The sequence below is a fragment of the Gasterosteus aculeatus genome, chromosome 11 (genome assembly GCF_964276395.1).
Source record: "Gasterosteus aculeatus chromosome 11, fGasAcu3.hap1.1, whole genome shotgun sequence".
In the NCBI taxonomy this organism is placed as follows: domain Eukaryota; kingdom Metazoa; phylum Chordata; class Actinopteri; order Perciformes; family Gasterosteidae; genus Gasterosteus; species Gasterosteus aculeatus.
The window spans coordinates 15,134,597-15,195,544 of record NC_135699.1 but is presented as its reverse complement, the minus strand read 5'-3'; the positions used below and the strand labels follow the sequence as shown (position 1 = coordinate 15,195,544).

General features: G+C 46.7%; 3 protein-coding genes and 1 long non-coding RNA gene across 29 annotated transcripts; 2 read left to right on the top strand and 2 right to left on the bottom strand.

Moving 5' to 3' along the window:
* The first annotated feature begins 1,732 nt into the window (after positions 1 to 1,732).
* On the top strand, positions 1,733 to 18,174 carry elavl3 (ELAV like neuron-specific RNA binding protein 3). Of its 24 annotated transcripts, none has more exons than XM_078084020.1 (8): positions 1,737 to 2,282; positions 8,273 to 8,489; positions 8,588 to 8,691; positions 10,684 to 10,837; positions 10,969 to 11,194; positions 11,484 to 11,537; positions 11,952 to 11,990; positions 12,749 to 18,174. In XM_078084020.1, the coding sequence occupies exons 1-8, from the start codon at positions 2,274 to 2,276 to the stop codon at positions 13,074 to 13,076; spliced, it is 1,131 nt and encodes a 376-aa protein (XP_077940146.1). In that variant the 5' UTR covers positions 1,737 to 2,273; the 3' UTR covers positions 13,077 to 18,174. The 24 variants fall into 24 exon arrangements, with proteins under 24 accessions (XP_077940153.1, XP_077940146.1, XP_077940143.1 ...); XM_078084017.1 differs by having other exon boundaries at positions 12,728 to 18,174; XM_078084018.1 differs by having other exon boundaries at positions 10,966 to 11,194.
* A 499-nt stretch (positions 18,175 to 18,673) lies between these two features.
* Positions 18,674 to 23,662, bottom strand: prkcsh (PRKCSH beta subunit of glucosidase II). Its single transcript, XM_040191278.2, is given in 19 exon segments — positions 18,674 to 18,887; positions 19,157 to 19,316; positions 19,405 to 19,504; positions 19,618 to 19,692; positions 19,775 to 19,864; positions 19,978 to 20,047; positions 20,338 to 20,431; positions 20,512 to 20,682; positions 20,761 to 20,844; positions 21,369 to 21,447; positions 21,568 to 21,652; positions 21,781 to 21,910; positions 22,067 to 22,184; positions 22,321 to 22,378; positions 22,466 to 22,561; positions 22,684 to 22,800; positions 22,901 to 23,026; positions 23,029 to 23,034; positions 23,392 to 23,662. Coding segments are annotated over 18 exon segments (1,686 nt in total). The 5' UTR covers positions 23,432 to 23,662; the 3' UTR covers positions 18,674 to 18,887; positions 19,157 to 19,169.
* An 80-nt stretch (positions 23,663 to 23,742) lies between these two features.
* pde4a (phosphodiesterase 4A, cAMP-specific) lies at positions 23,743 to 58,723 on the bottom strand. 3 transcript variants are annotated; one of them, XM_078084014.1, is made up of 15 exons: positions 57,482 to 58,723; positions 37,568 to 37,753; positions 37,078 to 37,114; positions 36,857 to 36,927; positions 36,013 to 36,062; positions 35,102 to 35,214; positions 30,214 to 30,307; positions 29,949 to 30,112; positions 29,658 to 29,756; positions 29,403 to 29,567; positions 29,150 to 29,249; positions 28,621 to 28,775; positions 28,414 to 28,536; positions 27,847 to 28,029; positions 23,743 to 27,688 (listed from the first exon to the last, which is right to left on the bottom strand). In XM_078084014.1, exons 1-15 carry the CDS (start codon positions 57,775 to 57,777, stop codon positions 27,176 to 27,178), a joined length of 2,349 nt encoding a protein of 782 aa, XP_077940140.1. In that variant the 5' UTR covers positions 57,778 to 58,723; the 3' UTR covers positions 23,743 to 27,175. The 3 variants fall into 3 exon arrangements, with proteins under 3 accessions (XP_077940140.1, XP_077940141.1, XP_077940142.1); XM_078084015.1 differs by lacking the exon at positions 57,482 to 58,723 and adding an exon at positions 39,305 to 40,384; XM_078084016.1 differs by lacking the exons at positions 35,102 to 35,214; positions 36,013 to 36,062; positions 36,857 to 36,927; ... (1 more) ...; positions 37,568 to 37,753; positions 57,482 to 58,723 and adding an exon at positions 32,466 to 33,500.
* On the top strand, positions 43,383 to 48,043 carry LOC120828015 (uncharacterized). The gene is made up of 3 exons (XR_005713477.2): positions 43,383 to 44,016; positions 46,055 to 46,189; positions 46,807 to 48,043. It is a non-coding gene; the product is annotated as an uncharacterized LOC120828015 (long non-coding RNA).
* Positions 58,724 to 60,948: the final 2,225 nt, after the last annotated feature.

The window sequence follows — 60,948 nt, the reverse complement described above, 5'->3', positions numbered from 1 at the left end:
CAAGCACCTAATGACCGAATCTCTTCTGAGAGACACACACACACATAGAAACGCACATATTCGTCCTCCCTCTCTAACAAACTGACTCAAAGGCTCCAACGCATCCAGGCTGAGTTGAGTCACTGCTTGACAGGACGGTGGGGGCGGGGTTAAGACGGACTGACAGTGGGGCTCCATCTCTATCCTCTTATTAACGCTTAACGAGTGCTTTCCTCATGCAATATTCATCTCTGCTAATATCACCCAAGCTCTGAGCCAAGCCTGCTACTTATGTAAGGCAATTATGTAAAATATCAGACAGGGCCCATGTTCAGAATGTGACTGGAAGAGAGCTGCAGGACAATGACAGAGAGAAAGGGGGATGGGGGGGGGGAGGGGGTACGCAGGAGTGACTGAAGGTGGGAGGAACAATAAGAGGCATACAGTGCGAGGAGACGAGTTACTCGCGTGTCCTGTTGCTTTGTCTTCATCTGATTGCAGACAGCGTCCACGTGTCCCTTTAAAGGCGAGTGGTCAGTGGCGATAATGCCATGCAATCCCCTCCCTCACTATAGCCAGAGACATGTGAGGACTCTTCAAGGTCAGCAAGGAGAGCGAAGCGGAGAAAGCGAACGTTGTCGCAGAAGCACTCACATCTGCACCACTGGTCCACTCGTGGACAGAGAAAGAAAAAAAAAAATACTCCCATTACAATCTCACTTCTTCGCATGACCGCAAACCCTCGACTGAGAAACAAATAAACAAACACACACTAATTTGTGCACACTTGCACGCAGACCCCCCCCCCAACCCCCCCCTCAGGTCAAGGCCCTATGGGGGTCTGCACAGAAATAGGTCATTTGTCACACATGATGTCCCGGGGCAGGGGGATGCATTATAGATGAGCCCAAACAGCATGTCTCAGTGAGCACTCACCACACAGGAGGGAGCAGCAGGAGGTGGGCAAAGAGGGACGACAACTCCTCAGGAAGGGATTCGTAGATGTCATGAGACGAAAATCACTGCTTTCTACTTTCTGTTCATAAAGAAAAAAAAGAAGAGACCATTCAAAATGGCTCGGTCACATGTTACATCTGTACGTTTCTCAACTTTTCTGATTAGACAGGAATGAATTTAGGGTGCATCTAATTTGTTATTCTCATGTCTGCACCTGACCCTAAAGCTAGCGGGCCATCTGCCCTGCACGCGAAAGGTCCAGAAATCACCCACCCATCAGTCACATTATGGATTCAATGCTTGGTTTGTTGCCACAATTCAAATCCAATCATTGCATATTTTGTCTTTTGATGCGTCTGTGATTCTCAGAGAAAATTGTGGACTCAGGGAGTCTGCTGATCGACGCTGCTACAAAATGGCTTTTATTGGCCAACACAAAGGCCCGAGGAGGGAAGTTGGTTTGCCTCGGTTTCAAAACAGACCTAAAGGGAGAATCCGAGAGGAAGGAAGGGGCTGCGCGGATGGAGAAGTGAGGGCAAAGAGTGGCGAATGAGGGACAAGTCTGCTGTCTTATGCTGCACCCATCTGTTCTGTAAGTGCAGGTGGAGCGCCTATTCATGGGTGTGTGTTTGTGTGCGTGCGCGTGTGTGAAGAGGGTGGGAGGGGGGGGGGGCAGAAAGAAAGGAAGGGCAGCGAGGAAAAGGGAGTGGAGAGATGGAAGGGCAGGGATGGAGAAAGGAAGGAGGGGCTGGTGGGGTGGTTGAAGGGGATGGGGGGGGGGCGGCTCTTGGTGATCTCTCCCCTGAAGGGGATAATGGGAGAGGAGCGCATTGCAATGGCTGCCATGTAGTACCCTCCCTGCACAATTAGCCAATCAGCGGCGTGCTCTGCCAGCCAGGAGGACGCATAAAAGAAGAACATTGCAGCAGAGGCACAGAAGGAGACTGCGAGAGGAGCAGGGAATTACACACAAACACAGCAGAACCAGAACACCCTCCCCTGGACACACCCTGCTGAGGATCACTGCTTCTCTTTTTTTTCTAAAACCATCGCCCACGCCACTCGGAGAGAACGCTCTCCCTCACCATCATCCAGTAGAAAACCCCTTTCTCCTCATTTTCATCCTATAGAGGACACCTACAATCTCAGAGGGCTGAGAATCCCTGGCGAACACTGTATTTTTTTCCTTTTTTTCTTTTTTTTTCTTTTCATTTGGACTCGTGACAGAACACAAGGGCCATACAATTTAAAGGCTGAAGATCATAGCTAGAGACTCAGCCTCCAGCTTCCAGACCAGCGCAAAGAAGGACCTAGATTTCTTTCATTGTACGTCAAGAATGGTTACTGTACGTATGACTCCATTTCTCTGGGTTTTGTAAAGGGGAAGCCGTAGCAGCACGCTTACATTGCATGGATATATTTACTACTACTACTATGCATGTACACATACGATGTAGCCACACACAGATGTATTTCCCCCTAATTTACACCTATTAGGAATACGTGTTTTAGGGATCTCCGCGGCAGCACAGGGGACGATCGGGATCGGTGTCCTACGGTTTTGTCCGATTTGCAGTGCCGTATTGTTTTGATAAGATTAACGATCGATAGCGGCAATTAGCAGCCTCATACTGAGTGATGCGCCATGCCGGCTGCGCTCCAGCCCGCAGTCACCGTGCGCGCAGGATACAGTCTTTATTCTGCCATCTTAGGTGGCACAAGCCGTTGCGCTTTTTGTGCCACGTCGCCTGCACGCGTGTCGATGCTTTGATTATTTGTCACCGAACGACCGCTGGAGTCGAGATGCAGGAATTCCGCAGCATTACGGTGATGGAGAGAGGCGACGAGGCGCTGGTTCAGTGTGTGTGTGTGGAGAGAGGGGAGTGTGGGGGGGGGGGGGGGGGGGGGGGGGGTGCTGGCGTTCTTTGCCTGGTACACCACAAGGATGCTGGATACGGGTTTCTGAGACAAAATGATGCCTCGGAGGCTGAGGGCCCATCCAGCAAGGCACGAGAAGAAGAAGAAAAGGGTCGAGTCACTCCGGGAGGGGGAGGAGGGAGATTACGCACCCATTGGTTTGCATTGAATCACCCAAAGTCCAAATTCCTCCGGGTTCTCGTTGCGATGCAACCGGGTGAATGGGGCTGGAAATCTCAGAGGCCGCGACAGACGTGAGGACGCGCACGGACATCTCCATCTTAAGCGCATTTCCGTGGCGCATACGTACAAAGATGGCCATGCCATCGCGTCGCGCGTGTCGGATGGAAGGGGGATGTGAGCGGTGATGAATTAGCTTTGCTCTGAGCCGACGGCTGGATTGGGCGTGTCTCTGCTGGACTTAAGCACCGAACGAGGGCCTCGCAGCCTCAAAAGGCCCACACCGCTTTCCCCCTTGACACTGTTGGCAGCAGACAGAGCAATTAAGAGACATTTACATTTAATTATAGAGGGCAGGAAATAAATACGGAACCAAGGTTCAGTGTGGATGCTGGTCGGTAAAAGCTTGAAAAATCCCATTCAGGTGTTAAACCCGCAGGTATTAAAGTGGCATAAAACATACCTAAAATATACCCATCAGTTTGGTTTTGTGGAATTACTAAATTATTAAATGGAATTGGAATTATGTCTGCACGTGGTAAAATGTCAGGCGGTGACGAATAGCAACACAAGATAAATAATTTAACACAGAAGGATGTGAGAGAAGGAGTCAGCCTCGTGAACAACTTCAGCATCTCGTATTTGAAATGATCTGAATCATACTTCGAAAAAATAAAAAAACAAATGCAAAATGGAGGCGTTGCTTCACCGCTCGGACCGTCCAGCCGACACACCTTCCACCCCACTTTAATTTCCCCTTTGTTGCACACCACCTATTGTCCCCCGGCAGGACGAGGCAGACTCCCGCAGACAGAGGACAGCTCCCCTCCACATGGTCCGCAGTCCTCCGTGCCGGTACCGCAGTGCCAAGCGAATAAAAGCGTTGAGTCAGATAACCTATGCGATCCAAGGACAAGGGCAACCGAGGCCATCGCTTCCGACCCCCACACGGCTGCTTGGTGCTAAATGCGCGGCGCAATGTAGAGCGTTTAAGGCCGGAGAACGCTTTTTAATTCTCGGTCAAAAATAAAACCACCACAAACCTTCCAGTATTGCATCTTTTCAGTCGAGACATGGCCCGACGTTAAATAATATGAGCCCTTTAATGTAATAATGTTACGTAACGACTTCATCAGCAATATAATATATACATATAGAACGTGTTATATGTTAATATTGATCTATTGATTACGTGAGCGTTGTGGAAAAACGTTGTTTTTATCTGACAATTTAAGGCCATTGTCATTTTGATCGTTAAAGCCTGTTCACTTCGATTTTTCGACACAACTATCAACACAATACAAGACTTTACGCTTGGAGGAAAAGCATGTCCCGGATTGATCATGTTTTATTTGACCTATAATGGCGTTTTTGACTTGTGGCTGGCAACTGTAACCGTCATTGTTCCCGGAGAGTCCTGCAGCCCCTCGGCCACCACACAAAGCGCCACTGTTTACATTAATATTCATAGTGCTGCCATTGCCTCTGCGAGAGAAGAGGAGGAACGGGTGGCTCTTTTGTTTGCTCGTTTCAATACGTTTATTCAGCAAAAAGGCGCCCTGGTTCATGAATGCCTGCAGAGCTCAGAGTTCGCCTTTTTTTTTATTTTCAAGGGGCTTAAATAAGAGAACCGGAGGGGGAGGAGTGATGATGAATTTTACCATATTTACACAGTTACGCACAATAGCATATTTAATTTATTTTTCTTAATTACTCTAAATGAAAACGTCTTCAGAGAGAACAAAAATATAGAAAATGACTCGGAGGGTCTGTGCCGGATTCGGGGGCCTCTGTGGCCTCGAGCTGCCGTCCGAAAGCCACTCCCTTTTTCAGCACGCTGGATAGCGCCCCGCGCGCGCTACAAGGACTCGCAGGACACGCTTGTCTCCCTGAGCCTTCGACGTTGTCTGCTCCCATCTTATCAAAGCGGCGCGTACTCAGTGAGCTGAAATCTTTTAGAAATGTTTTTATTTTTAGTGTGCAGGGCGGAGAACAGGACGGAGGCTCGGTGACTCCTGTCGTCCTGTTGTTTTACAGCTGCCACCATGATCCCTTAAGCTGCAGAGAGTGTGGCTAATGCCCTTTGTCTGGGATAATCCTGTAATCTGTGTTATTTAGAGGGCTCATTTACACTTCAGCCTAGCTTTCAGTTTTAATTCATGCATTTCGCAGAAAAAAAAACTTTAAATAATGTGTAATAATATGGACTACGTTAAAGGTTAAAATGAGAAATCCTTCTCATCATTGTTAGTTTGAAGGATCCAGTTGGTGAAGTCTGTGCTCATCATTTTGAGTGATGTTTAGTTCTGTTAACACAAAGATAACTAATGCCCACATAATACACACATACAGAAATTCCCAGCTTTGCTGGAATTGCATGTCAAAGAAAAATACTGAAGGTGACCGTGTCATTTTCTCTCTCGCTCCCTTTCACATTCAAATTGGGATTGTCAGCTAACTGTAACATGTAATGTGGTACATCTCATTTTATGACTCAAACTGGGAGACAAGTATTCTTCTGCACATTAGCCTCCAGTGCTGAGCTGCATTTGGAGCAGAAATGAATTGGAGAAAGCGGTTTGTAAGCATCTGAAAGACAAGAGAACCCTGACTGCATTTACATTCAGTCATGCAACGCTTTTGCGTTTTGTAATTAAATGGTGTGCAGTGTAGGTGGTGGTACGTGTGCTTGGCAGCGGAGGCAGGGCTCTAGTTTGCGTGCAAGTCTGGGTTCATGTGTTTGGCAGAGGAGGCAGGGCTCTTGTTTGCGTGCAAGTCTGGGACCATGTGTGGGCGATGCTGATGCACTTCATTAAATATTAAGGGAAATCTCGCAGAACCCCAAAATAGAAGGAAAAAAGAGTGTGGGACACATAGTGTGCTATGCTAACAACTGGAATCTTTTAGGAAATTATGAAAGAGGCTTTTTTTAAAGAATATTCTCACAGCTGGTTTACATTATAATTATATATATATATATATAGCTTATAATAAGTTAAGGGGGAAGGGGGATAATATTTGCTCAGAGAACATTATGCAGGTATTTTTATCGTCTCCGGTAGTCGAACGTGTCTGAAGCCCTGAGTAGATCTAAAATGGGCGTGTTAGGATTTTTCATCCCTTTGTAGGCTGAAGCATCACAATGATTTATTGTTTCGTTGTCATAGCAATTGGATTTTAGTTTTAGGAATGAGAAATATGACGGCCTAAGAATTATACAATTCTCCCTGTTCTGGCATCTCAATCTTATTGTTGCTGTTTGTGTCGACAACTCTTGTGTGCCCAGCCCTAACTCTGTCGTTCTGTGAATTATATAACCTCACACTGTTCAGTATGTGTTCTATCATGTTGGTTACTTCAATTGGTGATTCAAATTTCCCTAAATATGTTTTTTTTCCCTTCAAAATGTTTTTTGTCATGTTTGCAACACAGCCAGTTGCTCATTTCTAGTTAGTCAGATGCACCTCAACACATAACAGCGTCCAATAAATGCAACTTAAAATCTTTATTGCACCCTCCACAAAAAACATATCCAGCAGGCATTTTAGTCATAACGAGCATAACGATCATGTGACAGATTGCTGGGGATGTTGCACCGCCTTTGTGTGTGGATGTGAGTCTGAAGTATTTTATTTTTAGAGCTGTCTTAACTCTGTCACCGCGCTCCTCCTCCCCTTGTCTTTGTCAATTTGGCTTGCTGATATTCCCTGCTCCTGCAAAGCCATACAATATTAATACACGCAGGGGAAACGTCTGACCTGTGCATCTGCTCCTAATAAACACAGACACGAATGCACACTGAAAGTAAGAAAGCCAGCCAGCCATTAAAACAGTGCAGTCTTTGAGGGGCCGTTACCTGGGCAACCTGAGACGAGGTGAGGCTGGAAGCAAGACGGCGGATTACAGAGACGAGGAGAAAAGGCAGGTTAGACAGACGAGAGAGAGGACACATGAAACGAGACATGGATGTGAAGAAATGAATTATTATCCTATGTGATAGGATATGTGCGATGATAACCCACAGAAACACAAACTGTTGGTGGATTGACAAGAGATCTTAGAGCTCAGGGAATAAATATCAGGCTTGTTGTTTGTTTATGGTTTTATTGGACCTAATCCAACATGCCACGGGGGCCGATTCCCAGGTAAACGCTCGTGCTATGAATCATATTTATGTTTCAATAACACCTAGAGAATTTCTCCATTAAGTAAAATAATTTTGATATGATTCTTTTTTTCATTCATTGAGTCCCTTTGTTACCAAACATAACACCAACAGTTAGATATTTTTAAATCAAAAATCAATAACTCTTTAGTGTTATCTAGCTTTAAACATGCATGTATATATTTGCTAATCAAATATTTAATTTAATGATGTTTGAACATGAAAATAACATAACACAGATGTAATAAAATAGAATGTAAAATGTAAAAATCTAACATTAGACAGGAACAAATTTGTGCTTACACTGGAAACAACGATGCAGAGAACTGGGTGGTGAGCGCGAGGAAAGGTGAAGGAAAAGTGGAGCATGAAGTTTTGTTTTGAACTACACGGATAATCCTCGAGAAGCCTCTGTGGATCAAATTAAGCAACACGTCGTCCTCCGGAGCGACACAAACATCTCACAGCGGTCGACCTCACACCCGTACTCAACAACCGAAGTCAGTTGACCTCGAAGAAACCAGAACAATGTGTCATGGACAAACGTGTAAACCGGACTTTCTAGCAAACCCTTAAATTCCCTAATTATTTTAGCTCAAAATCCGTTTCAATACGTCAAACTCGGGTAGTCTGTCCTCTCGACCCACGCCGCCCCAAACCCCCCCCGGCCTCCCCCACTCCCCCACCACTATCATCCCTCGCTGTGTAATGATGTAATGAAGTTTGACCCTGGAAGAAAGAAGGGGGAAGGGAGGAGCAGGGAAAAGGGACCGTGACATCTGCAGGACCAGAGGCAGGGAGCGAGAGAGGAGGAAGGACGGGGTGTAAAATGGGGGAGGGGGAGGCGATAAATCAGAGCTCGTATTCATTTTAGCGACGCTGCTTGCTGACCTTTCCCTCTGACAGTGACGGAGTGGACGGCCCGCGTGCGTCGCTCACAATAAGAAAGGATTATCCTTTCTTATACCCGTGCATGTATTATAAGTTAAATATGAACAGATGCACCTTTTAACCGCCTTACATATGCTGTGTCTTTGTGAGCGAGGAATCTAACACCCCCCTCTTCCTCAGCAGATAATCAGCACCATGGAAACCCAGGTGTCCAACGGTCCGAGCGGAACCAGTCTGCCCAACGGTCCAGTCATTAGCTCCAACGGCGCCACAGACGACAGCAAAACCAACCTGATCGTCAACTATCTGCCTCAGAACATGACCCAGGAGGAGTTTAAAAGTTTGTTTGGTAGCATCGGAGAGATCGAGTCCTGCAAGCTTGTCAGAGACAAGATAACAGGTACAACACTCGGTCCACCTCAGAACAAAAAACCCAAACCATCCTCACCTCACGGATTTGAGAACCACTAACAGCACCGGCTCGGTCTTTGTCTCCAGGTCAGAGTTTGGGATATGGCTTTGTAAACTATGTGGATCCAAATGACGCAGATAAGGCCATCAACACACTCAACGGTCTAAAACTGCAGACTAAAACAATCAAGGTGAGCAGGCTTCTACTCTCGACAACATATCTGCTCCTCGTGTTTTTCATTCTGTACAAAAGGAAAGGAAGTGGAGATTTTGTGGGAGGGGGGGAGGGGGGCGGGGGGGGTTGCGACAGACGTCACAGAGGGAGGGGAAGAAAATGGCGAGGAGGAGGAGGCAGAAGGGAGGGGTGGCCAGAACAAAGGAAGATAGAGAAAGGGTGAAAAGAGCAGGAGAGAGTGGAGGTCAGAAAGCAAGGGGCGGACAGCATGCAGGGATTATTGTGATGGAAATGTAATTAGGAAGTCTGACTGCGCTGCACCGGGGTCAGTCCTGGTTACCCCATCTGCCTCCAATCTGGGCTAATTAGGGGACTTCTTTGTCCCAAAATCAGATGAGGCAAAGAGGGGCATATTATTAGACACGACTTCCTTCCACCCCCCCCGACCTGATCAAAGTAGATCAAAGATTGAGACAAACTACAGGATTAGGAAATCAGAGCAGGTGATCCTGCAACAGCTGCTGGTCAACACGGACGTTAATTCTGACGACCAACAAGCAGGAAAATAACTGGATTCAGTCTGTTTATAACATCCAATGCTTTTCTTACTTTGAAGCAAGCAGGTATTAAAGGTGTTGACTGTCATGAACAATATTAATTTATATTGTTCATCTCGTGTTATGACATTCACCATTGATGTATCCATACACAGATCGCTCTGTCCTCAATGAACCTCTCACACGTGAGAAATGAATTATTCTGCTCAATAGCGTAGTCTTATCTGTCTGGTCTTGCAGGGAGCCCGAACAGAGAGCGGCGAGGCTGTGAGGCAGTGAGGGAGGGGGGCAGCAGTGGAAGGGTAGAGGGGGGGTAGCTCAGAGAGCAGAATGCCAATGACAGGATTAGAGGCCATATGGGCTCCAGGCACCATCTGTACTGTGGGAGCGACGGGGAGAGGGTTAATTATAGGGCAGCCTTTGCTCCCCAAACACAGCCACTCCCCCCTGACTCATCCAGAACACCCTAATCACCGCACAACACAACCCGGCTGCTCATACGCTCCGTCTGCGTGCACAATAGACACTGGTGCTCAGTACCGACGGGTGAAATCTGAACACCTGTATTCAACTGAAAAACACAAGCCCTTTAGATCTGCATCAGAGCGTTTTTTTGTGCCTGTGAAATGAGCACAGTCAATACTTTGAGAAATAAGCGAATTATATTTATCACACCAGTACATATGTGTGAACAGAGTGTTTAAAAGTTGTCGAGCATCTTGCGAGTCTCGTGGTGCGCTTGCATTGTGCGCTGCTTGCCAGTGGAGCTGCTCTACCCCCGAGGATAGAGACAAAGGAAGGAGGCAGGACGAGCAAGGCAGCTCGGGCCTATCTCAGACAACACTCACTCTGTCCCTCCATCACACACAAACAAGCACGGCGCTGACAACAAAGCGCCGAACCGGATTATCTATCAGGCGAATGTGCACACGCTCCCATGAACACCAGAGGACGAGAGTATGATCTTCTTTTTTTCCTTTTTCTATCATTTAGATGAGATCTATCCAAAACGCTAACAGAAAACCTTAAGGGATAGAAACACAAACGCACCAAAAAAAAAGCTCCGCGCGCTAATTAAGTCACCAGTGGATTCAGAAAAACACACCAGCTAAGGCTGATGTGTAATTTGGTGCAAAACAAAGCTGACACTCTGGCTTGTTAGCTGAAGGACTGTTTTCAGTCTGGGTGATGGTTGCGGTCTTCATTGTGCGTCTGTGACGGTCTCAATGTGGTGGCGAGCGCATTCTTTAGGGCACTGATTAAGTCCACAGACAGCTAAGGGGCAGTTGGGTTTGTGGAGACGAATCAGCAGGAGCCACAACGAGGACAATTTGTTGGGAAGTCACTGCAGTTACAGCAAAAACTTTCTGACATGCTGTTCTTTACTCATTTAATCCCTCTGGGTGATGTAATTGTAATGCACATTGTTTGATTTTATTGGCGTGTTGTAGGTATCGTATGCCCGGCCGAGCTCGGCCTCTATCCGCGATGCCAACCTTTACGTGAGTGGACTCCCTAAAACCATGAGCCAGAAGGACATGGAGCAGCTGTTCTCCCAATACGGTCGCATCATCACGTCCCGCATCTTAGTGGACCAAGTCACAGGTATAGCCTAATTTCCCTCCTCCGTGCTGTCACTCAGGCGCCACGTCCGTCCCTGATTAAAAGGCCGGGTCGGCCACGGCGGTCCTTGATGCCAAGGTAGTAACATTGGTTTGCATTCTGAATCGGAGCAGGCATATCCCGAGGAGTGGGCTTCATCCGGTTTGACAAGCGAAACGAGGCCGAGGAGGCCATCAAAGGTCTGAACGGGCAGAAGCCGCTGGGCGCCGCCGAGCCCATCACTGTCAAGTTTGCCAACAACCCCAGCCAGAAGACGGGCCAGGCCCTGCTGACTCAGCTGTACCAGACGGCCGCCCGCCGCTACACGGGGCCCCTGCACCACCAAACTCAGCGTTTCAGGTACTGAACCTTTTGGCAGCTTCGCAGCACACGGGAGAAAGAAAAAGCAATCAGATGAGGTGGCTCACCCGGAAAACAGCAAATGTGGTGTGTGTCTTTGAGGACAACTGTGTAATCGAAAACATTCAAGAAGAAGAAGAAAAAAAAACGTTTTCTGTCAATATTAACACAACTTATTGGTAAACTGTTCCTTCAAGCAATATTATAGCTTTACCGTACGGAAGGAATTGGCAATATTGCGTTGTCCCTCCTTCTCACTCTTTCTCTCTGACTTTCTTTTAAACTGCAGCATGATCCCTTCACTTGGAAAGGGACCAGATCCAAATAACAGCTCAAAACCAATGTAAGAGACCAGACTTTTCCAAATACAATAAAAAAAACTAAAGCTAAGTAAATCTTGGTTTAAGAAGAATAACACTGAACCTTTAAAGTTTGCCTATACCACATAGGCGTCGTAAAGAGTAAAATTGACATGCATTTTGAATAAAGGTACAAAAGGTGTGAAAATCAAAGGCTTCCGTTATTAAATACCCTCACAATGAAGAATAAATACCAGCTGAGACGTATCTACTCTCAGGTCTATTTCACACCCGTCCGTTTGTGGTCGGATGGTTTTGGGGGGACTGCCCCGCAGTGCAGGATGCCCTCTGGAGGCCAGCTGGTGAAGGAACAACATGTTAACTGAAAGCCCCCCTTCCTTGTAGACCTCATTAACTAACTTCTGCATCCCCCCTTCATTCTCCCTCTTGCGTTGCAGACTCGACAATTTACTAAACGCCAGCTACGGAGTCAAGAGGTAAATGCCAAAGGTGTATTTTCAAAAGCATCCATGCCGAAAAAAAAAATCTCACAAACAAAGTGCCTGGAATACCGCCTGCTGACTTCATCTCAAAATCAGATATAATGGCCATCATTTTTAATACGTTCAAACCATGTCACAGAAGCAGCCCAGACAACAAAATACTAGTGAAAGTGCAATAAGCAACGATCCAGGCTTCTAACAGCAGGGTATTCTGGCATGGCTTTGTTTAACCTTTTCGTTCTTTTCATTTCAATTAATAGAAATAATCTTTATGTATTTATTTATGAACTAACATTATCAGTTTCAGTTGCTTTAATGTCCCCTTTTTTTCACCAGCATGGACATACCAGATTCCGTTTGCGTCTCCTCTGTTTGCTCCAGTTTGTGTATGATTTTTATTCCAATTTGCTTTTCATCCCTCTCTAGGTTTCTGTGTTTTGTTCAATACCGTGATTTCCGTTGAACATTGTGATTCATGTCTTTAATTCCTCCAGAGGCTTTGGTCAGCAGAGAAAACATTCCCATTGTTTGGGTGTCTGTGTCTCAGGGCACACTAGCGTCATTGTGTATGAAAGCGGGGCCCCCCCACATTTATCTACCTACTGTACAGCAGAGGGGATGGAGACGGCGTCCTCCGACTCCAATCGCCCCTTTCCCCCCCTCCCCCTCCCCAGACATACAGCGTAGAGAACTGAATTCTATGTGGAACTTCAGAATGACACCCATGGTAGCTCTCCTACTCTCTTCCCCAGATTCTCCCCCATCACCATCGACAGCATGACCAGCCTGGCCGGGGTCAACCTCACCGGGCCGACCGGAGCCGGCTGGTGCATCTTCGTGTACAACCTGTCCCCCGAGGCGGACGAGAGCGTCCTGTGGCAGCTCTTCGGGCCCTTCGGCGCCGTCACCAACGTCAAGGTCATCCGCGACTTCACCACCAACAAATGTAAGGGCTTCGGCTTCGTCACCATGACCAACTACGACGAGGCCGCCATGGCGATCGCGAGCCTCAACGGCTACCGCCTGGGCGACCGCGTGCTGCAGGTTTCCTTCAAGACCAGCAAGCAGCACAAGGCCTGAGCGAGCGAGCGTGAGCGAGAGAGAGAGAGAGAGAGAGAGAGCGAAAGAGAGAGAGAGAGAGAGAGAGAGAGGCGGCTGGCGGCAGCTTCTTCCACCTGCGGGGAGCCGAACCCGAGCTCCCTGCGCCATCACTCTCTACGGGCCTGGACTGAGTCTCTCTGTGACACCTTCACACACATCAGATCTATAGTATAACACCACGAACATGCAGATACACGCAGACACGCACAGACATGAGCAAACATTCCCATACGCGCGAGCACACACGAGTCAGAGTATCAAACGAACACACTTGAGGAGTTTTTTTTCTTTTTTTTCTTTACACAACATGCTAGTCCTTCCCTGTATTTGCCTGGATTGAATTAGAAGGGGGTACGTAGCTGGTTTGTTGGGTTAGGGGCAAGAGCTATCTATTTAGGAGACAGTCTAACGAATGTGACAGAGAATGTGTACTGACTGCTTTGATTGAATTCAGGCAAATAATGACAACTGTTGAACAAAACGATCAAAAAAAAAGAAATTTAATGAACGAATATGTGCAATTTACCCAAACTCTTACCCCGCCATCTCTCCTATTATCCTGCTGGAGAGGATGTAGTCACTTTTTTTACACTTGGGCATTTTGAATCAGCGATTTTTTTAGATCAAAGAAAATGAAATTAAAAAAACAGTGTTCTCTTATATACGTCTATTAAAATATAACTATATATTCAATATTTAAGGTGGTTATAATAGCCGAGTATGTAAGCATTTTCTAGAAACTTTGACTACTGTTTCCTGACCTGAATTAGGTGGTGCCTAGCGTGAAGGCAGTTCCTCTACCCTGCGTGAGCTTGTTAGCACAGACCCAATAAGATTTAGGTGAACCGACGAATACCGGTCACAGAAAAGAGAAGCCATCAGAATCCCCTCACACCGACCCGACGTCACGAGCACGCGGCTCCATAACGAGAAGATATATTTAGTCCACAAAAAACATCTAAAAACATTTCCTTTATTTCCTCGCGTCCATCCTCGGGACGGGTTCAAGCAGAGCGTCTGTGAACTCGGAGCGGAGCGGCGGTGCTCCCGTGGCGACGGCGCTCATTAGCAAATCTCTGGTGGGCCAGATGGGGGAAACCGTCTCACCATAACACGGAAAAAGGAAAATACCGGTGTTTTTATACACTTTTTTGCATCATTTTTCACTGCACCTGTGTTGTATTAGTGATACTCACAGGCCATTCGTCCTTGGCTTGGTCGGCCACCATCCGGCGTGAAATCCCTTTAACTGAAAGGTGTGAAGAGGTCAAGAGAGGAAAAAGCAAACAACACATCTAAAAGTTCATGTTCATTCAGACGAATGGAGGCAGGAACCAACCACACACCCCACGGACTGAGCTACACAGGAGAAAACAACACAGATGGGAAAAAACTCAAGAGCACCGGTATTATTCTTCTGTCCGGTGCAGGGAAAAAAACAGCTCCCCTAAAATAATGAGGTGAAAATGTCCAACCATCCACTCGCAATCACATGCAAAGAGCCCATTAAGAGGAATGCGGTTCCAAATGACTGGACGTTTAAAACTGACTCAGAGTCTCGTGTGTGACCGACGACATCGGGCAACGTTAAAATGACTGCCGACCCCCTCGAAGGAGAAAGATGACCAGTTCCTCCCGCGTTGTCAAATGCTCCTCAACTTGACCTAAAAGACACTTTGACCTGCTGCCCTCTGAAGAGATGACTGTACAACATCAAGCCTGCAAATAAGCGTTATAATAATCCTTCTGTTTACAACAGAGAAGTATTTATTTATTTGCTTCAGATCTGTTTGGCACCTAAAACAAAAATAGCATTTCTCAAAATAGCCCGAACCCAGTTGCAGGAAAATGATTAACGGCACCCCGGATGAAACGTTGAGGCCAACCTGTCTAGATCGACCACGGGAAGAGCTGATGTCTTTCAATATCGAGACATCCGCACATGATAATAGATTCAAATAACGTCAGCTATATTCAAGACACTTTTTGCTTTTGCTTTTCTAAATGACGCTGTGTTAGCCAAAGAGGACGATCTCTTTGAAAGGATTACATTAGAGATAAATCTATTTTTATACATACAAAGGACGAAGACCTTCTGCTGAATTTTTACAGATTCTTAAGCTTGGAAAAAATTGGGACATCGCACGGCTTTATTTTAAACCCTCTGCTCTTCGCAGAGCAAGGGGGAATAAGCATGCGGTGTATGGGTGGGGATTTAGGGAAGGGGCGGAGGAACGTTGTATCTCGTACAAACTTAACCATATCACATTGATTGAAACAAACTAAACAGAAAAAAAACAATTGATGTAAAAAAAACGCAAAAACGACAGTAAAAGGAAACAGTCGGGGGACACGACCCGACGCTGGAGAGCTTAGGCGCACTCATCTCTCGTCCCGAAGTTGTGTACAGTGTTGCTTCAACGATGGTGCAGTGACATAAAGTTCTTTGACTTGACGAATCCCAGATTAAGCTGCAGTGACACCGGAAAATTGCTCAGCTGAAAAACCCAATAGCTGCTTGCAAATACAAAAAGGTAAAAAAGCAGATTCAATCCGTTATGCAGAATTGTAATGAACACTAAGCATGATCGTTATGATTAGATTAGATTTGATTTTTGCCAAAGAATTGCTTTGCAAGTCAGTACCAAGATGGATAAATTAAGTCTAACTGTATTATTCCCTGAGTAATTGCTGTACAAATCTATGTTATTTATTGAAATAGGACCCTCTACAATTTCAGTTATCATTACGTTTGAATACTTAAGTTGCACATATCAGTTTGTAAATCCTATAAACGCCAAATGCTCAAATGAAACAGTTGCAAGTCATCCCATTTGCACACATTTCATTCACAACCCGAATATTAAAATAAAAAGGCATATCATAAAAGAATCGGATTCGTCCATATAACGTATTCCCCCACAGCATTTACATCATCTGCTTTGTCTCGTGACCAATTTGATCCTTTAAAGCATTGCACCACTTACTCTGGCATCTTTCCATCTGACTTTTACTGTTTCATCCTCGAAATACTCTGAATGATTGCTGCTGGCGTTTCCAGAGTTGACCACATAAAAAGGACTAATCCAGCTATTTTGGGTCGAGCGACTTGCAGGAGACGGGCGTCGCAGGGCCGAGCACTCGGTCAGACCAGTGATAGACGTTAGGAACGAGCGAGATAACAACGTTGAGCTGCAGCTGGAGGCCGCGTCCGATGTCGTACAGTCGACCAAAACGACCTGTCGTACACCAGATGTACAGTAGAGAGCCGAGGACCACGGCAGGAAACAGTACTACACTGCTTGAGCAACACCAATTATCATTTAAAGAGAGAAAAAAAAAACTTTCCTATGGAACAGTAAGTGCAATGTGCTTTGTTTTTATATTGACTGAGAACAAATGATATATATTTTTAAAAAAAGAAATTAAACGTCACACGGAAAAGGTTTGCGGGACGGTGAAAGGAGCAGAGGTTCAGACAAAAACATTCGAAGAGCAGACTCATTGAGAGGATGGAGCGAGCAATGAGAGGTCTGATCTGTCAATTTTCATAATCACTTCCACAGCCCCTAATTTGTGCTCCGACCACGCGAAGCTCAAGCAAACTGCATATTTGGCCTAACAGAGCAATTCTCCACGACCTTGAAAGGAATACTGTCTAATATATCATCAGTTTTAGCCCATGTCAATTTCAATTATCATTTTTTTTTAATGTAATTTATTGATTTCATTTCCATATCAGACTCACTTGTTAAATTAGCGTATTTGTGTTGTTGATGTTGCCATAGAGAACACACATGGGTCAAAGCTTCTGTTTGGTTGCATTGATTGGGTAAAGTTTGTTATTTTTCTTCCATTATTTAATTAGTTGCAGTTTTTACGGTGTATGCAGATTTTAGACTTAGTTAGATTTTTTTATTTCAATCAAATGTGTTCAATTGTGTTTGTAAAAGTCTGTGGTAGCTTTTGTTGCAACATAAAATAATTTAAACAGAAAAAATTCAAAATAGCGCCAACAAACTTGTATTATTTGGGCGACTTTAAGCTTGTAGTTTTAACTTATTGTTAACTTAAAAACTATTTATGATTATTATTATTGCCTCGTATAAAGTATGTTTTGTGTATATTTATGGTTTATTTCATTATATTTGCAAGTTTAAAAGATTTTAAGTTTGCCAAAATTGTGGTTACACCATTTTGTTTCTTAAAAAGGGGGACAAATAGCAAAACAGCTTTAGAAGTACGATTTGGAAACGTTCTCCATAGTCAAAGAATGCACTGCTATATTTAACTAATTGAAGTGTATAAACATACATGCTGTGTGCTAGATGTTATGCCTTTACTGCCTGTGTTCTGTTTGTCTTGTTCAATGAAAATCTTTTTAATTATTTAATCTAATCACAGTCTTGTTTTTTCAACCACTCTGTGGCCCCCCGGAGACGCGGGACAACCCCTGCAAGCGATGCTTTGGGCCCATTCGAGGGTCCAGCAACTAAGGGGATGTCCTGGCTTTAATTAGCTCGCAAGAAGCTTTCCTGTTTATGCTGATTGGTTGACTTATGGGGGGGGAAAAAAAGATTTTATGGGCTCTATTTCTGCAAAAAGCATCTGTCAATTTGTGCAATTGGAACAAAGAGCTCCGGTAAAATGTTAAGAGCTCAGAACAAGCTGCAGGAAGGTTTTCTTGGGGGTCTCTAGGGTAGTGAAGGGGTGAGTGGTCCTTCTGTTTCTCAACCAACTGTATTTTGTGTCTATTTATTTAGAAGAGGGGACGCAGTAACTTAGTGATGTTTTACTTACATTTTCCTGGAATGGTAGAACAAATCAAAAGGTGAAAATGATCAAAACAGTTCTGCTGGCACCAATATCAGCGAAAGAAATACAAAATCTCATACTTCCAAACATGACCAAATGAACAATGTCGAAATTTAACAAAGAAAAAAAAAATAAACCTTTCAGTTTAGTCTAGGATATTTATTACTGGGATTTCAGCTGAAGACGCTTGAAGACTTTTTCATGGAATTGTTTAATTATTTGTACTTTACATGCCAGAAAAAAATAAAATAAGTTACAAATATTGAGTGATCCAATTCTTACCGACTGTGGAAACAATATCATTGAATGTGAGCAAACATTTGTCATTAACAAGTTAGGATTCATTTTAGTAATAGGGATCCATAAATTTCATATTTGTTCAATTAATGCAGTTTAACGGTTATGCGTGTATGAAAGAACATAATATAACCCTGCTTTAGTGCAAGGCATATGTATATCTTCTATACTAAGATGGTTAAATACGACATGTTAAATATGTCATATATTTTGAGATTTGTATTACCCCCCCCCAGCAGTGAAGACTACAAATCCCATGATGCCACACTGCTTCCCCAAACTCCCTCTTTCGGGATCCTTCTGACTGAGAGACATCTAGCGGCAGAAAAGCACAGTGTGTTTAAATATGAAATATCTACACAAGGCTTCCTGGTGTGCCGTCGACAGTTATACGTTTATTTAACTCAGAACTACTGCAGCAAACAAAAAATACAAGCGCCTCAGATAAGTACACAAGTTTGGAATATGATTTAATGAAATTTATTGGAAAACAATGGAATGACTACATTTTACATTAATCAGGGAAACAAAACAGGTAGCAGTGCAAGTTGGAGGTGCAGACAATTTAACTGCTGACTGGAATCGTCAATTTTTTTCTCAATTGTTTATCGATGCCGAGGTTTTGCCGCTCAGAGCAAATTCATGTTGCTGCGGTGACTGTGGTCCCTCAAGAACAACCTGCGAGTATGAGGACACACACACACACACACACACGTTGTTTGCTTAAGTCTTAAATGATACGAATCCCCACAGGTTTCTTTTTCCGAAGCGCTCAGTTTTTACATCAGTGAAAGTGAGAATCTACTTCTTGCCTCATCTTGGAGTCAGCTTTTACATTTGGGTTACGTGTTTTTTTTTTTTTGTTTTGGTCAACAATACATGCCACAGTGCCGTGCGAGACGGTCTCAATTTATTTTAAATTAGATTAGGAAAAGTGAGTTACTCACCTATCTAATAGATCTAGAGCTCGACATGCTCGTGATGATCGGAATCCAGGCTCCGAGGTTCCTGGCAGACCGCCGGGGTGATGAACTCCATCAGGTACTCGCAGCGACTGGGCTCAGAGGTAGATGTCAGAACGGTCTCCTTCCCACACGTTAATTTAATCTGAAAGACGACAAGGGACAGATTTCTTTGTGAGCTTTGTCCAGCGAGAGGACGAGGATCCGGTGGAGGCTGACGGTCCGGGACTCACTGTGGTGGATCGGTTGGGGCCCTGCCAGCACCCGGTTCCATGGTCGTACTTCATCACAGAGTAGATGTTGTCCTCAGGACCGGCCCACTGGCCCCATGATCTACGGAAAGTACGGGAACCGCAGAGTGTTGATTGAAACGGATGAAATTAATTTGAAAGTGCAAAACACAGAATATTACAACAAGGCCTATAACAAAATAGGCCACACGTTACCCGAGGTTAGTTTCCGATCCACCAAACTTAGGTTTCTGCGACACTCTGTTAAATGGACAGAGCCTGTAGATATACCTGAAAGCAAAACATTAACTTTAGAAGTAGGAACAAATAATAGTTTAGAATTACAACTGTTTTCAAATGAGTGTGCACATACTCGCTTGTAGTCAACTCGTAGCACTGACTGTAGAGGTAGGCGAACTCAGCGCTGGGTCCAAAGTCGAAGGAGATTTCCTTCTCGAGGTTCCTGCAGACACAGGTTATCTTTTTTAATGTATTGTAGCAGTTTAGAGGTAAAATGCAGTTGTGGGAACAAACAGACTGCAATATCGGAAAAGAGCCTCCTTCACATTTACTTACTTGATCTGATCATCAACCTCCCGGAGAGCTTTCTCAGCCTCATCAAATGCATCCCTGGCTTTCTGAGCAGCTGGGTATCAAATGCACACAATTAAAATATGTAAATTCAGTGATAACACATGCAAGCATGTGTGCGCATAAGGACTGAGCAAATCATGTTCTCCGTTGACGTTTTTGGTAAAAGACAATAACTAAAAGCGACACATCCGTACGATAAATCACATTGCTCTACGAATAAACCTGAGTGATGAGTTTCGAATTAGCATTTAAACTAATAAGGTTTAATTTGCTTTTTTTCCCATTTAGCACTTCACTCAAAGCTGAGGACTGACTGTCGCTCACTTCCATACATGCACTCACCATCAATGAGGCTCTGCGTGTCTGGGTCGTAGGGCGGCATCGTCCCCTCATCATCGCCATCCTTCTTTTCTTGGCTCTGCGCCGTCGGAGGGACCTGAACAGACAACGGTGACTCACTAAAACAACTCGTGAGTCATCCAGCGCAAGTTTGACGGAGGAACTCGGTGGCTTTACCTCTCTGTCATCCGTGTCATCATCTTCTTCTTCCTCCTCATCGTCCTCTTCCTCCTCCTCGTCCGGGATGTCCTCCTCGGGGTACTGCTCGGACTCATGGTCGGAGTCAGTCTCCCTGATCTCCTCCAGCGGAGTCTCCACAGGCGCCGGCGGGTCTGCGTTGGCCTGATGCTGAGAAAGTGCCACGTTTAGAGGAGCGGATTGTTTCTGGCGTGGAGCCGACTAGAAAAATCCACATCAGGTTCTTACCTCAGAGACGTATTTTCCTTTGATGTTACTCCAAACGGACTCAAACGCTGCATGATCCACTTGGTCCGCTCCTCCCAACAGTGCCTTCTCAAACCAAAGACAGAGTGCACGTTGGTTAAAGATCATCATTAGAATGCTGACATATTCACTGGGTTACAGCCTGGTACATCTGTACAGTAAGATGAGGCTCCACAATCTTCTTAGCATTGTGTGATTGTCTGCCTAGTAGTAACGTGCCGGGCAGGTTGGGAAGAGCTTACTTGAAAACACCTGCATGTATAGGCAGGCGGGTGACAAAATGGCATTCTGACTAATTAATCTGTAATTTACAGAAGCAGAGCTTCTCTTCTCCTCCCGGCCTATAAAACATACAGTGATCATTACGGCATTCGGGCCTCAGCCACATGCATTCATCTTACAGAACTGACAAGTTTTACTCGAAGACAGTTCAATTGGACACATTATTTTTTTCAAATTAAGAGTTTTGTTCTTTATGGCAGATATTAAAAACTTCCTTAACATTCAAAATACAGCATGTAGAACAACCCTGATAAGTAAACTTTGACACCTGGGTTTCTAAAAAAACAGTTTAAAAAGGACATATTTACCTGAGCCTCTGCTTCTGTGAATGAATCACCTGAATCGGAGTCGAGCTCAGAGTGGGAGAGAAGCTCAGCCACGGAGACGCTGAAACAAACATTCCCATATTAAAAAGGCATGAAAACAGTCATTTGTTTTTGTATCACTAGGATTTAAAAATAAGGAACTGTCATTGGGGCTAATCATTTTGGGAGTGCGGATACTCACAAGCCATCGGCATCATCATCTAGTTCAAGAAACACTTCAGACATTTTAGCCTTGTCCTTCTCCATTTGAATAACAGCCTTTTGCTCTGAAACATAAATTTCATTTTGCTATCAGAGATTCTAATGCAGCTCAAACATTGTCTCTCAGTCTTTTCTTAAAAGTGATGCTCTATACAAACAGTAGATGGAGATGTGCAATCATATCATGAATTACCTTCCCAGGCCTTCAGGTGGCGCTCCTTGGCTTCTTTCTCTGGCTCCTCAGCGGCCTCCTTCACAGTTCTCAGAGCCTCAACCTTATTTTCCAACTCCTTCTTTCCCAGATCAATATCTGCATGTTTGGCCTATTGAAACAAATAAAAATAACACTGTTAGCCAATTTAGGATCAACACAACATTGGGTCAGTATCTTGGAATAAAAACGTATTGGACAACGCAATAATTCATATTCCCAACGCGCTGATGTTGACTTTAAAACAGACCAGTTGTATAATTCACACCTTCTTTTCCTCGAGGCCCCTCTTGGACTCCTGGATAAGTTGTTGTTTAAGCAGAAAGCCCTCCTTGGCAACCTCTGCCATCTTCTGCATGCTCTCCCTTTCTTTGCGCCCCAATTCCCTGAAAATCATACAGAATAAAAACAAATTAAGACAGAGTGAAAATACGCAACGTTTTATGGATACTTAAGGCTAAATAGGGTCTTACTGTGGAGCATGCATAAATTATTGGATGTATAACCCAAAAACCTTCCCACCTGCAGGTGTTCTGACAGGTAGCCCCACTGTTGTACTCATCTGTTGTGTCACAGCAGTCTGAACCAGAAACACACATGTTACCAGAAATCCTGCCCAAAAAAACACACCTGACACACGATAGTCATCCCAGTTTAAACCTCATACCACAGATTCCATCATTGATGCGGGAGGAAGGGATGAAGCCTGGTTTGAAACCTGCATTGGTGCAGTGGAAGCTGCCGTTGGGACAAGCCGCGGTGCCTGAAAATAAACGTGCAGTTAAGATTTAGATATATTACCGGCTGCTTAAAAAAAAAATTCACTGCAGAGCAATACCTGTATGAACTAGTAAAGGGAGACTTCAACATGCAGGTTACGCTCACCTGGCTCATCGGAGCCGTCCTGGCAGTCGCAGTAGTCGTCATTCACTCTGTCAAAGGGAATCGTCCGCGAGCCATCCAGGCAGGTGAAAGGTTTGCCCTCTTCATAGAACTGTCGTTCTGAAGACGTCGAACAGAAGAAACGCGTCAGGGCCAAAACAGCTCCGAAACTACAGAGAATGTATTGAAGCAAAAGTAAAATAAAAAAAAAAAACCTTACTTGACAAAGGGACCCCGCGAGGACGTTGGACCTCCACCGCGGAGACTCCCACAGCCAGCAGGAGGAACAGGAGGAGGTGCTGACAGGTCATCGTGATGGTGCGGCTCCACAACGGGTCTGTTTTCTGCAGGACTCTGCACCGGAAGAGCCACAATCAGACGAAGGGCAGATTAACACTAAAAACACTCAGTCACAACATGTGGCGCAATAGACGGTACCGATATCTAACAGAAAATAGGTGACACGTAAGCCTATTTCGACTCTTTGCGTCAGAATACAACGACTCCTACTTAGTTAGCTGAGAGCTAACAATACATGCTAACAAGCGAATTCGGCTGAGAACAACCAATAACGAAACACGAAAATACAAATATATCAAGAGCGCGTGTGTCGTTACCATACCATCATAGCATATTTAGAGTAAAAGAATAATAAAGTGAGTAAAGAAAAATACATTTTAAAAAACAAACGAGCTAATTGCTAATCATTACCGGTCAATACGCTGCCTGGTTCGGTGCTGTTAACGCGCATGCGTATATCGCCATTCTGGCTTGTTTCGCTCTGATTGGACGACACTTGGATGCGCTCTTGTGATTGGTGGAGAGCCGCGGATGCAGCCACGTCACGCCAGAGACAGGTCAGGGTACTGCCTAATTTGGATGTTAATGTAAAAAAAGATGTATTTCAACGATGCGTTAAATTCATTTAATAATGCAATATCGCTGGACTTGTTATAGTTAGAAATACGATTACATCAGTGAAGTAACGCACGGATAAATAAACCAGTAAAAAGTGGATTAGTATGCAAGTAAACTGTAAAAACAGAAAACATGACAATAGTATCGTATTTAATATAAAAAACTTACTTTATTTGTATTTTTAACACACTTTACAGTACCGAACAGTGAAATAAAAGAAAAATATACTGATATACTATATAGTATTGTTTTATATATAGATGTTTGCTTATTAAATGCATTTATTCACAAAATGACACCTCAGCTCTGTTGAGAGGAAAAACTTTCATAAAAATAATATAATAAAAAATAACTTGGACACATTTTACACATTACAGCAAGATCATCTACAAATATTACAATCATTTCATGTTGTTTTTTTCCCCGTGAATAATCTTTCCTACTTGTGAATAAACACATGAATTAAAGCCCAGAGAATTATTCACAGAGGGAGTCAGTCTGCGACAAAGTGACCTGACAGCAGCCCAGATGGAAACCAGCTAGTTAGGCCCCCGCTGGGCAGATATTTAAGCTATCAGGCTAATGATTAAAGTTACTAATAAATAGAGGTGTTGATAGTACTCGAAATGGCCAAGTTTGATAATTCTGTCACATCCCATGAGACTACATCTGCTTACATTTGACTTTATCAGTCAAATTGGTTCAATCACACGTGGACCTTTAATAGAGAGTGACTAGTTTGTTTGATTATGTCTCTAGAAAAGGGTGTTACATTGACTACTGCACAATGATGGTTTGTGATTTGGCCCAATGGGATATAATCAACAGGTGACTGCCAATGACCAAACCACCAGCACAGACTGTACACTACCTGAAACACACGGTTTGCCTCAAAACCTGACGAAATAAAGTGCTGGTACAAATATATTTGATTTTAACAATACATGTGGAGGATTAGGAAATGTCAACACAAGGGAGGGAGAACATAACCAGAGAATGGAATGGTGAGGATGTGGCCTGCAGTATTTTAGTGACTCACTTAACAACCTTAATTGGTTGCTCGTCAATCATTATGACTTGGATAAATTTATATTTTACATTCCAATATTACATTATATACAAGTGGTAATGCTTATAGCTATATATCATCAATACATGATTCATTTTCCAGACCATCCACCAGAATGATATAAAAATAAACTGTACACAAACTGTTCAAAGAAAACACTTCCCATGGTTTTCATTTCATCATTTAAAAAGAATGGCAGCAATCAATCAATTGAATAATTTTCTTAATAAGAAACAATTGCTACAGTATCGTGTTTGTATGGCAAGTAAATATTAATGTTTTTATAGCTTATGACATAACAAGAAGCCACAAAAACAAAGCAACATCTTTAAAGTAAAAGGCCGATGCATATGGGAATCTTGTATTTAAGTAACTGAAGAAGTAGTCCTGGATTCCCATTCTACAAGATGAAAGCCTGTGTGGTGGCCCGGCTGCTCTGCTCCACCTTTACGACGGAGCAGATCAAACACACAGGCTCCCGTTGCACCGAGCTGTGGTCATTTCAGATAAACTCAGTTACTGACCTGCAGAAACTTACCCTCCAAAAGAACCACATTCATGTTATTTTGTTTTGTTTACCCTGTGAAAGACAAACTCCTAAACAACGTGTGACCTGTCTGAGCTGTGCTGATCGAATCCTGAACGCCACTCCACAGCAATGTGGCGATGCCAGCGAGGGAGCGATGACACGCGGATATGAAAACGTCTTCAGCGTCCCGTCCTCCACTTCTGCTGCTCACTCGTGACCCCCTAATAAGTCACGCAAACAAGCACGCCGTGTCAACAAATCAACATCTGGTCAGATTGAAACACTCTTATTCGTTCTCATTTCGTATTTCCCCTGCACGCCTCCAGGTTGCTAAAGACTTTTACCGTCCTGATTTTAAAAACAACAACAACACATTCTTAACGTTGGTCCGAGCACAGCGACAACATGGCGACTAACCGGCTGCAGTGTTTCCCTTTCCCATCCAAATGCAATGCTGGATACGTTGTAGACACACTGATACACAAAGAAAGAGGCATACGGACGGGATATAAATATACTAGGATGTCTATTATATGTCTTATAAATCTACATACTTGCAGGTGTGTGTCCTGCATCCAACATTAAGGCAAAAAAGCGTCAAATATAACGATAATGATTGGGGACCACTGATTTCTTTCTCCAGACATTCTGCCTCCCTGATGATCCTCTTCATCCCTGTTCCTTCAAATCAGTTCACCCATTGGACTTTCTAATCCTTTACTTTGGTGAGAATCTTTGTGTGTGAGGAGACGTGACCACCCAGTGCAAGTGGGAATGAGATGGCAAGTGGAAATTTGTTCTGCTCATGAAGTAATTATGTATCCCTTTAACATATTAAGCAACTGTTAAATAGAAAATAGGCAAAACTTATGCTTCAAAGCATCACATGGCTTATTCTCAGAAAGTTAAAAAAAGAAATTATTCGAATAAGAAAATAAAACAGAAGTGGTAGTGATTGCTCTGCATCTAGAGTTCTGAGTTATTATATTACCAGAAGAGCAACAAAGGAAGACTTTTAGCTTTAAACATATGACCACAAAAACAAGTGAGAAACACACCACAATACCGTGAACAGCAAAGAGAGATCGTTAACAAGAGACAAACCAAAAACAAAAAGAATATCAAAATCAGAAACTCCTGTCCCACAATGCATTGCTTCACGACAGCTCCGTCCAGGAAGCTGGTGTTTCAGAAAGGCACAGAGCCATCTCGCACCAGTAGCACTCTCCTCGTAAAGGGAAAAGGAGGAACGGGACCCGGCGGCCCCCCTCCCGCCAGAATATTCTTTGCCTTCGGTATCTCCTTCTCTCCTCTTCCAACTCTGTGGATATTTATTTTTTTGTATTTTTCTTTCCGACAGAAATGGAAAAAAAAAAAGTCACCCGGATGTGTAGCTTTTTTGAGGACAACAGTTTCTATTGAAGTTCTAACGAACACAAATTACTAATACTGACTGAACACTAGTAAATACTCCATTAAGAGATGGCTTTTTCCAAACAGATTCATCACTGATCAATGTCCCCTAAATGCACACATGCAAACATACTCTGTGTGTGTGTGTGTGTGTTTGCTAGAAAGGAGGGGGTGTGTTTGCGCTCCATGAATGATGCATGCACCTACGCCCGTTGAATTTGTGTATTCATGACTCGCTCCCACGGCGAATTGGAGTCTTGTTACTTTTGTGTGTTTGTGTGTGTGCATTCCAGTCCCAGAGTGCTACGCTGTCTTCGGTTGCCCCGTCGCTAATGCTTCCTAAATTCCTCTCTGTCTAAAGTCTGTTTCGAAGTTAGCCGGAGGACTCGTCACCACTTCAAATCTACAGTTGCTGTGTAATCACCTTCTCTTTAATTTATTCCCTTTTTGAAAAATATATTTAAAGGTCTGTATTGTCATTGCAGTCTTATTTGTTCTTGGTTTGGCCATGGAAAGGATGAACAAGATAATGTGTGCAAGTGAGGAGGGAGACACAGGAGCCGAACTCATGTATCTTCAGCTTGTGAAGAAGAATCTTCCTCTTCCTCTACAGGGCTTGTGTCGGAAAGTCTCTCCTTTTCATATCTCACCTCTAACTGACCTTTCAGCTCCTCCTCCACCTCCTCTTCCTCCATAGCCACCTCGTCTTCCTCTTCTATTACGTCCTCATTCACCTCCTCTGCCATAACGTCTTCCTCTTTTTTACCCTCCTCCTCATCCTCCTCCTCCTCGTCCCCCTGATTGCAGTCCTGTTCCACGTGGTTTGCCGTGTGCTCCCCCTCGTCGCCCTCTTCTCTCGGCGAGCTGTCTTCAAGGGTGAGCTCAAACTGAAACTTGTCAATGCAGGCGTTCAGATCCTTGTCCTGGCACACGGGAGGAGGGGAGGGGCTTTGTGGAATAGTGCTCTGGTACCAGTCCCTGTTGTCCTCCAGAGTGTCCAATATATCCTGGGCATCGGGGTGCACAAGGTCCCCCCACGTCTCCCACAGCGGGTGGACTATGTAGTCAATAAAGCCCACCTGCATCCAGAAGAAAAACAGCGTGAGGGACATCATATGGATCTCAGCGCCGTCCTTTCTGTCCCTGCAAATCAGTATTAAATATGTACGAGGACGACTGCTGTGACAGATCCTCACAGCACAAACACATATCTGTACATCCACAGGGTTTATTTTACCTGGCTCTTTTCCACAGACGCAGTGTGTTTGTCGCACATGGGACTGATCTCCATCCCTCGCTCTCTCTCCTTGTCCCCCTGCCGGAAGAACTCCTCCATGATTCTCTCCGTCCATTGCCGATACACGGCCAGAGGTTTCGTGGGATTGCTGAGGTCAGCGCAGTGCACCATGTTCCGCAACACCTGCACGGACAGGCACAGGTGTCTATGTCATGTGCACGCCGCGTTATGAGCGCTGAACCAGGGAGGTTGTCCGATGATTAATCTTTCAGCAGCTGAGTGCACAACCAGCTCTGTGATGACCTTTTTCGTTTCTACTTTACTCCCTCTTGTTATGTCTTCTATTAGATTTGACATAAACATGCCAGGCTGACATCGACTTAGGTAACACTTAAAAGCTCTTCTCACCTACGTCTACCATCAAATCCTCAAGCATAATCCTTGATAACCAGATCCTACAGATGTTGATTATTGTGGTCTTGATTTCTTGTAACCCCCCCCCCTTAAACAGAGGAGTCTACTTATACATTTCATTATCTTCTCCATGTCGTTGTAACTACTTCTTACCTGTATCCGATCAGTGTAATGGTCCAGCAGCAGCACTCCAGAACTAGTCACTTTCTTGGTCTCCACCATTGTTTTGAGGTCCGCCAGCAAACTCATGTGTTTGGACATGTCTGTTGCCAAAACCTGGTAATGGAGGCGAGAGGTTAGAGAGAAGAAAACCGAGATGGAGAGGTAGAAGCATGACGCAGTGTGCTGGAAACGTCTCACCATATCGATAACCAGCTTCCTCAGGCTCTGCCTCTGCCTCTTGCTCAGGTTCTGGAAGATGTCACAGTTTTCCTCGTGGAGCAGCTTGAAGCCCACAGCGAGGTGATGGTTCTCCAACACTGACTCGTCATTGTACATCAGGGCTAGCTCGGAGTCTGAGGGATGCCCAAGGCAATCAGTGTTACAATCAGAGCGTTTCAAGGTGTTCAAAACTACTCATTTGGCTTAAGGAAGTAGCACGGTATACTTTTATTTTGTATAACTCCCAATGCATAGTCTTTATCTCATAAAGTGATCTTAGCTTCATGTTCTTTCTAAAACCAGGGAATAATAATAGTCGTTATCCTCATGAAATTGGTTCCTTCATAGATTCGATCAGACTTTCTAGTCCTGTGTCACATACCAGTAAAAAAAGGTGGTTTTAGTTTCTCCTGTCCATTGAGATTTTCTTTCTTTTTTCCTCTTCAATTTTCTATTTTTAAGAATTCACATGTATTCGCTTCGTCCCTTTGATCTGATTTCGACTCACTTGTGTTTATGAGAAATTGGTTGGACACTCCTGGATGGTCGACGTCGTGGATAGCAGCGGCAAATAACGCAGCTAGTATCTCTAGATCCGTGAACACAGCCTTTTAGAGAGAAAGACACGAGAAAAGTCATCCCTAAACCTGTTATTTACCATTGACCTTTGACTACTGTAATCGTTGTCGAGGTCCTGGTACTTCTAAAAGCCTGAGGATGTGAAGTTAGATGTGTATTGGTGGAGCAGTGTAGGTATTTACATCTAGCGCTGGCGTGGATAGCAGTACATGAGTAGACTGAGTGACATCTGCGGCGTGGAGGCTGTTGTGGTAGGCCACATTGGCATGGTAGTGGTCCTCCAGGGTCATCACATAGGTGACAAACGTATCCACAGGGATCCTAAAGGTCTTCAGCAGATCTCTCTCCTGCAGCCACAGGGGTCATGGTCACAGCTAAGTCCTTGCTACATGGTTTACCACACAGTCGGTTGCTCGCTAAAGTTCCCTGTCCCTCACCTGAAAGATGGCGAACATTGTGCAGCTGAGGGGACGGTTATTGGAGTACTCTGCAACACGAAAGATATTAAGGCCCCAGATGTTCAAGTCGTTCAGCTCCTGAAGGCACAACAGACACACATGATCACACCAAATCTACCTACACTCATAGAGGTTCATTGCACCGTGAGTTCTTTGCATTCTTCTCTAGTGCACAACATGTTTGCATTTGTGTTTCTTGGAGGTTAAAAAGTCGGTAGCAAGGCAGCGTAAGAACACGCATCATGAACACAACGAGAGTGATGTGTTTACCCTGGCTAACTGATCTTCATGCTCAGTCTTCACACCGAATCGTGGCGTGATGGAGTTCGAAAGGCTGGAACTGTGCGTGAGTTTCTTCACACCACTGATGTGACACATGGGCTTCTCCCTCTCCCTCGAAGTCGGGGACGGGATCTCCACTTCGTTCTGCTTATCTGGGAGGGTGTGGAGGGGAATCAGAGGTCAGCCAGGATGGACACGCAGCCTGGGATAGGAGCTGGAAGGGTCTCTATTGAGGTTGGCGGGTGTGTTTTACCCAGAAAGGTAGTGGAGATGTATTCTGACACCTGGTTCCCTGAGCGACTCATCTCTGACAAATGGGACAGCTCCCTGTTCAGCATCCTCTTGAACTGAGGGAAGCAGAGACAGACAGGAAGTGAGTGACGGCACGAATTACATTACAGGTGCAGATTTGGTGAAACCCTCAGAGTTATTAATATTGTACTTCGGGCTCCATTTGTTTTTATACTAACCAACAAAACATTATGAGTCTAACATGAGCAAAGAAATGATCGCTTTCAGTCTGGCTTCGTTCACTAAATGGTGAGGAGAAACCAACGATGAATCACCCGTCTGCTTTTTGAGAACATACTGTTCATCACTCAATTCAGTGTGCCTGCATTTTAATTAACATGCATTTAAATGCTGCAGTAATGTGGCATGTTTGTTCTTCTCCAAACATTGACAGTGACAATCCTGAACCACTGGTCTGCAGGTCTGTGACACAGCGGGCACAAATGTGATTACGTGAATACATTATTCCCCGCAGACGTTAAACACTGAATGTTCTCTCAGCTTATAATAATTCAATTATTTATTGTTATTTGGTGGCACCTGTTGCACAAGTCACGTCAAGGCACAATAGGAATCGCACGTAACCCCTTCAGTCTGTGTCCTACCGACTGATCTTTCACACATAACAATCTCCATGGCAACCGGAGCGGTTGCTGTGGCAACTGCCTCCTCACAGTCAGTCCTTCAGCTTGATGCGAGAGCGGTGGCGGCTTGGTGACAGGGAGTAGGCAGGTGTCTCCAACCTTTACCAAGGTCAGAGCCCTCCCCTCCACTGTTGTCACCGAACCCCCCCCCCCCCCCCCCCGTCACGAGGTAAACAACAGTCTCCTCTGACACAGGCTGCACTTGGCTATGGCATTTAAAACTCTGCATGCATTCCACCTTTCACTCTTTTCTTCCCAGTTCTCTGTCTTATTCCACAGATCCCATCCGGCCCGGAACCTCGCCACATGATACGCAGAGCAAATAGGTACTCTGACAGCAAATCGTAGAGGCAGTCAGGCAGAATCAGTCACCCCGAGCCAGGAAAGCAAGTCGAGCCCCATGGCACACATAGGCAGCGGGCGCAGCCCAAACCTCCTCCTCCTCCTCCTCCTCCTCTCACGCACTCGCATCTCGCTCGTTCCTTCACTAATGCTGTAACGCTGAGTCATAGCTGACAACCAACACTTCCACGGTGCCACTCCGAGTGCCAGGACAAACAACACTCTTCCTCATGACACTGACTAATGGAGCGAACATGGGCACGCTGCACAGACATGACCACAAACACACACACACACACACACACACACACACACTCGTACACCTGCATATGTGAGGAACCCAGGAGGGCTTTCTTTTACACACTAGCTAAACATGACCCTTGTTTGAACCACAACCTGTAGGACTGACTGAATCAGAATCTAAATACGTTAGTAGAGAACAATGTCCTTTCTCCCAACGTGCCCAATTTGATTCAAGAAAAAGAGGATAGTCAAAGGCTAGAGTTTGTTTTGGTAACATAGTTAGCCAAGATGTTCCATCCAATGCAAGTGTTGGGACACCTGAGGACAAAATAAACTCAGTCTTGAGACAATAAGCCCTTCGTTGACAACACGCTTGGCTTGGTTCAGTCTGTATTAGCCTCAGGCTAACAGGAGGGAGACACACGGAGGGATGTGGGACGCAGGTGTGGAGGATTGAAATGGACATTGTGTGATACTGCAATGTACCTGCAGCAAAGACAGCCGGACTACTTAGCACAGAGTCTCAAAAGCTATTTCTTAAATTTGGAGCAGCTAGCTGTATTCTCAGAGGACAGAAATGTAGATTAGATACAGAAGGATGAAGAATACGAGTGATATTGCCTTTTTGTTTACATCGCTGCTGCAAGGCGGTGGATCTGAGCAGAGTTAATAAACTCTGTGCTAGTATCTCTGTTCCGCTTTCAGTGGATTCATGTTTACATTATGTACAGGAACACATACCTTACAGGTCCTCACAAAGCCAACACCAGACCCACAAAACCTTCCCCCACAACACGAATTCAGAGTACGATGAAAACGTCATTTATCCCTTATGAACACATACCATTCACAGACACATGAGAAGATGGAGTAAACAAAACAGATGAATTGTTAATGCATGCTTAGATGTAACACTTGAAGAATCCACATCCAAGATGGCCGCCGCCGGGCCTCGCCTGCCCTCCGCAAGCTCTCCGAGCCCTACCTGGTCCCACCAGCCGATGAGCCAGGGCCTGGAGCAGGTCTCACAGAACAGGTCCACTAAGGGCGTCCTGCGCTCCGCTGCCGTCCCGCTTCCCTCCAGGACCCCCGCAGCAGCCCCCCCGAGGTCCAGCTCTGCCCCAGCCCTCCCCTGCAGGGGGCTGTAGCTGGAGGAGCGGGGCAGCCTGTAGCCCCCCGGTACAGGCGAGGGGCAGGGGGATGGCGCCGGGTCAATGGCCTCCACCACGCCCATGTTGAGCGTGCAGGGGGGCTTGGGCCGGTGGCACAGGCAGGAGGTGCGGTAGTGGAGCGGAGCGGGGCCGCTGTGGGGGCCCCAGTGGCATGAGGGCGTCGTCAGGGCGTGTGAGGAGAGGCCGCAGCCGGTCAAGCCGGGACACTCCAGAGTGGCGGCTGCCCCGAGAGGGGGCGAAGGAACAGGGGAAGGGGGTGAGGGCGAGGGGAAGGGGAAGGGGGAAAGGGGGGGGGGGGACGCTGGTGCAGACTTTCGGCGCCTACATGCAGCACCCCAAAGCGGGCCACCCAGTCAGTCCAGAGTCAGGCTCCAGCCTCAGTGCGGTCCGAAGATGAGGGTCCCCCTGATGGGCAGACCAGGAGCCCCCCCTGGATCCGGGTGCTGTGGAGACTACATCTCATCCCATTGAGAAGACTGACCCGAATCAACAGTCACTGCAGGGTAGAGGTGGATGGGGGCCCGAAAGAGGAAAGATGGAGGGAAACGGAAAAAGGAGAGGGAGCGGGGGGGACCGTCTGAAGGGCACAGAAAGGAGCCGATGGAGGAAAATGAGTGGGAATGTGAGAGCGATGTGAACAAAAAAGATAATGTAGCGAAGAGCCGAGCTGCTTGGCAAACGGTAATAAAATATTTAGATGATGGAAGTGAGAGGGATGGAGTGATGGTGACGCCGGGGCAGAAAGAGGAGCGTAGTTCCAAGTGATGGAGGTAGAGGCAGCGGGAACATCGTGGGAGGGAGAAGCAGATGACAATTGCAGGAGAAAAACAAGGACGGGGAGGATGAGAGAAGCGACAGAGAGAGACAGACAGAGAGAAATAGACGGAGAGAGATGCAGGCGGGCCTGTTGCAGACGGTCAGGCTGAAGAATCACACCAGAGCTCTGGTCCGGAAAAACAGGCTCCCTCTCCCCGCGTCGGCTGCCCCTCCCCCACGGTACGGATCCAGAGGCCCGACCCAGTCCTACCGGTGCATCGGCCGCCTCACACACACACACACACAGATCCCAGTCAGTCAAGGCTGCCTCCCGATCGCTCCGTAGCCTCAGTCCCGTGCTCCGAGTCCCTCCATGCCTCAGCCGGCCACGACGCCAGAGGTCTAATCCCGCCGCGTTGGGCTGCCGTTCCTCCTCCAATGCTCCGCCGCTTGCGCCATTTCCCTGGATGCTGTAGACAGCTCTTGCAAGCTAATCAGGCAGTGTGGCTGCAGGCGCATGCATGCGTGTACGCGCGTGTGCGTGCGTGCGTGTGTGTGTCTGCGCTTGCTCCCGCGCTCATCCTCAAGGAGTGCGCATGTGCCGCGAGACAGCGTGTACGTCTGTCGAAAATATGCGCGTGTGCAAGGGTGTGAGTGAGGGCGAGAGACTGAGTGGGAATGTTCACGTGTACCTCCGTGGTGGCACAGTGCGGAGGATTAGCCGCGAAAAAAAGGCAGCCACATATTCGCAGAGACTGTGTCAAACCCCAGGAGACATCTCTCTGCTCAACACACACACACACACACACACAGAATGAATGTCCTTTAAACACACTCCTGTTATCTCTCCCTCGGTCACTGGATCCAAACACAGAAAGAACCTTCATTCAATGAGGGCGATGTGCACGGGAAGAATCCCAGAATAAAACAAACAAGGCACTCGGCGCTGTCCCTTTAAGACAAATCACTCTTAAAGGAGCATCCCTCCATATTTCATTGGCTGCTGCGCGGACCACATGGCTCGTGGTCAGAGTGGAAAGCCAATGGCTGAAGGCGGAGGGCAGACCCTGCTGCAGTTCGATAGCAACCAAGGTTACAGCAGACAGGGAGACATAAGCATCAGCTCCCCCCCCCCCCCCCCCCCCCATGTCCTCCATACCCAAATACCATCACCTTCCCTCTGCGTCCTTGTGCCCCAACAAATACAAACACATGCACACGTGAGTAGCCGTGTTCACATGTGGAGGCCCTCACTGAACGCGGGCTGCGTCTCTTGCAGTTTGACACGTTGCTGCTTAACTCGGAGCAATCGGTGCATTTAGTCAATTGATCACAAAATAGTTTTTTATCAAGACATCTGATACCATAGAATTCCAAATGAGCCCAGGAAACAAATTGATACTTTTAATGAACTATTTCTCACATCGAATCACAGCGTGTGAATGTTTTATCGTGGCAGGAGTTGGAGATGAGGGTTTTTATGACCAAATGATGTGTCCATAAAAGTATTTTAATGGGTACGTTTTACAAACTTGTTTTTGAATGTATTTAATCAGCGACCTTGGCGGATCTTAAACAGGAAGTTCTACCCATAATGCCTTTTGTACGGCCAAACGGATGGAACCCAACGATTCATCAACAGGCTCGGCCCCGGAGAAGGCCCCCCCAGGTGTGAGTGTGGACAGGTGTGCACCTTGTTGGAGGCCATCTCGCTGACTGAGCGGTGGGTCTGAATGGTCTCCAGCTGGTCCAGACACCAGTCCAGTTCCTCCAGAGTCTCCAGAGCCATCTGCTGGTACGTCTCCTCTGTGGAGGACACACACACACACACAGTGATGTGTGAACGTTAGTTGGGTTATTTGATGTGGTTACATTGGTTAACATTAGTATAATGTTTAATATTTTAAATTAAGATCAGAACTGTACAACAACAAAAAAATATACCTCAGCTTTGAAAATATAAATAGCACTTTAAAATGATTGACAGTTCAAAATACACAATCAGTTATTTGTGTTATGAGTTATGATAAGCTCAATTACATCAAATGTATAATTCAAATTCCAAATATATGACAGCTACAAGATTAAATGAAAAATATATTAAATTGAGATGCTTTTAATTTGCAAAAGATAGGCCTCGAGATGTATATTTCTTTGTAAATCATGATATTTGAAATGAGCAGGAATCTATAACAATAGTAAAACAATCTGCGTTATGCAGATTCAAAAACTGTAGAGCTCTTTGATTGTGTGTTAAATATTAGTCTGATGGTTTGAGTAAATTAGTTGTGCTGGTTACATTTTGTCTTCCCAATTAAAACCGCACAGCCTTTGTCTCAGTCCCTCTAACGTCTCCTCTTCCTCTTTGCATCAGCTTTATTATTCCTTAACACAAAAATCTTTGGTAACTTCAGCAGTACATGTTGATTCTATTATAATGTATAGAGCGCAGTTAATTAAATCCTCTAAAACAGCCTCGTGATGTTCTGTGCAGTCATTTTCATTACTGGTGATGCATTCAGGGAGCGTGGGAGCCTTCAGCGTGCCGTGTGAGGGGACTGTGGGACTCTTTGGACAAAGAGTTTTAATTAGCTGACAACATACCAGAGAGTGTAGCTTGGGGAACGGTGGGTTGGCTTGTCACTGGTGACCTCCTGTGGAAAAGCACCGCATTACATCAGAGGGGAGAACCACGCGCTGCTGCCCCCTGCTGGCTGTCAAACACACACTCCGCATTATAGGAGACGGCAACAAAGGGCTCGGCTCGCACAGTGCGTGCACGTGTGTGTTCGGTTACATACCCCTAAAAAGGGACCGGTGGAGGATCCAGTCTCTAGAATGAATTGCCTTTGCATATTTAAGGGTTTACAGATACACAAAAGTGATGGTTGAAACAATTAACTATTCAAAAAGAGTGAGAGACAAAGCTCTGCTCTCCTTTCATGTAGATCTCATAATTGAGCATTGAGGGAGGCATAATCATTATTATATATGGTGGTGATTCTGTGTTATCCGCTTAATATAAATAAACAAATATATGTATATATATATATATATATATATATATATATATATATATATATATATATATATATATAAACATTATGTTTCCGTGGAGCAGAATGATTGTACTGTTATTGACCGTCTCTCTGTCGTCTGGCTACACGCTCAGGGACGTGCAATCCGAGGTGCTCTTTGCACTCACTACTCTCCGCCGGCATGTTGGAGGGAGGCCAAAGGATGCACATTGTATTTCTCCGTTAGCGCGGCCTGATGATCGTGAACTGGTAAGTCATGACAGCTAAATTGCTTCCCTACGGGAACACTGAGAAGTAGACATTAGCAAACACGCGCTGCAGAATAAGCAGGCAGTCGTGAGGAGGGTATCGGAGGGGGGGGACAGGGTGGGGGTTGGGGGAGAAGGTGTGATTGACAGGATGATACTGACTTGTTAGTGGGTGTTGTGACATTGGCGAGGATGGTGAAGTTGCTTCTTACAGTTCGTAGGCTGGCCAACACCTGAGGGATGGATGGACAGCGTAGGAGGGAGAGAAGGAGGGAGGGAACAGGAAGGGGGGGGTGGACAAGTTCACTGCACTAATTAACCATCCTTTTCCCATCATATACAGCAATGAAACATGTCAGACACGGTGCTCAACGAAAGCGTACCTGAGCGAAGGGGGTGACGATCATGTCTTCGGCGTGCCTGCAGGGAGGGGAAGGGGGAGGGAGTATGGGTGATGGGGGAGGGGGAAGGGGGGGACAAAAAGGGTCGAATGAGATAGATGTGAGCAACTTGTGCGGCTCGGTTTTAGTGTTTATCAGAGCAGCTGCATCTGTGAGCTGGATGTTTACAAAGACCTGTGTGGTTCTAAACAGAGAAAAAGCCCTGAAATACACTGATGGGAGATTCTAACGGCAAGACAAGCCGAGAGACCGTCGACGTTAAGAAGATTCATCATCATTTCATTTGCATAATGCTCGCATAATTACTCGACTGTGTTGATTGGAACAATGTGTGTGTGTGAGTGTGTGTGTGTGTGTGTGTGTGTGTGTGTGTGTGTGGAGAACCATGTTTCGATTTGTCTGCCACGTGATTGAATCAGTGTGGTGATGATGAGGATGATGATGATGGTGATGATGATGGCTTGGTGCTTACCCCTCACTGTTGATGGAGGAGTTGCGGGACATGGTTTTGGGGGACGTGTCGAAGTCCGAGTCCGAGCGGTACAGGAAGGACTCCCTGCGCTGGCTCTGGGGGAAAGAAGGGTGGACCACCAACCCGGGACTCGCCTGCGAATCCATGGGACTGCGTCCTGGCGAGGGGCCATTCTCTGAATCGAAGCTGGAGGGTTGCAGAGGACAGGGAAGAATTGAGTCTTTCTGTTAATCTGCCGTCTGTCTCGCTGCTGCTGCGGTTTTGGGGCGACGACAAATTAAATAATAAAAAGTCTGGAGTCTCTTACGGAGCAGTTTGGTGAAAAGAGACATGTGATGGACAAAATACACTAATACTATTTTATGTTACTTACCCAAATAATTAAACATTGCATTTCTTACAATACCAAAAATTGCATTTAATGCAAGTATCATGTTTAATGGTGGTATCTATTTCTATTTTTAGGACAAGGTTGGAATAGAGACCACTCCCGAGTGTTCATACTGACATCATCCAACCCACAAATGTTCTCCCAGCAGATCGCTGATCAAACGCAAAGCCAAAAGTCATCAGTTCGGACGCATTCGAAGGTCAAAGGCCAAACAGTTTACACTAGTCTACCAAACCCCTCAACGAACCTTCCCATAAAAGAAGATTCGATCTTACAGAAATAAAGTTGGTATTGAGGCAAAGGGGCGTTCATATGAGGAAGAAATGATGGACAACTTTGAGCTCACAGTCAACAGTACTTCTTGAATTGTTAACATATTTGAACTATTAAACTAAAACCAATACAAATTACAGCTCATCAATTTGTTAAAAATCACAATGCAATCTACAATTTACGATTTGCATAACGCAGGAGCAGCAATATTAGCTAAAGACAAAATATGAGCAGAAAAATATTTTAAACGAAAGAAGGGGCTGCAGAGATGCCCTGGTCCACACATCGTGTATTACATGAGAAAATCTCTTTTTTACTTTCACTATGGCACCACAACTATCATTGTGTCTGCGATATCAGCCAATTAATCACATTAGATGCTTCTCTTCCACATACAGAGAAACATTTTGGGGCGGCAGTCAGATGTTGCGATGACAACGACAGATGGGGAAGCAGGTTGCAGTGAAGTTGCAGCATTTATTTTTAATGAACGATAACTTTAATCTCCTCCATTTCTCAGAAGCTTTTCAAACGTATGTTGTCAACTCAGCTCAGATCAGTTTTCCAGTTTGACTTTTAAAACTAAATTGAAGCGTGATAGGGCCACCCGGGGGACCTCCGCCAGCTGCACTAATCCCTGTTTTTTTTTAATTTTATGCAAACTTTGAGCATAATTATGAGGCTCCACAATCTAATCCATCTGATTGTGTTTAGTTGCGTGAGTGGAATAACTCACTTTCATAATGCTCCCACCTCCCATCAACAAGGATTAGTGAACAGAGCTACCGAACGCCAGCCCGGGGGGCCAGAGTGTCAGAAGGCTCAAATTCCCTCACCTAAAAACTGTCAAACACTATCAAGAATAGCAGAATGTCTGCAGAAATATGCAAAACAACCAGAGAGAGACGCATTACATCTGCAAAGAGATGCAAAAATACCAGAAAATCAAGGTGTGTCTCACACCAACGTGGGGGAAGCGTGAGGGCCTTCTGCAGAGGGCCGTGCATCTGAACTGATGCAGAACTGATCAATACTCCCGAGGACTGACCAGTGGCTTTCATTCAGAACTTTACCTGCAGAGCGATGTGTTGCTACAGTGCGACGAGCGTCTGCGCTCCTGAATGCTGCGGTTCAGTTTCAAGCGGCGAAACAAAGAGGAGCCCCAGTGTCCTCGGCACTGATCGCCGGGGGACACGGGTGAGGTGAGGGAGGGCGCAGGAGGTGGCCCCTCAGGACTCTCCCACAACCTCATCTGTCGCGTCAGCTTCCTCTGACTCATGGCCGCCCGCTCCGGCACCCGGTGGAGAAAAACTCCCTCAGCTTCCTTCTTCGAGCCGCCTGAAGACTCTCCCTCCCCCGCGGTCGTCCTCAACCACCTTTTAGTGCGTCCACTCACGTATCAGGCAGCCGGGAACCGCAGCACCTGCCCTACGGGATGCAAAGTGTCCTGAATTCCAGAGCGAGCTCTAACAGCAATGCAATGCCTGAGCCTGAGCCCCCCCCCCGTGTGTTATGCTGCAGGAGTCAAAGTGCATAAACATGCATATCCAGCGCCGTGATCCTGGCGCCCTGGATGCTTAAACTCCAGTTCCCCCCCTTCTCAGATCCTCCTTCCTTCCCTGGATTAAAGCGAGGCTCCTTAATCCTCCCTCGTGCGGGTTTGTTTGTCTCTTCCTCAGCCTCCCAAAGGGGAGCTCTTCTGATATTTCACCGACTCAGCTGCTTCCTGCTGCCGGGACCAGCCGGCCCAAACTGGACCCGCGTCCCCATCTGGTCTCCTTGTTGCAGCGGCTGCCGTCACACATTCCTTTCCCTGGAGACACTCGTGGCTGCGAAAAAAACAACTGTGATGATCTCTGGTAATGTCCCAATTAGGAAGCCTTTTGCCCTTCACAGTGTATCTGTTACTCTACATCTCACCCCCGCCTCCCGGGTGCAGGCATGTGCTGTCACTGGCCTTATCTCCCCGCTCACAGTTCCTCTGCAGCAACAGGAAACCGGGCCGATCAGCAAGAGCGACAGACAACAGCCGCTCGGGTCGAGCAACACGCAGAAAGAAGATGTGCAACCAAAGATACGAAATGACCCACAAAGAGAAGGAGACAGACAGAGAGAGAAAGTCCGGAGACACGGCTCGACTCCTGCCCCTGTGTAAATGTTTACATGTTCTACTGAAGAGCGTGCGAGGCTTGCGCCCTAAACACATTTTGTTTTGTCATCAACGGCCTCGCTCACCAACAACACTTTCCGTGGCCTTTGGACGCGAGCAGACGCGGCTCTCCCTTGACTTTCTGCACGAGCCACAATGCCACCGTGAAACCGCTTTGAAATGAGGTGCACAAGGCCAATCAACACCACTTCTCTGACGGAGAAGTTGAGCAGAGTTCCTCAACACGCCGCAACTCAAAATGCGTAAATATTTGACTGCAGAACTGTTGGTAAAATGTCAGCCGGAGCTGTTTATCTGGTTTGCCTGCATCCCCTGAGCTGTTTAGGTGGTTTATTACTTTAATAAATGTAAATGTCATCGATTAATAGTATTATAATAATGCTGGAATTACCAGAATTGCATTTGGAAACGAAGTGTGGCAATTTGCTAAAGAAGTGGTGAGGATGTTGAACCTGAGGAAGTAGTGATTGCACAGCCCACTGCTTTCCTGTGGCACCAGATATCCACATTTCTTACCTTATTTGTGAAGAAACAGACATTATGAGTAATACAGTTATTGGGGCTTTCCTGTGATTCACCCCAGTTAACAACAGCAGTCCAGTGTTGTTTAATGCAACTCAATGGAAACAGAAAGGAAACAGACAAGACAAGCTGTGGTTTAAGACGGCATGTCTCAGAAATGTCCCATTTTAAATGTCTGCACAGCACAGCATGGCTGCTGGAGGACAAATTAAAACAAGCGATCCAGCGTCACGTGCTGTTTGACTCTCGATGGAATCTGATTCCCACTTTCTGCTCGGCCGAGTGGAAAACTCACCTCCAAACACGTTTTGTTTTTGGAAGCGGGGCTGACCTTTGGTTGTGTTTGGAAATACGGATTGAACCTTTTAAATTGTGTGTTGTGCGCGCGTGTGTGATGACCTGCACACTAAAGAGGAAATTGCCATTCACACTTTGCCCCCCCCCCCCCCATCCCCCATCACCATGTGAATACACACGTACAGAATGAGCGCACAAATGAGTCAACTTGTGAACATTACCATCCTTTTTCCCACCAGAGCAGCTAAAAAAAAACAGAAAGACGTGAGCGAAAGACACAGACAGGAACGCAGGGAGGGTGAGACGCCTTGTCAAGCTGTTTCCTTCTCTCCTCCTGCCTAGCACACTCATCCTTTCTTCTGAGTCTTGCTACCCCCCCTTGCCAGAGAGATGGTAGCTATCGTTTGTTTATGACGCACAGGGGGGGGCTTTATGGAAGGGTCTCGCACAAGTGCAGAGTGTTTGAGTCGTGCTTTTCTAAGACAGACATTTGGAAAAATGTCAAGAATTCTAATTCTCATGACAGTTTCTATTGTGATCTCCGGAGAGCTGATGAGGAGACAATTATTCTATCTCCTATTAAATACACGAGTCCCAGCTCAATAATAGCTGGAGGAACCTCTCAAAGTGACTCATGCTCGCACGCACACACACACCCACCCCCACACACACAAAACAAACAGGCATGTTGCACTAAAGCGCACACGCACACAGATGAGTATTCGCACCAAAGTTCTTTTGTTTTCACTCAAACACTGCAAGAAGGCAAACGGGATGCACGCACGCACAGACACACACACAGACACACACACTGGGTGATTATAAAACCAGCTGTGGGCTGTTGGTTTCAGTCCCTGCAGTGTTTTCTCGCTGCGGACAATGACGCGATGATCAGAGGTTTCAGAGAGAAGCGGATTTGTGTCGGCCGAGTGACTTCTTCATGCACGGCAGAGGAGGAGAGGAAAAGCCCATCAGAGGCCCCGGCGCTGCCCGAGACGGACCTCTGCTGATGGACACGACGGACAGATGCGGGTCCCCGGCTTGGAACGCGCGAAGCTCATTTATCGAGTGTGCAGCAGGTGCGCGACGACGAAGCCCGACATCCACCGTTCCGATACCGAGCACCGATCCAGCGCCAGCGTTGGATGAAAGACGGCTTTCCTAAACTTTGTAAAACAAAATGCAACAAATGAATATCATCATCATCCGTTAAAATAAAAGCATTCGATAACACATTGGGTGAATTAATCTAACAAAGACGCGTCATGCCATTACCGTGGTGTGCTTATTAAATTACAACATGCATCTTCTGGCAGAGTCCTTGTGTGCAAAATAAGCCGGGGAAATTGAACTGTTCAGCACCAGCACTTCATTTTCTCTCATTTCTGCAACAAAAGGAGGGGGGGGGGGGCTTGATTTCGTGTCGTTAATACTGGCAGCTTCAAAGGGATTCGAGGCTCCGAGTCAATGCAGCGATTAGTTTAATTAAACCTTTAAGTCCACATGAGGGTGCAGAAGAGATTCGCATACATCCCCCTTCATCGACTGAACTCTCGCTATCGATTATTCATTAACAGTCGTCACGAGGCAGCAGCTCCCCTCCCTTCTCCCCCACCTACGCCCCCCCCCCTCCTCCCTCTCTCCCTGGGTGGTGCTATTTGCTGCCACATCAGCATTTTCCAAAAAAGTCTGGTAGGTGTCAGCTGTTCTTCCCCTCCATCCCGCCGCACGGTGCCAGTTAATCAGGCCTCTCTGAGGGGGGACGCGCGCCGCCAGCGGCCCTCATTCATTTCAACTTCTAAAGTAAAATAAAAAAGGGGAATCGCTCCGAGAGTCAAGCCCGGCCCGCCATGCTTTTCACTCCGCTTCACTTCAGGTCAATGATTAACCTCCCCGAGTCCGTCAGCCTCCGTCTCCCCGCGACACAAACAGAGAAGGACAGTTCCCTCTTCTGCTAAGCAAGCACAGATGCTTATTTCAGCCCCCCCTTCTCCTTCTCTGGTACTGCCCCTATCCGCCCATGAGTTGTCCCTCACCAGGGCCTTTGGCACCTGCCTGATTGCTCCCAGTGTGGGGGGGTGGTAGTGGGAGGGGAGTGGGAGGGGAGTGGAAGGGGGGAGGAGGGGGGGGTCGCTTGCAAATTTGGAGAGGAGTCCTACTTTAGGCCGACCGTGTAATCCCAGCTGTGCTCTCTCACTGCTGCGGTTGAATGGCCCGGCACGTGCAGCACGCTCTGCTCCTTTTCTCTCTCAGGCCGGGGGCCTCGCTTCTCAGCGGGCGACGCGCCCGTAACTGACACATCTCAAATGACAACATCCGGAGCTGCGCTCCGGGCGTCTCCTTGCTCGCCCTCTCCGCTCGCCCCCGGGTGCCTCTCGGGCGATCGCCGTGAAGAGAGACAGGAAGGCGGAAGCGGGCTCGGGCCCGCTGGTGTTCTAACGCCGGCGTGTACGGGTGAGTGGGGGGGAGCGCTGGAGGGAAAGAGCTGGCGCCGCGCTACGTGGACAAAGAGAGGGCATCTGGCCTCGAGGAGGGGAACAGTGACAGACACGGGGAGGGAAATAAACAGTGTGACAGCGGCGGGTTGGTCAGTAGCCATATTGTTGAATGTGATCTTTCTGGAAATCAACTTGTCTTTTGTCACTAATTCAATGTGAGGAGATGAAAGACACTTTGGTCGTCCCCATCACAACCGTTCCAGAGCTCGCGATCGCGTACTCGGCCCGTGTGGCTTCTTGCGAGCTGGCTGCCGGGGGGCTCATTAAACCCATCGACGGTGTTGGCTGCGTCACGCAGGTGAGTCACAGATATTTTCCCAGATACAACTGGAAACAAAACTAAACCCGGGGAAAATTCTAATCCCCCCCCCAATACTTTTGTGTTATAATCCAGCAGCGCTGCTGTGTGTGCGGCTCTGAACGAGGTTGTGCTCATTACTGTGCATTATTGCAACCGTGAGTCCATCGATTCGAGAGGGATTGATTCATCTGACCTTCATCTCCGAACTGTGGTTGAGTGAAACCCCTTTTCTTCTTGAATACGAACCCACTGACATCTGGCTCTTGTCTTCAGAGATGTTACAGTGGAGTTGCAGGTGGTGCTCGTTGAAGAGCGCGCACTTAATATGCTTCCTCAGACTCCAGGAAGACAACAGTCATTTTAGCTGGCGGATCACCGAAATACACTCCATTCAAACCCCCGAAGCAGAACTCATTAAAACTTTCTTTGTCAGGCTTTCCGCTGTTCAAACAATCCCCAACTCTGATTTTGAGCCGGAAAGAGAGACTGAATAAATGATCCCTGTAAACTGATCCTAAATTGATTGAGCGGCTGCAGGTAAAGTTTTTGTCACTGGAGGAACTCTGGTTTCTATTCGCACTCCGAGCAGAAACGAAAACAATCACATTCTGGACCATGACTCAGTTTGTAATTGGTTTCAGATTAAATTGCGAAACCGTTTTGCCATCGTCCCTGAGTCCCCCCCCCCCCCCCCCCCCTCGCTCCCCGTCCCCCCCTCCTTCTGGTTTTCCCATAAACGTGTAAATGTCAGTTTACACAGCAGGGCCTCTGACCTCCCACCCCGTCCAGTTCTGCACGGCGCTGTGGTCAGATCACAGACCCGGGGATTACAGAAGATTACCGACCATCCCACCGCTGAGGCGTGGGGGGGGGCACAGGCCGTGTGCTCCGCCTTTATTCAGGGACACACCTGGCAGATGCCACAAGAAAGGGATTTGTTTTACAGGCCACACAAGACAGGACTACCGGCCTTTTATTCTGCGGGGCGTCCTTGTTGTGGAAGGCGACGGCGACCACCGGCCGTCTCAATCTATTAACGCCCCACAGCTAATCCATTCCACCTGGATGGAATGCTTCGCATTAGTCATGCAATGCTCTCGGGCGCCGCGTTTTCTTCCTCCGGGAGAACTCTGGGCTCCGCTGCTCTGTTGCGCTGCTTTTGTGATCCACTTTGTGTTCTTTGAAGCCCACCAGAGGCGCCCGTCACTTTGAATCCCCATCAGCAGGCCTCTGAACCCGGGAGAGTCCTCTTGTCACGGCCCGCGTCGGCTTCACGGGACGCTCGACTCTCAGCTCCGTTTAGGTTCACCTTTGTCACATGGCCTAATGCACAGCCCCGGCTCATGTTTTTTACATTCAGAATGCGGCATCACGGGGGGAAGTGGGAAAGTATTAAAAAGCATTAGCGTGTTCTTTGAGTGCTGAGAGACTGACAATATTTTAACTAAGCAATTGAAATGCAGTGGGTTTCATCAACGATGCGTCTACCTTGTGATAATCACGAGCTTTGTGCATTACATTAATTCAGCCAGTTCCAAAATTGTGTTTTTCGATATTGCTGCAAAGCCCATGCAGTGGTAGTGTGACGCTGCGTCACTGTACTGCAGCCATCTTCCCTTTTTGTTTGTTTTGTGGCCCGCTTGCCTTCAATCTGGTCTGCAGGAAGTCAAACACATGCTCAGTTGGACAGCGTTCAGATGACTGACCTGTCCAGCCAACACTATTTCACTATTGGGACATAAAAAAAGCATTGGTTGTCTGCTTTTTTTAGGGTCTTTATCCTGCTCTAGTGTCCTTAAATGATATGCAAAGAGCAAATCCTCACAGACACAGTCTCGCTGTAAAGCCAAAAGAATGAAAGACCTCTGTTAGACTGCGCTGTACTCTGCTGCACTTTAGTGGCGCGTATCAAAAAACAGGCATCAACGAGTTCAGCACAGCTTGGATTATTTTCTGTTTTGTTCTCTCTGTCCTCTCTTTTATCCATCGATCCATTTGCCTGTCAGACCTTCTTCTTCAGTCCATCTTCTTTCAGACCCTGGTCACATAGAAAGGGATTCACTGCAGCTTAGATTGGACATCACTGCAGGAACTATGGACTAAAGATATTCGAAGAAGACACGACAACACAAAGCCTGAACAACTCCATGGCAAGGACCTCCAATCACAAGTGAGTCCAACACTAAAGCAGACTGGGCTTTATGCTCTATTCATTCATGCTAAATGAACATCGTGCTGTAATCAATACCTTGGGACTAGTGATTGAGACCATAAAGTCGCGTTCACAAATGTCTACTGAGCTAATAAATCAAGTGAGAAGAGTCTCATTTTCTCATAGACTTCTATCAGTAAGCAGAGGTGTCGCCCCCTGCTGCTCACTAGAGAAATAATGCAAGTTTGTAGCTTCACTTTTCAGAACCGGTGGTTTCCGTCTGGAAGGAACTCATCCTTCTCCTTCTTCTTCGTCCTCTCTTTGCTCTTCATCCTTTCCCCTACAGGAGCTCTTTCCTGTTTTGTATGTAAATCCCCCCCTGTGTCCCCAGAGGCTGTGTAGTGTGAAAGGTAAAAGTTTATAATCATGGAGCCCAACAAACAACCAGCTTTTTATAACTTCCCAAACAAAAAATCAGTTGAATCCAAATGAGCTGTTTGTTGAACGAGGCCCGTCCTCCACTAATAAAACTCTCAGATGATTAACGTCGAATTGATTGACCACATTGAATCAACAGATCAGTAAAACGTATTTATATTCATAAAGAATAACTTAACTAATCCTGTGTTTACCAGCATGAAAAAGGAGGACCGACCGAATGAAAAATCTCGAGAGGACACATTGGACCGACCGACTGGAACCAGGAAGCCTTCGTAATGAGCGCTGTTGCTCTCGAAAAGCACCTGGCGGGTTCGTGTCTCCGCCGTGTTTCTCCTCCCCCCTGCTGGAGGCGGATGCTGTGATAAACAGACGGATCAGCTGACAGGGAGCCGTCCTGAGAGATGACAGACGGGGAGACGTGTCCAATTGGTGCTCCGGGCATCTCGCATCCAGATAGATGACGAGACGAACTGCGGCAGCGAGAGACGTGTAACGATATTGACCGTCTTTTGATGTTTAATGGAGTCTCTCAAAGAGGAACCGCTACTGGAGGGGAGGGGGGTGTGTGATGGAAAAAATGGGGGTTAAAAGCGGCTTGGAGTAGAACTACTACATTTTAATTTACAATGAGCAGCATTCCTGTAGAGGAGAGCTGTCACCAAACCCATGCAGCGATGACGAGAAAGGAAACGACCGAGAGCCGTTCCAAATGCAATCAAGCTGGTATGTAGAAGGTATAGTGACAGTGCTGCTGTCTCGACTGTACCGCCGAATCCACAACCCCCGCCCTCCCACAAGCCCACACAAGGAGTGTTATTTTTAGTGTATCACACTATCTCTGAGATGGAGCGTGGACCTCCCTCTCTGCAGGCCGGGGCTGCTGGGGCTCTTTCATTTGAATCCAGACTACAGAGATGAAGAGAGTGACTCATCCAGAGATACCTCGATGGCTTTGTGTCCCTGTTCCATCTCACCGTCTAACTAACACCATCGAAATTCTCTCCATCTCTTCTGCAGTCTGAGTCTGGCGCTCTTGGCTAATGTGAAGGTCTGTCCTTCTGTCCGTCTACACGTGTACGTTTCATGGCCTTAAAATCTGCGCGACCATTCCGTGTTTCAGATCCTGTCCAATTCAATCCAATCTAGGAGTGAAATGCAGACTAATAAGCAGTCTTGGCATTCTATTCCTCATCCATATTCTGCAGCACAAACATGGTTGGCTGCGTATTACCCTGAAATGATGGCAATTACTGCTATAATGAGTGCAAAGACCAACCCTGAGCAGGGTGCAGCTGAGGGAGAGATCCTTCAAGCTTGATTTGAATACAGTAAAATGCTCCACGGATAGCTCGATGCTCGGAATTGTTCCGAAATGGTTTTCATGCCGCGGACGGACAAATGTAAATGCGTCAATAAATTGCTTCCCCCTTGTTTGCCTTTTTCTGCTGCCTCCGTAATTAACCCCATAGCAGCTCCATAAAGTAAAAACACGGATTTGAAAAACAATGCAGCCTCCGGGGGAAGAGTACTGCTAAAAACAGCCCGCGATATGAAGTCAATCTATTTAACTCAATCTAAGAACGCCTTTATGTTGGTGCTCATGAGCTCTGGGTAGTGACCGAAAGAGTGAACTGGCAGACTTAAGCAGCCGACATTACTTTCCTTTCACCTTAGGAGATAGTGAGAAGCATCCGGAGGGAGCACGGAGGAAAAGCTGCCACTCCTTCGCTTCAGGGTTATCTAAAAGTGGTGTTTTTGGTATCGGACAAGGACTCCTCAGAGAGCTCTTCTTGCCGGTTTCCCATCCATGTCCGACTGGTATGTAGACTCAGATCAATGTAGAATGCTTAAAAGTCAACGTGGTTTGCAGCATTGTGTCCTCATACAACGATTGGTCTGAAAGTTACTCCTCATTTCAAACGCGTTTTCCTACAAAAGTCGGCAACAGGTGTCAATTTAATCCGTGTTTAGCGATTTCAGATCAGCGGAAAACGATATCATGAGAACCGAGAGCGTGAAATAAAACAATGAGCTGAACGATGCGATAAAGCTCGATGCTATAATAACGTAGTGTAAATTATAGCCGCTTGTAATTAAAACACCAACCATGGTGCACACTATGAACTTATGTAATTAAAGATTATACCAGCAAAATTAAACACTGAGTATTTTATGATACATCCCTAGAGTTGAAATATACCATGCATTTATTTAACAAGGGCAATTAGTGAAACTCCAATTATAGTGCAGTTATAATAATTGTGTGAGCAAGAGAACAATAAGAGCATCAGTATGTTCATCGCAGATAGCCGTGTGATGTCATCGGAGAGGAAAAGACCGGATTATCGGTGTGGATTCATTCCAAAGGGCCATTGCCTTGCAGCAGTGAGCTGTCTGACAAGAACGAAAAGCACACGCATTATATTCACTATAATTTAAAATGTGCTCTGATGTCCTAAATCTGGAGGAGAAGAAGACAACATCTCTGTAAACGCCGGATACAGTGAACTTGCGTTACTGCCGTTGACCACCGATGCATCTCTGCGTCTCACAAGTACAGATGACGTTCATAACGTTTTCTCCGTCTGCCAGGAGACGAAAAACAGATAGATTCATGGAGTGGACCCGGGGAGCCGAGGGCTCCCTCGCTGACGCCAAAGTGATGGAGGGAGAAGCTGCGACTGGGTAATGGGGCCTGAGCCGGAAAAAAAAAGCAGTCAGACTCTAGCAGTCCGTGAATATGGGCTGTGAGAATCAGCAGTATGTCCAAACAGAACGGATGTCTCCCACTCTGCATGTCCCCAGACACTTTCCGTCTCACATGCTCGCGCGCGCAGGCGTTCAGCCACGGTAGCTGTGACCGGGCGGCCCTCTGTCTGCCTCTCACAGATCGGCGTTCGACAAACACGCCGGGCACTGATCGCTTTCTCCACTCGCGGCAACAGACGCGTCGCTCGTGAAGAATGCGGAAACTGCTGGAAAAGTCAGCGAGCAAAGTGCGCGTGTTTCTGTGTGTGTGCGCGTGTGTGCGGGTTCGTGACGACTTTGTTCGAGAGGTTCAGCACAATATTTTAGTGACAAACGCTTTTCCATCATGATGAAAACGTCTAGGAGATGCGCCATGCCCTGCAGGGTGCAAAACGAGGACACTACACACACACACACATACTCACAGATGCTTGCACACAAACACACACCGACGCACTGACGCCCAACCGAGTGTTTCTACGTGGACCCGAGCACGCAGAAGCAGCCACACTCAATATCTTTCTTATTGGAATATGGAACAGAAACTGTAATGAAGCTCAATAAAACACTGGGAGCTGAGGCTGGTTTGGTTTAATCTCATTACGCTGAGAGCCTGAGGCCTCTCTTCCCCCTATTTATAGCACCCTGAGAAGGAGTCGGCTCGGCCTCCATCTACACAGCATCGGCGACTTGTGCAAGCCGCGGTGGCGAGTGGCGAGGGAAGCGGCCGCCGCGCTGACAGCTCTCGCGTCAAATCTGATGTGACACAACACACAGTTGCAGAGGATCTGTGAAGACAACCGCCCTCGTTCTCTATTCTCCAGACACATGCACGCTTCCTCGTTTGCCACATTTACCTTCTGTTCCTCTCCACTCTCCTTATCTTCACACCTTCTCCCTGGTGTCTGCGTCCCACCTGTTTGATAGAAAGGACTTGGCTCAGGGACTGTGTGCTGTACGCAGGCAGCATCTATGTAAAGGGGGATACTCGCTTCTTTTTCTTCTTCTTCACTTTTTTCACTCAGGCGCTCTGACTGTAATGTCCACATCAGGCAGCACTGACCAAGCATCAGTTGTGAGGAGAAAGATGAAAATACGATTGAGAATGTGTCACGAGGATTGGCTTTTCTCGTCGAGCGACCCTTTAAAACTTTCGCTGGGCACTGCCAGTTCTTCAGATTGCACCAGAGACCCTTCGAGTTCTTAAAAAGAGGCCTTTACAAAAATCTAAAAGGCTGTGGAGCTTAGCTGCGTTGAGCGAGAGGAGACTCAATTCTGATCTTCTTGGAGGAAACCTCTTATAACAAAAAACCCCAAACCCCACAAGCAATCACACTATAAGCCCCCCGATACACAAACAACAACAATGAGAGACGGAGAGCCGTGAAAGGGCCTCAGTGGTGCTAATTACTTTGCAGTGTTGGGGGTAAAATACCCTCCAAGTCTGTGTCAGCATCATTAGAAATCCCGTAGAATGGAGGTGTGAATAAAGATGGATTTTCCTTGCAGCAAAACTTCCTGCGGTGAAGCATGGCCACTTTTTTTTTTTTTAAAGCACTCAATCTGTGAAAAACATCCAGATCTCATACTGAAAATACCATTGTGTACCCTGAGGCGATGCTTCTTCTTTTTTTTCTCCCTCTCTGCCCTCTAACGGCTTGAATGTTGAGTATTAATGTGTGAACATGAACACGACCCACCAGAAATGGGCTCACTGATCTGACAAGACAGGTTACACTCACAGGTTGACCTGCTGGAGGTCAGGAGCTCTTTGTGCCCGACAGAAGATGAGAGTCAGCAACACAACACCTTCAAAGTAAAGTTCTCCAGCGTCCCCATAAACCTTGTTTATGTGATTTTACATCTATATTTCCCTCCCACAAACCTATTGCATATTGTCCTCGACTTATACGAGAAGAAACCCATTCGACTTCGACAGGAAGAAACGCACGTTGGGCTTTTCTAAGCAGAAGCCTCAGCACCACAACAACACACTGTAACAAGCACACTGCTGTATTCTACCAGGCACTGCGGCTGTAAATCTTACAGATCAATCATTTACAAGGAATGTTTTGAAAACCGCACGAATGCCTGTAATGGAAAAAAACGGAACCATTTTTAGTAGAATTTTCAGTCCTCAAGTAGCACCTCACTTAAAATATTGTAGTTTTTAATCCGCTCTAATTAAGACCATATCTTAAAAAAGGCAAGGTCTTCACACAACAGCCTTTTGAACCCGAGCGCACATTGCAACAAAACGCCACGTAAACACCAAGACGTGGCAACATAATCATCCTGTTTACACACAAATGGAAGAAACTCGCCGAAAAAGACAACCAGATTTAGCAAAGCAAAACACCCAAAATGCAACACCAGGCCACAAAATGAACATATAGCAACAGACCTGAGCGTCTGCGCTTGGGGTTCGATCCAGCAACAGCTCGTATGGAAACACATACGGGCTGGCTGACTTGATTTCTGCTCTCCAAATGAGCAGGCTATGAAATATTTAGTGTCACATTTAGCAAGGCCCCCGTTATTGTTTTGATGCATCCAATAATGATTGACTGCTGTTTGCAGCGTTTTCTCCAATTAGCTTCACACAACAACAAGCGGAGCCGGATTGGAGAAAAGGAAACGGTTTCCTAATATGTTTTGGGGGTATTTTGGCTTATCTCAGCCCTGTGGTGGGATAAAATGATGATATACGGGCACGTATGAGTGGGATCTGCACAACGGAACAATAGTTAACTCCTGAACAAAGCTTTGGACATGTTGACTGAGTCTGGGCCAGAATGTTACAGTAAAGACGTGTGTGTCACGACCAAAAATGCCATCTGTTCCTCTTCTCTAAGTGGGACTCACACTCTTTCATAATCCTCCAGTGATGCTGATAATGTGCCAGTGATTTTTTGGCAACTGCTGAGCGCTCTTGGTCCGTCCGGGCCGGAGCGGCGCTCAGGTGCGCCTTCATCCCTCCCCCTTCATGAGTGATTAGTCTGACCCCCGTGTGCCTTTTGTCCCTCCCTGCTCCACTGTGTGTCTGCCTGAGTCAGTCAGACAGGTCGGCGCTCAGACAGCCGCCCGAAGCCACGGGCGCACGCCGTGCACTCAATATCCTCGCTCACACACACACACACACACACACACACACACACACACACACAGGTGAACGACCGGCGCTTTTGTTTTGAAGTTGTGGAAGTGCACTCGGTTCCAGAAAAAAGGTTCATCCTCTTAGTGCCTATGGGCTTGAAATAAACTACTATTAATACTTAATAAAAAAAAAGCTTTATCTTTTTTTGACATAATAAAATAAATCCGAGGAGAGGTTCAGTCGGATTTCACACAGGATGATTTTCAGTTTGTATTTTCATCACAAAATATAATTATTAGCCGTCTCCACTTTAAATGAGCTGTTCTTTGATGCACTCTGTTTGAAATCCCTCTTCAACCGCAGCCGATCGCCGGATACACGATGAAGGTGTTTGTGTCCGCTGGGCCCTTGAAGTCTGCTGTTTTACAAGTGAAAGCTGCAGGATGGAGAATGTAGGATTGCGTCAGCGTAAAATACCTTTAAGGAGAAGAATACACGAGGCGATGATGTGAAGGTTTGAGACGCAGAGATGGCTCGGAGCTGGGAGAGACTCTGCAAACAGCTGATGATCTCAGTGGACAAGAGGGAGAGTGGGATGCAACGAAAGGGATGGATGGACTTAATGCCGCTGTAAGCAAGGACAAGGCTATCAGAGAGAATCTCCGAAGCAACGGGGGGAGCAGCGAGACGGGCCTCACAGCAGAGAGACAAAAGCAGGGAACCGAAATAGAGATGGAATCAATGCTCCCTATTTACACCGGGGTGAAATGAAGCACGGAGAGGATCAAAAGGAGAGAAGAAGAGTAGCAATCACAGGCTGTCATTTTTATGGACAAAAGAGTGACTCAAACCATATTATTAGAGCAGAAAAGACACAAAAAAAAGAGGATTACTGCAATCGCCCTGGACATCTTGAGAGAGGGGACCGTCGCACGATAAACTGCCGCAGAGTTCGGTTAATGTGATTAAATGAACACGACAAAGGGATGATGATGAAAAGGAATTAACGGCCGGCCGCCATCACAGACTAAATGGAAGCAAACCAGTTGCACTGAAACTGGCCGATATTTGGTCGGTAACGCTTGGACTACTTGCAACTTTGATTTTATCTTTCTTGGATCCCTTTGTTTCTTCTTGCTGGGATTCTTGCCCATCCACACTTGTCGGAAAAAAAACACACAAAAAAGCCATACAAATGACTAGTGTGCCGCCACTTCAAGAGGATTCAGTGTGAAAGTAATTAAAATGCAGAGATGCCAAGGTTTCACGAAGCGACTGTGCTAAATTTGGTTACCGCTGGCCCGAGCATCTGAAGAGGCTGTGAGGGCCGCAGCGATGAGAGGAGAACAAGCACGACCACCGACCTGACAAATCCCCTTTTTCACGAAAAACCCGCTGGTTTGGTGCAAATGCTTTAAGATCTCGGTGGGATTTTTACCTGAGGTCTCTGGGATCCGCCTGAGCCGACTTGCATGTTCCACTACATGAACTGCCTTGGGATACTAATTAGCGCTGAGAGGAGTGAGAAGTGCACAAAGTATTCACAGAACAGTGCAATTTGTAGCTTAAACAGATGGTTCCACTACACACAAACGAGATAAAGGCTCTATTACTTAACGCCGTTAAAACACATTTGTTGGGATAATTTCTGAATAATCTCTGCATTATTTTTTGTTTCTGGAAATGTCAACAGAATGAAGCTGTTGTGGTAATTAAGAGGGGCTGCACCTCATTAGGAAGTAAATTATTAATACAGCCAGACAGGCTGGTGGGAAAAGGAGCAGCTCCGGCTTACAAATCAGCTCCGGATCGCAGCTTGGGGGGGGGAGAGAAGGGTGTAAAGAATGTATGATGTGGAGGGTGAGGGAGGGGGAGAGGGGGAAGCTTTGGTTGTAAACTGTTGCAGAGGACCGAACAGGAAACCGGCTGTGTGCTGTGAATAAACTACCGGCAGACTGCAGTTCCTCAGAAGAGGCATAACATTAATATTCACTTTCTCACCTTATAAACACACAAGTCATGATGCAGGTCCAGTGGGATTCGCCGCATACCGACAAATTATACAGTCAAGCCTGTCAAATGCCTTCAGGCTCTTCCTTTATTTGGGTAAATAAAATCAATTCTACAAATGCACAAAACAAGTAACCATAGCAACAGAATTGAGAGGAAGATCTGTAGTGTTGAAGGGAGGGTTGAGGGGGGGGGGGTTGCCACAGCGTATTTGGGCATGGGACCTGATGACTGATACGCTCGTATTAGCATCCTCTGACAATAGGACCGACAGGGCACCCGGGGGTGGGAAGAGGAGGCAGACTGACACTTCTTGGGTGAGGAGGGGGGGGGGGGGGGGGCGGTGCGCGCTGATTGCCACTAAGACTGCCATTTTGTGGGATACAATACGATGACGAAAATAGACAAGCGAAAAACAGTTCAGACAACGATTCTTCAAAGCATTATGCTAAACACCCAGAATCCTCGCCTGCTGCTACGCGTCCCCAGACTGGTGGCTGCTGGGAGCGTTTTTCAAAGGCGAGCGTATCGTTTACAGCAGCGCGGTGCAACCTGTTCCTCCGTGAACGTAGTCCCACAACAATTTCAGCTTCCAACCCTTCGGATAAGGTCCTGACCGACCCATCAGGGGCGGAACGGTCCGCCGAGAGCCAAGAGCGGGAGGTCGTCGCGGGGTCAGAGACCCCAACCAATCCAAGACCAATTACTTTTTCCCCTCCCCCCAGCAAACAAAGTCGCCTCACGTTCCTCCTGCAAATAGAAGCGGCCGTGCCATATTTGTCTTCATGATGGCAAAAAACTTGGCTCGTTCCAAGGTAAAGGAAACACAACAATTCTTCAACTCGGGTTGATTCTTGATCATATTTTATTCCATTTTTGTCACGTGGTCCCATTGAATGCTACTCTGTGTGTGTGTGTGTGTAGTACTCAAAACCATCTGGACCTTCGGTCAATCAGAGCAGGATTCAGGGGACAACTCACTTATTTTTCGTCCTTATCTTTTAGGATCTATTGAAGACATTTAGTGCTTTAGAGAGAGAGCAGATGTGCACGCAGCTGCCTTTCGTAAGCCAGGAAAATAAAACCCAGTTAGCCTTGAGCTGAAAACAAAGGGAGGCTAGAGGCTCATAAAGCCTGATAAATGCGGCAAGGAGATGAAGCGTCCAGCACGAAGCCTCCGTCGTTGGGCCGTGAGTAAGAATGCAGAGAAACGGGAAGAATATCAACACAGCGTGAATCCGCCCGACCTGCCACATGGAAGCAGATGAAATTAGGCCTTTTGCAATTCACATGGGCTACAGGTCAGACACTGACAGGTCAGCCTACCTCTACCCACACACGCACGCACACACACACACACACACACACACACACTGCCATTGTGCGCGCCGCATTCAACCACTACACATGACACACAACATTGATCTAGCAGCCTCCATTTCTCCGTGCACCTTCTTTTCCTGACCAAAGTGTAGTACAAACACCCACAGACTGTACACGTCACCTCATGGACACACACACACACACACACACACACACAGCCAGCTTGGTGTGTTCTGAGCTCTCTCTCTGTCTCTCGTTTGCCGCCTACAGAAGGAAAAGGGCAGAGTGAGTCCTGATGCACTGGAGAGTGGACCGCCCCGGAGCGTGTCCTGAGGACTAAAATACAAATCAGTCCTTCCCCCACTCAGCTGGAGTTGGCCATTCTCACAGGCGCTTGCCGGCTGGAAGGGGGAGGAAAGGGGTGGGGGGGGGGGGGGGGGGGGCGTCTGTGACATTTAAAGAAATAAAAGAAGAGGATTTTAAAAAACAAAACAGCACCCCGACACTCCCGACTTGAGACCCGGCACACACAGGGACGTGTTGTTGGTCTGATAATCACCGTGTTTGAGGTGTTGTTTTGGTAGAGGCCCGTTTGGGCTTCCTCGAGGATGGGAGATGATACAGGAGTCCAACATGTCAACTGACTCACTCGCAGAACCAACCGGGGATTCCAGGTCACACAGAGGACAGAGTGCAAGAGGGAGCGACCTGGAGAAGCCGACTTTTATATAACTACGACTTTTTCCTCTCTTAAATCCATGCACACTTCACACCACATCGTCTCACAACGTTCCACGCTGAAACATCACACAAATACCCGAGCGCTGGTCTTTAAGATGGGTCCTCCACGGTAGCAACAACAAGCAGGCGCCGCATTCTCAGGAAGACAAATGGGGTTGTTGTGCGACGACACAGTAATTGTATCAGATTTGTGTCGTTCCGTGACTCACTTCATGAAATGCCTTTAATCTAATCTGTATGATTAACATACATGGTGTAATTTGATTTTGGTGTCGGCTGGGGGAGTTTACGTATCATATGAATCTGTCCTCAACCTGTTTTGTGATATCTGATCAGATGTCTGAAACTGTCTCTATGACGGTTCAGGACTTCAGTCAGTTTCCACACAACCTCATCTAACCCCAATCCAGCTCAGGAGGGCTACAGGGCACTTCAGCAGGGTGTAACCTAGTAAAATGAGGGGGGGGGGGTACTTTTTCCCACTGGGCCCCAAACCTCCCTCTGCAAACAAGCTGATAATGGCTGGACTGGACGTGCATATCTCAGTGCTGCAGGCTCGAACGCACCCACTAGACCTTTGGTGCCATTAAAGCGACTTCGGGCCTCGATCGTGTCTCTTATCAACGGAGAAGTGGACGCTCCTAGAACTGTTACTGGTATTTACAGATGCTGCTCTTGCGTTTCGAGTGGGCGGACTGGTGTGCGCTTCGTACCCATCTGACAGTCTATCCAAAGACTCATAACGGGTCAGCACCGACCCACGCGTCCCGCCTCCCGGCAGAAAGCGCTTCGTATCAGTTAACCCTTCCGGCACACTGCGTTATTACGCACTCGTCAAAATGCCCCCCCCACCTCCTCCTCCCCCCATCCCCCCGTTTACGCATATGCCTTGTGGGCTGACATGGGCTGTTATGGGGAGGTTTGGAATGCACACCCCCTCCCTCGCCTACCGTTTATTCCCGACACAATTTCCGATGGATGTGTTTGTGGTCCCGTGGAAAGAGGACGGCCAGGACATCCGAGACTTTTTCAGTCCGGGTCGGTCGCTCGTATCCACGGCGTCCGAGCGCTCCATGTGCCGGTGGTGATGTCGGTCGGTGTCGGAATACCCCCGGTGCTTGATTTTGATCGGGGTTCGGGGTTGTCTCCACAGATGCTGCGGGGGCTTCAGGGTCGCCTGTCCTTCCCGCGGAACCGGGAGCGACAAGGACAGGCTCTTCTTCGCGCATGGTGACGGTTCCATCATAGTGCACAGAAATACGATCAAATGAAAGATCCCGTTTGAACTTATTGATTCGATGAAATATGGCTGTATTCGTTGGATTCAAGCACAAAACCAAACATCTCATGTCCCATCTCCGCCACTTGATCTCCGCGCGAACAAATCAAAGTGACCAAGTCCGGCAAAGCCCCGATTGGGATTCTGTTTTCCGAATAACATCAAAAACTGTCACAGTGTTCATCTGACAAGTCATCCGAAAATTCCTTAATCTCATCCTTTTCTGCGGCGATCAGTTTTAATTCAGTGGACTCTCCACTCTGCCGCGATCCTCAGCCGTCCGGGGTTCTGCGGATGAGACGCCGGTCCCGCTTCCTCCCCTGAAGTTTGACGCGTCGTCGCCCATGGCGCACAGCCGGATGGATGTATTTATCCAAGACAATTTATTGCTTTTTATTAGCCACTTATTGCAGAGACACACAGATCCCCGGCGCTTGCATCTGTGTGTGTGTGTGTGTGTGTGTGTGTGTGTGTGTGTGTGTGTGTGTGTGTGTGTGTGTGTGTGTGTGTGTGCGTGTGTGTGTGTGTGATTATTGCTGCCCGTATGTCTTTCAGCTTGGCCGAAATTTCCAAGTAATTTCCATAAAAAGTGCTCAATTTATCACGAGCCTCGGGATCCCTGTGCGCGCACACACACCGCAGAAGTCTCCAGTGATTCCTCCATGGAGATGTGGAATCCAATGATTTCAGCGAGATCAATTAGCATCCCTTCTCAGTACACGAGGATGGCGTGAGGAATGGACATGTCCAACAAAAAAACACAAGCGGTCCTTTGTCCCTCGCTGTCCAGACTCTCCGGGTTTGGTTTCGTCAGAATGCATCATAAAAGGACACAAACTGATGATTGCAGAGGTTCAGTCATCCTGTTCTCGGTTGGCCATTATCCTTCCATTCTCCTATTTGCTGGAGTTCAACGACTAATGTTGAGCGCTCACCACAACGCACTCTGTCCCTCTCTCTTTCCCTCTCTCTCTCTCTGTCTCCCTCCCTCCTTCCCTCCCTCCCCCTTCTCTTTCTCTCTCTAGTCTATCTGTGGTTGGGTGGATGCTCTCCTCAGTGATTTGCCAGGACTGGAAGTGTTTCAACCTTTTTATGTGCTCATCCATTTTTTTTGCCCCATTCGTGGCTTCACTGCGCATTTCCATGACAGGAAACAAGACGCATGCCAATGGCTGAAATGATGGCAAGATGACTGACAGTTCAACATGCCACTGTTTATCACTCACTGCCTGTTTGGAAGTGAACGTTTGGCTTTCATGTCCATGCCCGGGGAGTTTGATATCCATCTGTCCTCTGGAGCGTCCCTCCCGTCAAGCGTTCACGCAGCCAGTGATTCAGATGAGGAACAACAGCTCACACCAGGTCTTAAGCTCTTACATCCCCATCAGGACCACCGCAGCTAATTAGCTGTAAAGACACGTTGGATGACAGCACCTGAGTGGTGGCATCTGTGATGATGATGATGATGATGATGATGATGATGATGATGACTTCTGTCAGTTTGGGATCAATGTTGACTTCAGGCTTATTTGACATAGCTGCCGTATTAAAGTCACAACGTTTCTGTTGTCTCGAAGACATCGCTCAATTACATTAGGGTCATTAATTTTTAAAAACAATTATCATTTGTTTAAATTGTAGGCTTGAGATGCATTTAGCAGAAAAAGACAAACTCGTCTCCCCCAAATGATGCTCCCTAAAAGTGATCATGTGATTCATTTACGGTTCATATAATATAAAGCGCGGCCATTTACAGTTCAGAGAATGTTAAGTGTCTAAAATGAAGCCTGATTAAATATCAAACTAATCAACGTGCAACTGCAGTCTAGACAGTCTTGCAGTCGATGGGGGAGCATCTTTGTTCCTCGTTGCATCGGAGGAGACCACCTCCGAGACCACGTTTCGTTCCTCAACCATTGTGCCATTTTTTAGATGGATCTAAAACGTGGGTGCATCAAGTTGAAAGGCATTGTTCCTTAGTTATCAAAGCGGTGAAAAAGTCAGAGCACGCTTCCTCTCCGTGCTTTGGTGACCAGCCCGCCAGGAAGCGCTCGGCTCGGCTTCAGCTGACCGTGAAGCGCGGTCAGATTCCTCGAGGAGAGCGGCGGCGGGCTGCTGGGAAACAGCCCATCTGGGCTCCGCGTTGCCTCCGGTCAGTCTGACACAGATAAGGAGCTAAAAGACGGCCGCAGCGTGTCGCCGTGCTGTGAACCTTGGAGAGATGGTTTCCGTTCTTCTTCTGCTACAGCTCAGTCTCGAATCCTCCCGCGTGATGCTGCGAGTAGCGCGATCGGAGGCCCCGGAAAGCAAACGATCGTCCTACCCAACGTCTCGGGGCCAACGACGTGCTTTCTTTACTGTGTGAGAGAGCGCGACATTTAAAACCCCGACGCTGTCGAAGTAGACAAACTAAAAAAAACACGAATGGAACTCCATGACTCTGAAGACGCGGTGAGGGCCAGCGGGCCTCCATCCGATGCTGGACGGCCGCTCCGACCTCCGGCCTCCGGCGAGTGGAGCTCATTAGCCGGAGGCCGCCAGAGACCAGCGCCTGCTGTGTCTGTGTGGCGAGCTGCGACGGGAAGAAAAGCTGTGCTGGAGAAGCAGTGGCGCCATTAAGAGTGAAGCAAACGTCCACTTTGTCCTTTGGGTGCCCTGCAGGCTTCCCTCACGTCTCCCCGCTGGCGGCGCCTCGGCTCACACAGAAGGGAAGAAGAACGTGACCAGAAAGGAGAAGGAGGGAACGTTTTCCCGTGGTGTTTTCTGGCAATAAATCAACTGTGTGGTCATAGATTTTCAGTCTGGTTTCTATCCATACTGTAATTACTGGCGTTAGAAATAGACTGACACTCTAAAAAGTGGTTTTCCACTTGTCCACATCGCTTGTTCTTCGGCCTCGGTGCTCATTTTCAGACAAAACCAATGTTGCGTTCTGTTTGAAATGAAGAAATATTGCTTTGAGCTGTGATTTTACAACAAAGTGTGTGCAGTTTGGTTCATGCTTAAAGACTTAAAAGAGGCTGAAATGTGTGCACAGGCTCAGTTGATATTGCATGAGCCTGTAAGGCAGAGCGAGTTTATTTTTATAGCACATTTACGCAACAATTAAAAGCTTTAAATGTAAACCATCAAAAGCAT

What these genes read in the sequence shown, in the direction of transcription:
- elavl3 (XM_040191279.2), top strand. An exon ending in TGTCAGAGACAAGATAACAG is followed by an intron (nt 8,490 to 8,587) that starts GTACAACACTCG and finishes CTTTGTCTCCAG; the next exon opens with GTCAGAGTTTGGGATATGGC. An exon ending in TGCAGACTAAAACAATCAAG is followed by an intron (nt 8,692 to 10,683) that starts GTGAGCAGGCTT and finishes GGCGTGTTGTAG; the next exon opens with GTATCGTATGCCCGGCCGAG.
- pde4a (XM_078084014.1), bottom strand. Translation starts at nt 57,777, where the DNA reads ATGATGGAACCGTCACCATGCGCGAAGAAGAGCCTGTCCTTGTCGCTC. An exon ending in CAATGTTCGCCATCTTTCAG is followed by an intron (nt 29,568 to 29,657) that starts GTGAGGGACAGG and finishes CTGTGGCTGCAG; the next exon opens with GAGAGAGATCTGCTGAAGAC. An exon ending in GGAAGCTGGTTATCGATATG is followed by an intron (nt 28,537 to 28,620) that starts GTGAGACGTTTC and finishes CTCCATTACCAG; the next exon opens with GTTTTGGCAACAGACATGTC.